Source organism: Salmo salar, chromosome 10 (assembly GCF_965601325.2).
Source record: "Salmo salar chromosome 10, fSalSal1, whole genome shotgun sequence".
NCBI classification, from domain to species: Eukaryota; Metazoa; Chordata; class Actinopteri; order Salmoniformes; family Salmonidae; genus Salmo; species Salmo salar.
In genome coordinates this window covers 125,547,407-125,619,495 of record NC_138300.1, presented here as the reverse complement: position 1 = coordinate 125,619,495, position 72,089 = coordinate 125,547,407, and the positions used below count along the sequence as shown (strand labels likewise).

Below are 72,089 nucleotides of genomic sequence, written 5' to 3'. Positions count from 1 at the left end.
TTCATCATGATTTTAATTAACGTAAGAACACTATACAAAACTGAACAGAAACACCACAGCTAAACAGTCCTGTTAGGAAATAATCTAACAGAAACTATTACCCACAAAACCCCAACGGAAAAACAGGCTCCTTATGTGTGACTCCCAATCAGCAACAACCAACAACAGATGTGCCTGATTGGAAGCCACACACGGCCAAAATCAATGAAACAAACCAACATAGAAAAATGAACATAGAACGCCCACCCAATGTAAACACCCTGGCCTAACCAAAATAAAGAACAAAAAAAAAAACCTCTCTATGGCCAGGGCGTTACACAGGGAGACCAAATACCGGTCTATACAATGACTCTGTTGATATAGCAGTTGCTGTCTGCTATGGTTTATAGATATCCATTCATACAAAACTTAACCTTTGTGAACTGTTCACAAGATTTGTGGTTCGTCAATGTACGTTGAAGGGGTGGATTCATGGGTATAAAAATCTCTTTGTATAGAGACCTTCCTGGTTCATTCGAGAGAGTGCATTTTTGAAGGTCAAAGTACTTTTGCAAAAGTATCTTATTAATTATTAAATATGTAGTTTAACTCAGACTGGTGTGTTTGTAACTCTCCTCATTTGGTAATGCAGAAATTAGCCACCACACTCTATATAGGGAATAGGGTGCCATTTGACCATAGCCCTGTAGGGCTCTATATAGGAAATAAGGTGCCATTTGACCATAGCCCTGTAGGACACTATATAGGGAATAGGGTGCCATTTGACCATAGCCCTGTAGGGCACTATATAGGGAATAGGGTGCCATTTGACCATAGCTCTGTAGGGCACTATATAGGAAATAAAGTGCCATTTGACCATAGCCCTGTAGGGCTCTATATAGGGAATAGGGTTCCATTTGACCATAGCACTGTAGGGCACTATATAGGGAATAGGGTGCCATTTGACCATAGCCCTGTAGGACACTATATAGGGAATAGGGTGCCATTTGACCATAGCCCTGTAGGGCACTATATATAGGGAATAGGGTTCCATTGGGGACTGAGATGGGGAGTGTTGTTTCAGATTTATCACCGCTGTTCTGCTGAATAGATTTATCTCCAACACATTTCATTCATCCTGTCATAGTTAGAATACATCTGACCAAGGAAAGAATTCATCCTGGAGTAAAAACATTAGCAGCCCTCAGTTAGCAGCCCTCAGTTAGCAGGCCTCATTTAGCAGCCCTCAATTAGCAGCTCTCAGTTAGCAGTCCTCAGTTAGCAGTCCTCAGTTAGCAGCCCTCAGTTAGCAGGCCTCATTTAGCAGCCCTCAATTAGCAGCTCTCAGTTAGCAGCCCTCAGTTAGCAGCCCTCAGTTAGCAGGTCTCAGTTAGCAGTCCTCAGTTAGCAGCTCTCAGTTAGCAGTCCTCAGTTAGCATCCCTAGCAGCCCTCAGTTAGCAGCCCTCAGTTAGCAGCCCTCAGTTAGCAGCCCTCAGTTAGCAGCCTTCAGTTAGCAGCCCTAGCAGCCCTCATATAACTACTGTCTATACACACCATCCTATATAACTACTGTCTATACACACCATCCTATATAACTACTGTCTATACACAGTACAGTGTGTTGTTCAGAGGTTGTGTGTGTGTGTTGTTTAGAGGTTGTGTGTGTGTTGTTCAGAGGTTGTGTGTGTGTTGTTCAGAGGTTGTGTGTATGTTGTTTAGAGGTTGTGTGTGTTGTTTAGAGGTTGTGTGTGTGTTGTTCAGAGGTTGTGCGTGTGTTGTTTAGAGGTTGTGTGTGTGTTGTTCAGAGGTTGTGTGTTGTTCAGAGGTTGTGCGTGTGTTGTTCAGAGGTTGTGCGTGTGTTGTTTAGAGGTTGTGTGTGTGTTGTTCAGAGGTTGTGTGTTGTTCAGAGGTTGTGTGTGTGTTGTTCAGAGGTTGTGTGTGTGTTGTTCAGAGGTTGTGAGTGTGTTGTTTTAAGGTTGTGTGTGTGTTGTTCTAAGGGTGTGTGTGTTGTTCTAAGGTTGTGTGTTACACTAAAGTGGTTCCCATCCTCCAGGAGTCCATGAAGATAGCCCTGCAGCACGGGGACAGACCTCTCCAGGCGCTGTGCTTACTGAACTTCGCTGATATCCACCGCTGCCGGAATGACGTAGATGTAAGTTACCAAATACTGTCCGTACTACACTGTTGCAGATAAATGGACGTAATCTGAAGAGCAAAACATTACTTCAATATAGTCTGGGCTTGATTAATATTATTTTCTCTCCTCAAACCCTGTTCTCTCCTCCCCCTCTTCTCTCATTTCCGGTCCTGTCCTGTCCTGTCCTCTCCTCTCATTTCCTGTCCTGTCCTCTCCTCTCCTCTCATTTCCTGTCCTGTCCTGTCCTCTCCTCTCATTTCCTGTCCTGTCCTCTCCTCTCCTCTCCTCTCATTTCCTGTCCTCTCCTCTCCTCTCATTTCCTGTCCTGTCCTATCCTCTCCTCTCATTTCCTGTCCTGTCCTGTCCTCTCCTCTCATTTCCTGTCCTGTCCTCTCCTCTCCTCTCCTTCCTCTTTTCTCTCCTCTCAACTCTTTGTCTCTTCTCTCCTCTCCCTCTTCTCCTGTTCTCTCTCTCTCTCTCTCTTCTCTTCTTTCCTCTCCCTCCTCTCCTCTCCTCTCCTCCAGAAAGCATTGCCTCGTTACGAGTCCTCCATGTGTATAATGACAGAGATCGGGAACCGTCTTGGGCAGACCCAGGTGTACCTGGGGGTAGGGAAGTGCTGGCTCCAGCAGAAAGAGCTAGATAAGGCTCTGGATGCTCTGCAGCGAGCGCAGGAGTTGTCAGAGGCTTTAGGAACCAAGGTACAGCGCACATAGTTCTGAATAAATACCATGAAAATATGCTGCCTTTTTACTGTAACAAAACATACTGTGCAATTTAAAACAATCATGCAACAGTCAGATGCACTGTCACACTTTAGCTTGGGCTAAATTCCAGTTCCTGTCCCATAGCTGTGCATTCTGAATGAGGGAATCGACTGCAGTATGTCAGCTATGTTCAGTCTGTGTGTTGATTATAACCCTATATACACCTCTCTCTCTCTCTCTCTCTCTCTCTCTGTTAGCTGTGTAGTCTAAAGGTGCACTGTCTCAGTGAGGGGATCTACCGCAGTAAGGAGAGTCAGGAGGAGCTGAGGGAGCAGGTTGTGAAGTTCCTGCAGTGTGTGGAGGAGCTGGAGCTGTACTGTGGAATGTGTGGCGAGTCCATAGGAGAGAAGAACCAACAGCTGCAGGCTCTGCCCTGCTCTCACATCTTCCACCTCCAGTAGGTGACCCATCTACATGTTATATAGTCTACATATTATTACTACATATGGCTCTGTCCTGCTCTCACATCTTCCACCTCCAGTAGGTGCTCTAACGATGACCCATCTACATGTTATATAGTCTACATATTATTACTACATATGGCTCTGCCCTGCTCTCACATCTTCCACCTCCAGTAGGTGACCCATCTACATGTTATATAGTCTACATATTATTACTACATATGGCTCTGTCCTGCTCTCACATCTTCCACCTCCAGTAGGTGACCCATCTACATGTTATATAGTCTACATATTATTACTACATATGGCTCTGTCCTGCTCTCACATCTTCCACCTCCAGTAGGTGACCCATCTACATGTTATATAGTCTACATATTATTACTACATATGGCTCTGTCCTGCTCTCACATCTTCCACCTCCAGTAGGTGCTCTAACGATGACCCATCTACATGTTATATAGTCTACATATTATTACTACATATGGCTCTGTCCTGCTCTCACATCTTCCACCTCCAGTAGGTGCTCTAACGATGACCCATCTACATGTTATATAGTCTACATATTATTACTACATATGGCTCTGTCCTGCTCTCACATCTTCCACCTCCAGTAGGTGACCCATCTACATGTTATATAGTCTACATATTATTACTACATATGGCTCTGCCCTGCTCTCACATCTTCCACCTCCAGTAGGTGACCCATCTACATGTTATATAGTCTACATATTATTACTACATATGGCTCTGTCCTGCTCTCACATCTTCCACCTCCAGTAGGTGACCCATCTACATGTTATATAGTCTACATATTATTACTACATATGGCTCTGTCCTGCTCTCACATCTTCCACCTCCAGTAGGTGCTCTAACGATGACCCATCTACATGTTATATAGTCTACATATTATTACTACATATGGCTCTGTCCTGCTCTCACATCTTCCACCTCCAGTAGGTGACCCATCTACATGTTATATAGTCTACATATTATTACTACATATGGCTCTGTCCTGCTCTCACATCTTCCACCTCCAGTAGGTGACCCATCTACATGTTATATAGTCTACATATTATTACTACATATGGCTCTGTCCTGCTCTCACATCTTCCACCTCCAGTAGGTGCTCTAACGATGACCCATCTACATGTTATATAGTCTACATATTATTACTACATATGGCTCTGCCCTGCTCTCACATCTTCCACCTCCAGTAGGTGCTCTAACGATGACCCATCTACATGTTATATAGTCTACATATTATTACTACATATGGCTCTGCCCTGCTCTCACATCTTCCACCTCCAGTAGGTGACCCATCTACATGTTATATAGTCTACATATTATTACTACATATGGCTCTGTCCTGCTCTCACATCTTCCACCTCCAGTAGGTGACCCATCTACATGTTATATAGTCTACATATTATTACTACATATGGCTCTGTCCTGCTCTCACATCTTCCACCTCCAGTAGGTGCTCTAACGATGACCCATCTACATGTTATATAGTCTACATATTATTACTACATATGGCTCTGTCCTGCTCTCACATCTTCCACCTCCAGTAGGTGCTCTAACGATGACCCATCTACATGTTATATAGTCTACATATTATTACTACATATGGCTCTGTCCTGCTCTCACATCTTCCACCTCCAGTAGGTGCTCTAACGATGACCCATCTACATGTTATATAGTCTACATATTATTACTACATATGGCTCTGTCCTGCTCTCACATCTTCCACCTCCAGTAGGTGCTCTAACGATGACCATTTACATGTTATATAGTCTACATATTATTACTACATATGGCTCTGTCCTGCTCTCACATCTTCCACCTCCAGTAGGGACTTTTGCCTTGATTAAAAACCTCTACGGGATCGGTGTCCCCCCTGCGGGACCGCTGAGCTAACGTGCGCTAATGCGATTAGCATGAGGTTGTAAGTAACAAGAACATTTCCCAGGACATAGACATATCTGATATTAGCAGAAAACTGAATTAAATTCTGGTTCATCTAACTGCACTGTCCATTTTACAGTAGCTATTACAGTGAAAGAGTATCATGCTATTGTTTGAGGAGAGTGCACAGTTATGAACTTGAAAATGTATTAATAAACCAATTATGCACATTTGGGCAGTCCTGATAGAACATTTTGCACAGAAATGCAATGGTTCATTGAATCAGTCTAAAACTTTGCACATAGACTACTTCCATCTAGTGGCCAAAATCTAAATGCCAGCTTTGCTGGAATAATACATTATGGCCTTTCTCTTGCATTTCAAAGATGATGGTACAAAAAAAAAGCATGTTTTTTTTCTTTGTATTATCTTTTACCAGATCTAATGTGTTATATTCTCCTACATTAATTTCACATTTTCACAAACTTCAAAGTGTTTCCTTTCAAATGGTATCAATAATATTCATATCCTTGCTTCAGGTCCTGAGCTACAGGCAGTTAGATTTGGGAAAGTAATTTTAGGTGAAAAATGTAAAAAAAGGGGCTTAACCTTAAGAGGTTTTAACATATTCTACATGTTTCATGTCCAGGGGTGGAAACAGGGGGAACTCTTAGGATTTGACATGGGGTCAGTTCCCAGTCTCGTCTTCTTCTATCCTCTCAGGTGTCTACAGAACAACGGATCCAAGGGCTGCCCCAAATGTCGTCGGTCCTCCATGAAGCCTGGGTTTGTGTGAGGTTACGAGGCACAGTGACTGGGACTTGAGGACACTATGTGATAACACTCTGTGAAGCCCCGACCTCAGTCACATAGGAGAGCCAGACTGCACTTCTGGATGGGCAGACTGCTGAACACACATCTGAATGTCCTAACTAAACACATATCTGAATGTCCTAACTAAACACATATCGGAATGTCCTAACTAAACACATATCTGAATGTCCTAACTAAACACATATCTGAATGTCCTAACTAAACACATACCTGAATGTCCTAACTAAACACATATCTGAATGTCCTAACTAAACACACATCTGAATGTCCTAACTAAACACATACCTGAATGTCCTAACTAAACACATATCTGAATGTACTAACTAAACTAAACACATATCTGAATGTCCTAACTAAACTAAACACATATCTGAATGTCCTAACTAAACACACATCTGAATGTCCTAACTAAGCACATATCTGAATGTCCTAACTAAACTAAACACATATCTGAATGTCCTAACTAAACTAAACACATATCTGAATGTCCTAACTAAACACATATCTGAATGTCCTAACTAAACACATATCTGAATGTCCTAACTAAACTAAACACATATCTGAATGTCCTAACTAATCTGAACACATATCTGAATGTCCTAACTAAACACATATCTGAATGTCCTAACTAAACACATATCTGAATGTCCTAACTAAACACATACCTGAATGTCCTAACTAAACTGAACACATACCTGAATGTCCTAACTAAACTGAACACAGACTCGGATACCGTTTGTTGACTGGCTGTTGTGTTCAGAGGATGTGCCACAGAATCAGAACCAGCCCATTACCTCGTCCCCGGGCTACTTGCTACCGAGCGAGAGCAGGCTGGTAGACAAGAGTAACAATCCCAGTGTGAGGACAGACAGGACTGTACTTCAAGACACACAGTCACAGTTCAAAAGGTCACCACTCCTCCGGTTTTCTACAGTGAACATGTCTCCTTAGCTGACAGAGATAAGGAGGATAAAGGGATAGATTTATTACACTGTTGTACATGATTTACTGTTTGTTTGTTTTTTGTCAGAGGGTGAGGAGGATGAAATCCAATATACTTCTTCGTTTTGAGGACGTCTGTTTTAGATAAATCTGATAGTTTAGCATAATGTTCACTTTACTTTGGTTAGGGTATGCTGGAAGATTCATTGCAAGAATGTAATTGGAAATTATGTTAAACATTATTGTTTGGGTAAAAAAGTGAAATCATTAGGATTTTGGCCACACGTTCTATTAATCACATTTAACAAAATTGTATTTTAAATATACCCATCGAAAGGCAAAGTGAGCTATACGTTTTCTATAGGTGATTACTGTAAAGTGGTTAATATGCCATATGTCACGAACATATTTCTGTACAACCTTTTTATCATCAGTTCTCGGTGAACATACTGCACATTGTCCAATAACAGTTGACAATACAACACTTTAACTGAATAATTAATAATCACAAAGATCAAATGGACGGTCAGGATATACTTGTGTTCATTTGACTTTAGCATTTGATAAAAAAAATATCAAAACTATAAACTAGTATTTGTCCTTAATGCAAGGGTATGCAGCTTTCCCTTGTTTTCAAAAAAAAAAACTTACAGTAAGTAGAATTTTCACTTAGTCTCCCATTAACATCAGTGCATGACTAGGTGAAAACTCAAGTGGAAGTTAGGATTTACCCCCAAGTGACTAAGGAGCAGTTCAACCCACATTGTGTTATTAATTATTAGGTGAATTCATTAATTATTACAACTCTGGATTTATAACATATTATTATTATTATTATTATTATTATTCCACCCATTCTAGGGCTTAAACAATTTAAGCTATAAACATGAAAACAACTGGTAAATGTGCAGACTGCCCTAGCTTAGATTGCTTGAGAACGTGTTTTTGACAGCATTTATACTTTTTGAATTATAATAATAGTTAGAATATTTAGCTCCCAATGCATTTCAATGAAAAAGAAAAAGACCGTAGACTTGGTAAAGACATCAAAACTTCTACACCCATCTCCTCTTTCACTGTTTAAGTACATCAACTCCAAACCAACTTAGTATGAAAACTCCTTTGACAAGCAATCCATCTATACTTCTGGAACTAAAGCCATTTCAAATGTGCATAGATTAACATGGGTTTGAATGAGAACCATAGGAATACAGAGGTAGCTGTTCAATCACCACCTTCCGTAGACACCTGAAACCCCACCTCTTTAAGGAATACCTGGGATAGGATAAAGTAATCCTTCTAACCCCCCCCTAAAAAAAGATATAGATGTACTATTGTAAAGTGGTTGTTCCACTGGATATCATAAGGTGAATGCACCAATTTGTAAGTCGCTCTGGATAAGAGCGTCTGCTAAATGACGTAAATGTAAAATGCTTCTTGGACAATTAAGCTACAAGACTAACTTTAAAACACTCAGGCTATCCTAACTTCACATTATTTAACATATAAAACACTCAGGCTATCCTAACTTCACATGATTTAACATATAAAACACTCAGGCTATCCTAACTTCACATGATTTAACATATAAAACACTCAGGCTATCCTAACTTCACATGATTTAAAATCTTTATCAAGTATAACTATATAAAATAGCACGCAACTACTGACCACAAGGTAGGGCCCAAAGAGCCTGTAACCCAATCACACAGCTACTGACCACCTTTACTGACCACAACTACCGACCACAACTACTGACCACACAACTACACAACTACTGACCACAACTACTGACCACAACTACACAACTACTGACCACAACTACTGACCACACACTACTGACCACAACTGACCACAACTACTGACCACAACTACTGACCACAACTACACAACTACTGATGACCACAACTACTGACCACAACTACACAACTACTGACCACAACTACACAACTACCGACCACACAACTACCGACCACACAACTACCGACCACACAACTACCGACCACAACTACCGACCACACAACTACCGACCACAACTACCGACCACACAACTACCGACCACACAACTACCGACCACACAACTACCGACCACAACTACTGACCACAACTACACAACTACTGACCACACAACTACACAACTACTGACCACAACTACTGACCACAACTACTGACCACAACTACACAACTACTGATGACCACAACTACTGACCACAACTACACAACTACTGACCACAACTACACAACTACCGACCACACAACTACCGACCACACAACTACCGACCACACAACTACCGACCACACAACTACCGACCACACAACTACCGACCACAACTACCGACCACACAACTACCGACCACACAACTACCGACCACAACTACCGACCACACAACTACCGACAACAACTACCGACCACACAACTACCGACCACACAACTACCGACCACACAACTACCGACCACACAACTACCGACCACAACTACCGACCACAGAACTACCGACCACAACTACCGACCACAACTACCGACCACAACTACCGACCACACAACTACCGACCACACAACTACCGACCACACAACTACTGACCACACAACTACCGACCACACAACTACCGACCACACAACTACCGACCACACAACTACCGACCACACAACTACCGACCACACAACTACCGACCACACAACTACTGACCACAACTACTGACCACACAACTACTGACCACACAACTACTGAACACACAACTACTGACCACACAACTACTGACCACACAACTACTGACCACAACTACTGACCACAACTACTGACCACAACTACTGACCACACAACTACTGACCACAACTACTGACCACACAACTACTGACCACACAACTACTGACCACAACTACTGACCACAACTACTGACCACAACCACACAACTACTGACCACAACTACTGACCACAACTACTGACCACAACCACACAACTACTGACCACACAACTACAGACCACAACTACTGACCACACAACTACAGACCACTACTAACTGATCTGGTCTGCACTATAAATTCTAATTACTTAAATGTTCTACATTTTCATATAATACCCACCAATGGTTCAAGATAGAGACACCAAACCCAATTTCAAATGTTCAGGCTACCCTATCATCCACCTACTACCCATCTACCTACTACCCATCTACCTACTACCCATCTACCCTATCATCTACCTACTACCCATCTACCTACTACCCATCTACCTACTACCCTATCGTCTACCTACTACCCTATCGTCTACCTACTACCCTATCGTCTACCTACTACCCATCTACCTACTACCCTATCATCTACCTACTACCCTATCATCTACCTACTACCCTATCATCTACCTACTACCCATCTACCTTCTACCCATCTACCTTCTACTTCTACCCATCTACCTTCTACCCATCTACCTTCTACCCATCTACCTACTACCCATCTACCTACTACCCATCTACCTACTACCCTATCAATCTTTTCATCTACCTACTTTTTCAACTATAACCAGTCACCACATTACTGATGTAGACACTACCACGACTATAACCAGTCACTACCACTACTATAACCAGTCACTACCACTACTATAACTATAACCAGTCACTACCACTACTATAACCAGTCACTACCATTACTATAACCAGTCACTACCACTACTATAACTATAACCAGTCACTACCACTACTATAACCAGTCACTACCACTACTATAACCAGTCACTACCACTACTATAACTATAACCAGTCACTACCACTACTATAACCAGTCACTACCACTACGATAACCAGTCACTACCACTACGATAACCAGTCACTACTATAACCAGTCACTACCACTACTATAACCAGTCACTACCACTCATAACCAGACACTACCACTACTATAACCAGTCACTACCACTGCTGTAACCAGCACTACCACTACTATAACCAGACACTACCACTACTATAACCAGTCACTACCACTACTATAACCAGACACTACCACTACTATAACCAGTCACTACCACTACTATAACCAGTCACTACCACTACTATAACCAGTCACTACCACTACTATAACCAGTCACTACCACTACTATAACCAGTCACTACCACTTCTATAACCAGTCACTACCACTACTATAACCAGACACTACCACTACTATAACCAGACACTACCACTACTATAACCAGTCACTACCATTACTATAACCAGTCACTACCACTACTATTACCAGACACTACCATTACTATAACCAGACACTACCACTACTATAACCAGTCACTACCACTACTATAACCAGTCACTACTATAACTATAACCAGTCACTACCACTACTATAACCAGACACTACCACTACTATAACCAGACACTACCACTACTATAACCAGTCACTACTATAACCAGACACTACCACTACTATAACCAGTCACTACTATAACCAGTCACTACCACTACTATAACCAGTCACTACCACTACTATAACCAGTCACTACCACTACTATAATCAGTCACTACCACCACTATAACCAGTCACTACCACTACTATAACCAGTCACTACCACTACTATAACCAGACACTACCACTACTATAACCAGTCACTACTATAACCAGTCACTACCACTACCACTACTATAACCAGTCACTACCACTACTATAACCAGACACTACCACTACTATAACCAGACACTACCACTACTATAACCAGTCACTACTATAACCAGTCACTACCACTACTATAACCAGTCACTACTATAACCAGTCACTACTATAACCAGTCACTACCACTACTATAACCAGTCACTACCACTACTATAACCAGACACTACCACTACTATAACCAGTCACTACCACTACTATAACCAGACACTACCACTACTATAACCAGTCACTACTATAACCAGTCACTACTATAACCAGTCACTACCACTACTATAACCAGTCACTACTATAACCAGTCACTACTATAACCAGTCACTACTATAACCAGACACTACCACTACTATAACCAGTCACTACTATAACCAGTCACTACTATAACCAGTCACTACTATAACCAGTCACTACCACAAGTTAAATCAAAACATACTTTAAAACAAGCACGCCACATTCTATTCAGGAAATGTACTTTTCTAGTTAAGTATCGATTACTTTTTCTATCCAGCATGTATTTCTGGAAAAACTAAAAGTAGATGCATCTTTTGAGTCTATAACACTACAACACTATTCAAAGCAAAAAACATTGTTGTGGGAATGAAGAAAAATTAGATCCTGTATTATTGGGAAAACGATGTCGTCTGACCAATCACTTGCATGTAGACTAATAATAAACTGTAAACATTTATTTAGTTGTTGTGTAAATAAGATTGTGTTACTGCTAATAATCCCCACTAGAACCAATGTGGATTGTTGTTGCATGTTTTCTTTGCCAAGTAGAACAAGTAATGAAACATTTTGTTAATATACAAATGTTAGTTTTTTTTTGATTATCGAAAGTCACACTTTATGTAAACACTATGGCTTTTCTATTTATTGATTTATAATATTCATATTTATATCATTGTTGATCACCATTTTTTCTTACAGATTTCCAATAATTTAAAGTAGATTGTATGAACATATACACCAACAATATTGTGGAGAGTTTTTTTTTCATATGATAATCAATCCTAACTTATTTGGAATGCATTGCAACTTTCTAGAATGAATTTTTTAACTTAATTCACTTTGTTTAATGTGTAAGAAATATATTTTACTGGAATGCATTGTAACTTTCTACAATGACTTGTTTTGCGTCGTAACTTTGTTAAATGTGTAAGAAATATATTTTACTGGAATGCATTGTAACTTTCTACAATGACTTGTTTTGCGTCGTAACTTTGTTAAATATGTAAGAAATATATTTTACTGGAATGCATTGTAACTTTCTACAATGAATTGTTTTACGTCGTAACTTTGTTAAATGTGTAAGAAATATATTTTCTGATGTAACATTTTGTAATTTTATATTTAATCCATTTCGATATAACGATACATCTGGTCAAAATGTTTTGATTATAAAATGGAATATGAACTATTCTTCAAATGTATTTACTGTTGTATTTTTAATAAACCACCACATTTACATATATAAATATTGTAGATGTTTGAAGAGAACTTTGATTATTTGACCTTTTATCTAGTTGGTGTTAAAGTTAAGACAGACAAAATAATGTATTATCTTTTCACACCTTCATGTAACATAATGTAGGCCTGTGTGATGTGTAACATAAGTATACCAAACAATAACAACACTAATGCTGATTTCATCCCACCCCACAGTTGTGTCAAGATGGCTGGATGTCCTTTGTTGTGGAGGACCATTCTTGATATACACAGGGAAACTGTTGAGTGTAAAAAACCCAGCAGCGGTGCAGTTGTTGACACACTCAATCCAGTGTGCCTGGCACCTACTAGAATAACCCGTTCAAAAGGCACTTAAACATTTTGACTTGTGTATTCACCCTCTGAATGACGCAGGGCTTAAAAATCCTTCTTTAACCCGTCTCCTCCCCTTCATCTACACTGATTGAAGTGGATTTAACATGTAACATCAATAAGGGGTCATACCGCATCTTCTGACAGTGACACAGTGCCCCCTGTGGACTGAAGCTGAACTTTACTACAACATTATATTTAACACGGTTTAAAATGAGCAATGTTGAGGTGGTAGAACTAACTAAATGAAACATGGTCATGTCTGTTATTTCCATATAGGATATGTAAGTATTTGTAAAAAAATAAAAAATAAAAACTGGCCATTATTAAATTTTAGAAATTATTTCATTGAGCTTTTATTTTTTCATTCACTCCGCTACTTACTTGTTCTATTGTTGCCCCGTTGTCGCGAGGTTAACCTGCAAGGAAGGATTTCACTGCACTGTGTACTCCACCTACATCAGGTGTATATGACTAAGAGACAAAACTCGAACTTAGAATGGAAGGGGGAAAGAGATGGTAAAATATGCTCAGCTTGGTGGTTTGCTTCTAGGTGAACACATCATTTGAAAAGACAAAAAGGTCCTTACAATGTAATGTAACCTTAAAAACCTCACGGTTAGCTGGTAGGACTGATGAAAATTACATGAATCGTACAGGTCTTATAACCTATTACATTCTACAGGAAAATGTTTGGCTCATGTCTCTTGACATAGCCTAAGGCCATGTAGCTTCTGTTCTCTCGTGTATGTGTGTTGCTCTGTTATGCAGACACTTGAGTTTTTATTTACATTTGAGTTGCCTTAGTCAGTTTTCTTATTAAACAAAAATACCTTATTTACATAAGTATTCAGACCTTTTGCTATTAGACTCGAAATTGAGCTCAGGTGCATCCTGTTTCCATTGATCATCCTTGAGATGTTTCTACAACTTGATTGGAGTCCACCTGTGGTAAATTCCATTGATTGGACATGATTTGAACAGGCACACACCTGTCTATAAAACCAAGCTGTGAGGTCGAAGGAATTGTCCGAGGAGCTCCGAGACAGGATTGTGTCGAGGCACAGATCTGGGGAAGGGTACCAAAACATTTCTGCAGCATTGAAGGTCCCCAAGAACACAGTGGCCTCCATCATTCTTCAATGGAAGAAGTTTGAAACCAGCAAGACTCTTACTAGAGCTAGTAAGAGCTGGCCGCCCGGTTAAACTGAGCAATTGGGGGAGAAAGGCTTTGGTCAGGGAGGTGACCAAGAACCCGATGGTCACTCTGACAGAGCTCCAGAGTTCCTCTGTGGAGATGGAAGAACCTTACAGAAGGACAACCATCTCCGCAGCACTCCACCAATCAGGCCTTTATGGTAGAGTGGCCAGACGGAAGCCACTCCTCAGTAAAAGGCACATGACAGCCCGCTTGGAGTTTGCCAAAAGGCACCTAAAGGACTCTCAGACCATGAGAAACAAGATTCTCTGGTCTGATGAAACCAAGACTGAACTCTTTGGCCTGAATGCCAAGTGTCACGTCTGGAGGAAACCTGGCACCATCCCTACGGTGAAGCATGGTGGTGGCAGCATCATGCTGTGGGGATGTTTTTCAGCAGCAGGGACTGGGAGACTTGTCATCAAGGGAAAGATGAACGGAGCAAAGTACAGAGAGATCCTTGATGAAAACCTGCTCCAGAGCGCTCAGGACCTCAGACTTCCAACAGGACAACAACCCTAAGCACACAGCCAAGACAACGCAGGAGTGGCTTCGGGACAAGTCTCTGAATGTCCTTGAGTGGCCCAGCCAGACCTCGGACTTGAACCCGATGGAACATCTCTGGAGAGACCTGAAAATAGCTGTGCAGCGACGCTCCCCATCCAACCTGACAGAGCTTGAGAGGATCTACAGAGAAGAATGAGATCCTGATTAATGGTCCCCAAATACAGGTGTGCCAAGCTTGTAGCATCATACCCAAGAAGTCTTGAGGCTGTAATCGCTGCCAAAGGTGCTTCAACCAAGTTACTGAGTAACGGGTCTAAATACTTATGTAAATGTAACATTTCAGTGTTTTATTTGTGATAAATTTGCAAAAAATTTCTAAAATCATGTTTTTGCTTTGTCATTATGGGGTATTTTGTGTAGATTAATGAGGGAAAAAAAACATTTAATATATTTTAGAATAAGGTAAAATGTGGTAAAAGTCAAGGCCTCTGAATACTTTCCGAATGCACTGTACATACAGTTGAAGTCAGAAGTTTACATCCACTTAGGTTGGAGTCATTAAAATTCATTTTTCAACCACTCCACAAATGTATTGTTAACAAACTATAGTTTTGGTAAGTCGGTTAGGACATCTACTTTGTGCATGACAGAAGTAATTTTTCCAACAATTGTTTACAGACAGATTATTTCACTTATAATTCACTGTATCACAATTCCAGTGGATCAGAAGTTTACATACACTAAGTTGACTGGTGCCTTTAAACAGCTTGGAAAATTCCAGAAAATTATGTCATGGCTTTAGAAGCTTCTGATAGGTTAATTGACATCAATTGAGTCAATTGGAGGTGTACCTGTGGATGTATTTCAAGGCCTACCTTCAAACTCAGTGCCTCTTTGCTTGACATCATGGGAAAATCTATAGAAAATCAGCCAAGACCTGTGGAGGTCTCTTGAATGTAGAAGTTCTATTTATTTCCCAAAATAAATGATCTTCGATGAGATGTTCAGGTCATCTCCATGGTAACAAGAGATTATTTCTGCTTTACATGACTTTAAAACTAGCATAAAACCCCTTAAGTATGCCCTTAACTAGGGGCTCTATGCAACGCCCTTTAACAATTACCTTAGGTAAGGGGAAATGATTCCTGAAGGGAAACACGTTAAGGTGTTTTATCCAAGCAGGCTCAGGCCCCAAGTGAAACTATGTTGCTGGCCTCTACTTTATTGTCCATTTTGAGAGATCACAAAATTATAACTTTTTCATTCAAGACAGGAGAGAAACTAGCTGATTCATAAGATAATAAAACATGTTTCTCTACTTTAATCTCAATTTGTTTCTATTACTTTCTAGAACATCAAGGTAACTTACAGAGTTGGTAGCTAGCTAGCCAGCTAGCTTTGTAGCCATGGATTGTGCTCCTTCCATTGTTTCACTAGGTAGCTATTGTTAGCTAGCTATACACCTAGCTAGCTGTTTGTTTTCCTTTTTGCAACCAGGGCAGAGGAAAACATTCACCTGCACAAATTCACCTTAAAATGTTTTTACTTTTTTTGTGCAACTGACTTAGTCAACCAGGACCCGGTTGCATAAAACATCAAGTTATTTTTCACCTCATTTTTCACCTCATCGTTAACTTACAGAGAATGGAAATGTATCTTGATACTCACAACCCTGATGGCCTGGAGGCAATGCAGCGTCCCTGAACCTATTATTTCTGGGCTAGTTGAGTGATGATGAACAACTAGATTTTGGGAATGTTACCATGTCTATTCTACTAGTATGTTGAGACCCCGACTGAATTCCTTTTTTTTTTTTTTTACAATTTGGAAATTGAGACTTTAGTTGAACCTGACAACCATAATGAAAATCAGAACCATTGATAAAAGGTCTAGAAAAATGTAATATTATTAAAGTAGCCTAGTGGTCAGTACCCAGAGAGTTGTCGGTACGAATCCCAGCTCAGATGGGGAAATCTAGTGCAGCGAGCCGGTAACTGGAGGGTTGCTGGCATCATCCTAGACACCGTCCCCTGCCGTTGTGCCGATGACAAAGGCACTAACCCCCTACAATTTTTCTTCAGGGACGCGGCACTGCAGATGACCCATTGCCTCCAGTCCTTCAGGGTGTGTCTTGGGGGATTGGGTTGCGAGCATAAAGACAATTCCATTCTCTAAGTTAATGGACAATAAAGTACTGGAAGTGATGTCCTGTATGTGTGTGTATATATATATATATATATATATATATATATATATATATAGACGTATTGAGTTATATACTATATTAAAACAAGATATTGACAGACCGGGTTGAAATAATTTAGCAGTAATCTGTTTAATAAGTATATCTATTCAGTCCACAAAGGGGGTCATCCTCAGACCTTACAGTCACTGACAAACTGGAATTAATAAGGTCAAAGGTCAATTGTTGTCACTCTCTTTGGGTTTGGTCTTCCGCTGCTTTTCCATGTCTTTGAGTTTGGAGTCCAGCTTCCTGTGTAGATAGGCCTTCTTGTTAGGATCTACAGACTTGTCCTTGTGTCCACTACCAGCATACAGAACCCCTTCTTTACTGATCCTCATCCTGGCATTGGCCTTGGCTAGGTCTCCACACCCATGGACCTGGAGGAGTTAAAACATAGTTACACAGTCACAGAGGAGTTCCAACACAGTCACAGAGGAGTTCCAACACAGTCACAGAGGAGTTCCAACAACACAGTCACAGAGGAGTTCCAACACAGTCACAGAGGAGTTCCAACAACACAGTCACAGAGGAGTTCCAACACAGTCACAGAGGAGTTCCAACAACACAGTCACAGAGGAGTTCCAACAACACAGTCACAGAGGAGTTCCAACACAGTCACAGAGGAGTTCCAACAACACAGTCACAGAGGAGTTCCAACAACACAGTCACAGAGGAGTTCCAACAACACAGTCACAGAGGAGTTCCAACAACACAGTCACAGAGGAGTTCCAACAACACAGTCACAGAGGAGTTCCAACAACACAGTCACAGAGGAGTTCCAACAACACAGTCACAGAGGAGTTCCAACAACACAGTCACAGAGGAGTTCCAACAACACAGTCACAGAGGAGTTCCAACAACACAGTCACAGAGGAGTTCCAACAACAGTCACAGAGGAGTTCCAACAACACAGTCACAGAGGAGTTCCAACAACACAGTCACAGAGGAGTTCCAACCACAGTCACAGAGGAGTTCCAACAACACAGTCACAGAGGAGTTCCAACAACACAGTCACAGAGGAGTTCCAACACAGTCACAGAGGAGTTCCAACAACACAGTCACAGAGGAGTTCCAACAACACAGTCACAGAGGAGTTCCAACACAGTCACAGAGGAGTTCCAACACAGTCACAGAGGAGTTCCAACACAGTCACAGAGGAGTTCCAACAACACAGTCACAGAGGAGTTCCAACAACACAGTCACAGAGGAGTTCCAACACAGTCACAACACAGTCACAACACAGTCACATAGTTCCAACACAGTCACAGAGAAGTTACATCACAGAAACATCAGAGAAAAACCTTTTAAAAATGTGAAACTAAATTAAATCAGTCTACCAAATACAAAATATACCTGAAAGTGACCACTGGTAGATAAAAGTTACAACAAATTAGGGACAATAATTAACAAATTATTAATTAATTATGTCAAACGGGAAAAAAAACTTGCAAATGCAGAATGAGTTTAGTGATGTCATTTAAAGGGTCAGTGCAGTCCAAAACGTGATTTTCCTGTGTTTTATAAACCGTAAATTCCGGACTATAAGCCGCAACTTTTTTCCCCAGGCTTTGAACTTCGCGGCTTAAACAATGACGCGGCTAATATATGGATTTTTCCCGCTTTCAAATTTGTGGGTCCTGACAGCGTGGAGCATTGTCAAAAAATCCACTATCATCAACGGGTTTGGGAAGGCTGGACTGCTGCGTGTTAAAGAGGGCTCAGCGGGGGATTTGCCTCCGGATGAAAGTGACGAGAGCGACAATGAAAACGATCCAATATCGGATGAAGTAATTCTGAGGCTATTCAACTCCGACACCGAAGGAAATGGTTTCAGTGTACAGGAGGAGGAAGATGGTGACCAATGACTTTCTTGGTAGGCTACTGTTTACTGCTCATTTTTTATTACAAGCCGTGTTTCGTTAAAGCCTGTGTAAAGTTAATTTGTTTCAATGTACCGGTTAGGCACCTGCGGCTTATAGACATGCGCGGCTTATTTATGTTCAAAATAAATAAACAATTAAATTCAGTGGGTGCGGCTTATATTCAGGTGCGCTTAATAGTCCGGAAATTACGGTAAATATATTTCCACGCTAGAAAGTTGGAATAATACTGTGAAAATTATGATAATGCACTTTTAGTTTAAGAGTTGTTTGAAAAGACTGCCTGAAATTTCAGTTTGATTGGCTGGGGTTTCTGGTGACATCACCAGGCGGTGTAAGTTAATAGAACAATAAAGGTTTTGCCCTCTTCTCTGCCAATAAGAGCTAGTTTTAGAGAGTCTGCTTTCTTCTCTGCCAATAAGAGCTAGTTTTAGAGAATCTGCCCTCTTCTCTGCCAATAAGAGCTAGTTTTAGAGAGTCTGCTTTCTTCTCTGCCAATAAGAGCTAGTTTTAGAGAGTCTGCTTTCTTCTCTGCCAATAAGAGCTAGTTTCAGAGAGTTTGCTTTCTTCTCTGCCAATAAGAGCTAGTTTTAGAGAGTTTGCTTTCTTCTCTGCCAATAAGAGCTAGTTTTCAGGTTACATATCCCTCCCAGTAGGCTCCTCTCTCAGCCCACTTCCAGACTGTCCTAGCCAAATTCCTGCTTGAAAATGTTTGCATTTTGCTAAGAAGACAGTGTCTTTTGGCCACTTTAATTAAAAAACAAATCACAGTAAGGTACTTCAATTGTTAACCAGAAATGATTTAATAAAAACGGCTACATTGGACTAACAAGAATATAGACATTTTGATTAACTCGAGTTAACGGATTAATAACTCTGACAGCTAAAAATGCAAATGTTTACTATACAGTGGAACATAATAGAGTGAGAGTAATGCAGTCAGAAAATGATCTAGAAACAATGTGAGGTCTTACCTCAGGTATGTGGTGACCGAGGCAGTATTGTCTGTTGCAGAACAGACAGAGTTGTCCCAGGTGAATTACTAAGGTTTTACACCTGACGAAACTACAGACGCGTTCTGCCTTCACCACAGCATCTATTAGGGTGTCAAAATCAACGTCAGCTGTCGCAGCCGCAGCGATCTCACAGGCACCCGCTTTGGTCTTTTTGGTCTTTCCTAGAGAAGAACAATTATACAGATACAGTACCAGACAAACGTTTGGACACACCTACTGATTCAAGGGTTTTTCTTTATTTTTTACTGTTTTCTACATTGTAGAATAATAGTGAAGACATCAACACTATGAAATAACACGTATGGAATCATGTAGTAACCAAAAAAAAAAGTTATTTTAAATTCTTCAAAGTAGCCACCCTTTGCCTTGACGACAGCTTTGCACACTCTTGGCATTCTCTCAACCAGCTTCACCTGGAATGTTTTTTCAACAGTCTTGTCCAAACAAGTGCCGAGCACTTGTTGGCTGCTTTTCCTTCACTCTGCGGTCCAAACTCATCTCAAACCATCTCAATTGGGTTGAGGTCAGGTGATTGTGGAGGCCAGGTCATCTGATGCAGCACTCCATCACTCTCCTCCTTGGTCAAATAGCCCTTACACAGCCTGGAGGTGTGTTAAGTCATAGTTCTGTTGAAAAACAAATGATAAGCTCAAACCAGATGGGATGGCGTATCGCTGCAGAATGCTGTGGTAGCCATGCTGGTTAAGTGTGCCTTGAATTCTAAATATATGACTGACCGTGTCACCAGCAAAGCACCATCACACCTCCTCCTCCATGCTTCACGGTGGAAACCACACATGCAGAGATCATCTGTTCACCTACTCTGCGTCTCAGAAAGACACGGCAGTTGGAACCAAAAATCTCAAATTTGGACTCATCAGACCAAAGGACAGATTTCCACCGGTCTAATGTCCATTGCTCGTGTTTCTTGGCCCAAGCAAGTCTCTTCTTCTTATTGGTGTCCTTTAGTAGTGGTTTCTTTGCAGCAATTCAACCATAAAGGCCTGATTCACTCAGTCTCCTCTGAACAGTTGATGTTGAGATGTGTCTGTTACTTGAACTCTCAGAAGCATTTATTTGGGCTGCAATTTCTGAGGCTGGTAACTCTAATGAACTTATCCTCTGCAGCAGAGGTAACTCTGGGTCTTTCATTCCTGTGGCGGTCCTCATGAGAGCCAGTTTCATCACAGAGCTTGATGGTTTTTGCGACTGCACTTGAAGAAACTTTCAAAGTTCATGATATTTTCCGGATTGACTGACCTTAATGTCTTAAAGTAATGATGGACTGTAGTTTCTCTTTGCTTATTTGAGCTGTTCTTGCCATAATATGGACTTGGTCTTTTACCAAATAGGGATATCTTCTGTATACCACCCCTACCTTGTCACAACAGAACTGATTGGCTCAAACGCATTCAGAAGGAAAGAAATTCCACAAATTGACTTTTAAAAAGGCACACCTGTTATTTGAAATGCATTCCAGGTGACTACCTCATAAAGCTGGTTGAGAGAATGCCAAGAGTGTGCAAAGCTGACGTCAAAGCAAAGGGTGGCTAATTTGAAGAATCTCAAATATATTTTGATTTGTTTAACACTTTTTTGGTTACTACATGATTCCATATGTGTTATTTCATAGTTTTGATGTCTTCATTATTATTCTACAATGTAGAAAATAGTAAAAATAAAGAAAAACCCTTGAATGAGTAGGTGTTTCCAAACTTTTGACTGGTACTATATATCCGAGGATCAAAAATAAAACAGGCAATTAGAGTGAGCCTTGTTGATCATAAAGGCATGAGGAATACGGTTTGATCAGAAACTTTTTTGGACTGCTAATTTGATCTTTTTTTGTTTTACACTAACCTTTTGCCTTGGCCTTCTTAGCAGTCTGAGTCTGTTCTGCTGTACGGACAGTATCTAGATGCTTCTCCTGCTTCCTCTTCTGCTCCCTCTTCTCCTGCTCCCGTTTCATTCGTTCCATATGTAAAGTCTTGAGATCTACAGGTGCTGCCGGTTGCTCTACAGGAGGCCCTGTAACACTGTCTTCCTCCAGGACGGCTGCTGGTTGCAGGGCTTGTTGCTCCTCTTCTTCCCCAGCCTCGTTAGGCCCTGTTGGGGGTCTGGAGACAGTGATGCATCGGTCCTTTCCTTCTCCCTGGCTCTCATGGTTCAGGCCCAGTTCCTCTGCAACCTGTTTGACAATTTTTAGTTTTTAGCTTTATTTATTTGCAACAAGAAAAACACAGGGTGCAGGTTTAGGAATAGAAACACAAAATGGGCTTATGAAAAGCTTCACCACAATTTGTACATTGATAATGTACAACTACAAAAAGTAATTTTCCTAAAGAAAAAACTGTGTGCTTGTTTGAGCTAAATGGTAGCGGTAGAAGTTAGTGTGCTCGCATCAGCAACTGAATAAAAACACAAAGTATGATGTACCTGGTGTACAAGGAGGCGGCCGTGGGAGTTGAGGGACGAGGGAAAGCGTAGCGCCGTCTGGTCTGGGTCCTGTAGGAACCACTCCACCTGGCCCTTGATCTCCAGGTATTTTATCTGGGTCAGTCTCTGTTCCTCTTCTGTCGGGGTGGAACGTCTGGCTTGGCTGTGTGTGCTGGGACCTGTCAAATCAACGGGAACATGTAAACTTTTGTTTAAATTTCAGTTGTGTGCATATTTCGGGATCACTACCACAGCAAGGGGTTATATTAAACCTGATCCTAGAATATAAAAAAAAAAAACTATTTCAACTGAGATTTCCATTGAACTTGATTTTTATTCTAGGACTAGGCTTAATCTGGTTCTGGAAAAATCAGCCTCGCCAAACCGTTAAATTTGTCATTATTACAGTATGCGAATAACGGCATACCTGAACCTGTCTGGTGCTCTACTCCCTGGGTCTTGTTCCCCCCAGAGGTCTTCTTGTGTCCTGGCTCCACCTTGCTCCCAGCCTGGCCTCTGTCCTTCTGCTTGTTGGAGATGGATGAAGAGCTGCTAGCGGTAGCTTTAGTGTTGTTAGACTTAATATCTCTGTGGTCTCTGGTGTAGTTCTGGGGCACAATGTCCTGTAGGTAGGGATGGATGATACTGTGCCTTTCAGTTTCGACGTATACCAATTTATTTCTCAGGCTAGTATTTCCCATATAGATAACAATATTTTTTAGGCTAATATTGCCTTTATCAATAGAGATATATTTTAGGCTAATATTGCCTTTATCAATAGAGATATATTTTAGGCTAATATTGCCTATATCAATAGAGATATATTTTAGGCTAATATTGCCTTTATCAATAGAGATATATTTTAGGCTAATATTGCCTTTATCAATAGAGATATATTTTAGGCTAATATTGCCTTTATCAATAGAGATATATTTTAGGCTAATATTGCCTATATCAATAGAGATATATTTTAGGCTAATATTGCCTTTATCAATAGAGATATATTTTAGGCTAATATTGCCTTTATCAATAGAGATATATTTTAGGCTAATATTGCCTATATCAATAGAGATATATTTTAGGCTAATATTGCCTTTATCAATAGAGATATATTTTAGGCTAATATTGCCTATATCAATAGAGATATATTTTAGGCTAATATTGCCTTTATCAATAGAGATATATTTTAGGCTAATATTGCCTATATCAATAGAGATATATTTTAGGCTAATATTGCCTATATCAATAGAGATATATTTTAGGCTAATATTGCCTTTATCAATAGAGATATATTTTAGGCTAATATTGCCTATATCAATAGAGATATATTTTAGGCTAATATTGCCTTTATCAATAGAGATATATTTTAGGCTAATATTGCCTTTATCAATAGAGATATATTTTAGGCTAATATTGCCTATATCAATAGCGATATTTTATAGTTTAATATCGTAACGTTATGACTATAACTACTGTTCCCTCCAGGAGGCAAACGAGGTACAACACACTATGGGGAGTTATGCCCGACGAGGCCAATGAAATCCGCGCCTCCTTAGAAGCCCTGCCTTCCACAGGTGATAAGTGTGAGGCTCAGATTCATTCCTTCCATTTCAAACCGCTCTTCACCCAGCTCAGGAATGGGCTTAAACAGGTGTTGTACCTCATTTCCCTCCTTCAGGGAACAATAGTTATAGTCATAACGTTAACTTCCCTTTCAGTCAGCCAATTTATGTACAACATACTATGGGGAAATATAATCCCGCCTGAAAAGGAACAATTCCTTTACCCTTGGCACCAGAGCTCAAAATTGCTTGCCACTTATATCCATACAGCCTTCTCATGGAGGGCCCCCTTGCAGACTGAACGGTAGCAATAACATTCAGAGGTAAACCTCTAGCCATCGGATTGGTCCTCTTAGGGGGCCAGGCCTATAAGAACCAAATCTCTGGTCTCGCTTGCCAAACCTGCCCGTGCGCCTGGGACAATAGAGGACCGTGCACATCAGGAGTTAACACGGGTCCCCCGCCCTAAAAGGTGAATGATCACTGTGAACCAAGGCTGCCTGGGCCAACAGGAAGCCACAGGAAATCAGTGGTAAGCCCTCCTGGTGCACCCTCTCCAATGTTAACAATCAGAACCTACTCTATATCTTAGTCTGTGTCGCTCTGACATGGCTCTTCCTTTTTTATGTATATATTATTAATTCCATTCCTTTACTTAGGTGTGTTTATTAGGTAGTTGTTGTGAAATTGTTATATTACTTGTTAGATATTACTGCATGGTCGGAACTAGAAGCACAAGCATTTCACTACAGTCACATTAACATCTGCTAACCATGTGTATGTGACCAATAAAATTTGATTTATTTGATTTGGAACCACTGGTGGAAACGCGTGAAGAAGGGGCCACTGCCTAAATACATTCAGGAGTAAAAATGTGCTAAACAAGTCTCATAATAAGTTGCATGGACTCACTCTGGGTGCAATAATAGTGTTTAACATGATTTCTGAATGACTACCTCATCTCTGTATCCAACAAATACAATTATCTGTTTGGTCCCTCAGTCCAGCAGTGAATTTTAAACACAGATTCATCCACAAAGACCAGGGAGGTTTTCCAACGCCTCACAGAGAAGGGCCCCTATTGGTGGAGGGGTACAACTTTTTTAAAAAGCAGACATTGAATATCTCTTTGAGCATGGTGAAGTTATTAATTACACTTTGGATGGTGTATCAATATACCCAGTCACTACAAAAAGGTACAGGTGTCCGTCCTAACTCAGTTGCCAGAGAGTGCACCCGAGAGCGATGAATAGAAAACTACTTCCAGATCATAATCTGGTATTAGCGGACAGACCAGGTACAGCATTAGCAGACAGATCAGGTACAGCATTAGCGGACAGACCAGGTACAGCATTAGCGGACAGACCAGGTACAGCATTAGCAGACAGACCAGGTACAGCATTAGCAGACAGACCAGGTACAGCATTAGCAGACAGAGCGGACAGACCAGGTACAGCATTAGCGGACAGACCAGGTACAGCATTAGCGGACAGACCAGGTACAGCATTAGCAGCGAGCGGACGACCAGGTACAGCAGCGGAGCCGGGCGCTTAGCGGACAGACCAGGTACAGCATTAGCGGACAGACCAGGTACAGCATTAGCGGACAGACCAGGTACAGCATTAGCAGACAGACCAGGTATAGCATTAGCAGACAGACCAGGTACAGCATTAGCAGACAGAGCGGACAGACCAGGTACAGCATTAGCGGACAGACCAGGTACAGCATTAGCGGACAGACCAGGTACAGCATTAGCGGACAGACCAGGTACAGCATTAGCAGAAAGACCAGGTACAGCATTAGCAGACAGACCAGGTACAGCATTAGCAGACAGACCAGGTACAGCATTAGCAGACAGAGCGGACAGACCAGGTACAGCATTAGCAGACAGACCAGGTACAGCATTAGCAGACAGACCAGGTACAGCATTAGCAGACAGACCAGGTACAGCATTAGCAGACAGACCAGGTACAGCATTAGCGGACAGACCAGGTACAGCATTAGCGGACAGACCAGGTACAGCATTAGCAGACAGACCAGGTACAGCATTAGCGGACAGACCAGGTACAGCATTAGCGGACAGACCAGGTACAGCATTAGCGGACAGACCAGGTACAGCATTAGCGGACAGACCAGGTACAGCATTAGCAGACAGACCAGGTACAGCATTAGCGGACAGACCAGGTACAGCATTAGCGGACAGACCAGGTACAGCATTAGCGGACAGACCAGGTACAGCATTAGCAGACAGACCAGGTATAGCATTAGCAGACAGACCAGGTACAGCATTAGCAGACAGAGCGGACAGACCAGGTACAGCATTAGCAGACAGACCAGGTACAGCATTAGCCTTCAGTAGCCCACAACACAAACATAACGTTTCTATGAAGAGCCTTGGATCTGACAGCAGATTATTAGAATGTTTTCACTTTGTCATCATGGGTGAGAAGAAAAAATATACATTTAATCCATTTGAATTCAGGCTGTAACACAACAACATGTGGAATAGGTCAAGGGGTATGAATACTTTATGAAGGAACTTTATTTGTGGCTAGTATTGCCGATATGGATTACAATATTTTTTTAGTCTAGTATTGGCAATATCGATAGCGAAACAAGAACGTTTAAATGGGGGGGGGGGGGGGGGAAATAAAATAAAACCCATTCCCTTGATAGACTGATTGATTGATACGTTATTGATCCCAAAAGGATATTAACCGACCTGCAGGTACTCAAAGGCGGTGCGAACGTCTCCGTGCTGGGTCATGTGATCGATGAGGGTCTTGAGGAAGCCGTGGGTCTGGACGGTCTGCGTGTCACACACCAGGGCCAGGTGACGTCTGGCTCGAGTCACCGCCACGTTGATCCTCCTGTCTTCAGCTAAGAACCCTATTTCACCTGAAGGAGAGATGGAACTTACAAGCTGACCAGACCGGACACGTCGCGTGAGCGAGCGTTGCAAAATAAATTTAGGAATCTATGTTATTCAATTATTGCACCCACACTGCTCGCGCGCGCGTCAACGAGCGTCTGCGTTGCCAAGGGATAAAATAGAAGTTCTATTTCTGATGCAGATCACGCTGCAAGTCCTGACTCTCCCATCTCCTCATTGGTTTATAGAAGCAGGTACCCACGTGCCATCTCCTCATTGGTTATACCCACGTGGGTGATTGAAAGACGAACTGTGTTGCCGGTCGTCGTGGTAATACTATGAAAGTGTAGATGCCGATCACCATATAAGTTCAAAGATGAAAAAGCCTGGAAGGAAGAGGGATGACTAGAAATGATTCGGTTGGCCGTTTTTATGTGTGGATTAATTGGCGGAGTCGAGGACCTTGTGCATTTCAGGTAAAATAACAACTCAATCTTTATATCCCAGGACAAATTAGCTAGCAACAGCAAGCTAGCTAAATAGGACAAATTAGCTAGCAAGTGCAAGCTAACTAGCTAAATTGCCATACATGTTTAATGCTTTTCGACCTGTCCCCAAATTAATATAATTGGGTCAGATTTTGTTTTGATATTTTAACCTGCGTGTCGTGATCCCGTTTGGTGGGACAAAATAAATGTATTCACGATGGCGCACGCGCCCAGCCGGTTTGGGTTCTGTGTTAGCACATTGGTAGAAATAGACGACACACACACACACACACACACACACACACACACACACACACACACACACACACACACACACACACACACACACGAGTTTACCTTTCCTGTTAGATCTGACCAAGGTCAGAACCACAGCCTCCTTCTCTCTGCCCTGAAAGCCGTCTACAGACTTGATCTCCAGATCAGGATGTCTCGCTGAGAGACGCTGACGCAGGAGATCCACCTAAACACAGACAACAACAACATAAACAGCCTCTGCCACATTCTGCCACAAACGTTTCTGAACAAGGCTTACAAGACACTGGGCTCTGCAAAACTCAACTGATCGCCACGCAGAAAGCAGCCCTGACTCACCTGCAGATTGTAAGGGGCAATGACAGCGATGTCTTTCGGTTTCACCCCAGCTTCAGTCAACGCTTTGATGTGTAGTTCCACAATGTCGACCTCACCTGTTTAATCAGAATACGAGTTCATCACAATTAGTTTATTAGATTTCAGCACCTCACACGGGTCCTAAGAAGACAAGATCCCCGACTGAGTTTCCTCTTAGTTTAGACTAGGGCATATTGTGTTGAGCTAGGGGACATTTTTGGTTTGGTAGTAGTAAAAAAAAAATAATTAAAACATGATCACAACATAAAATCAACATCCAACAGGAAATAGTACACCTTATCGTATCATTTAGAAAGCTGACCTTGGTTTCCTTTGGACTGTTCGTCTGTCACCTCCATCTCACTAAGTCCACAGCCTGCTGTGTCTATGAGGAGGAGAGGAGTGCTGGTCTCTTCAACACTGGCTACTCCTGGGAGATCTCTGTCCAGGGGAAAGACCCATGTTAGAACTGGGATCAATTCCATTTCAATTTAGGAAGTAAAGTGAAAAGTCAACTTCATTCAGTCAATCCAGGAATTAACTGAAAGTCCAAATCGGACTTCTCGTTTAATTACAGAATTCACAGATTTCAAATGGAGTTGAACCCAACCTTGATCCTAAACCCTCATTAAAAATGTCCACTAATTTGACGTGAGATAAAAATGGGCTGTGTTTACACAGGCAGTCCAATTCTGATCCTTTTGACTAATTATTGATCTTTTGACCAAATCAGACCAGATGCCAATACTTGTGCAAAAAGACCTGAATTGGGATGCCTGTGTAAACGTAGCCAAAAAAAAGGAGGCAGTTGTTACTTGAGCAGATGTTTCTCCACTGAGCTGTGTGCGGTGAGTTGGCCCTGGTACATCTGTTCTGAGGCCCAGGTCATGATGTTACTGTTCATACGGTACTGTACGGTCAGCATCCTGACTACGGAGTCTCCATACTTCTGGATCAATCTCTCCATCAAGCTGACAGACAGGCCTTTAGATGCAGCCCTGGATGAGAAAAAAAAAAAAAAAGTATTGATTGAAATCCAAGTATCCATTTTAAATATGGCAAAAAAGTAAAACAAGGACACAAGCAAGGAATGACACATGGATCCTGTTTATCAAACTATTTACATGGCAGGTCTGACTGGGGACAGTCAGAACCCATTACCATCACCTGCGGTGTCGCCCAAACAGGGCTTGAGAATACCCCCCCCCCCCCCCCAATCACCTTTCCAGAATCGTCCTGAAGTGCAATTTCAACCGTCCCAAACGGACCGTCCCAAACTGAAGACGGACCGTCCCAAACTGAAGACTGACCGTCCCAAACGGAAGACGGACCGTCCCAAACTGAAGACTGACCGTCCCAAACGGAAGACGGACCGTCCCAAACTGAAGACGAACCGTCCCAAACGGAAGATGGACCGTCCCAAACGGACCGCCCCAAACGAAAGACGGACCGTCCCAAACGGACCGTCCCAAACGAAAGACGGACCGTCCCAAACGGAAGACGAACCGTCCCAAGTGAAATGGTTTTATGGGTCTACTCTGTTATTCACAAGGATTTAATCCCTAATATCTGTACTACTCAGATAGTTGAGTCAACTCAGACAAATTCACATTCAAATATTGGTCTCTAAAAAGGCCAACATTGGAATAATATTAAAATCTATCATCTACTTTGCATAAAATGTACATACATAATTAGTTAAGTTTTATTAGTCGTGTGTACAGGAAACACTTGGTATAAACCATCCGACTAAATGCTTCCTGCAGGTTCCTTCTCCACAATGCAACATCAATAAGAAAATATAAGAACAAGAAATGGTATAGTAGAATAAACATTTTAGTATAATACAGGAATAACTTATAGTCCAATATTTACACGTGTTTTGGGGAAGGGAGGGATTGGAGGGCAAATGTTTAAATTGATCAGTATTTAGCAATCATAATAGGAGTCTGGTAGCAGGTGTGATGTGTGTGTAGCATGAATGTATGTGTGTATGTGGATGTGTGCATGTCTGTGAGGGTGTGTGTATGTCTGTGAGGGTGTGTATGTGTGTGCACTAAGGTGCAGAGAATCAGAGCAGAAGGTCATTCCAAGCGTTCAGCAGTCTGGTGGCTTGTAGATCGAAACAGTCTCTGAGCCTGTTGGTATCAGACCTCATGCTCTGATACAGTCTGATGGCTTGTAGATCGAAACAGTCTCTGAGCCGGTTGGCATGCTCTCGATGGTGCAGTGGTAATATTTGGAGGAGACCCGGGGCGGCATGCTGAACTTCTTCATCCGCCTTAGGAATTAGAGGCTCCCTCTTGACAAGAGTGGTGTTGTTGTTGGTCAATGTCAAGTCCTCGTTGATGTGGACAACCAGGAACAAAAAACTGCCGACTTTGTTTTGCTGCCATTATTCTACCTCTATTTCAACAAGGAACACACACTGAGACCCAAGGTGTCTTTTACAGCTGGGCCCTGCGTATACATGTTTACACATACAGTTTAGGTACAACGATTAAAAAAACTACACAAGACAAACAAAACGATCACAGATAACACAACAAAAAAAAATACAGCAACAGATTTAAATTTACACACAGGTTATTCTACTAACAGCACAAGAACTTGCATTACCCGAAACAGTTACAAGCAATACAAAAATAAAAATGCTCCAATAAATATTTAAAATGAGCAAGGGGGACAAGAGTCTGAAGTTTAAGTTTGGTCTGCAGGCTATTCCATAAGCAAGGAGCGGAACAGGAAAAGGCAGCCATACCCAACTCTGTGGAAATCGCATGGGACCACAAGTGTAATCCATGTTTGAGACCTGGTTTTAGGAATTCTAATTCTAATATGATGAGTGATGATAAATAAGAAGGTAGTTTATTCAGAAGTGCTTTATAGACAAACACGAGAGCGTGTTGTTCTCGTCTCACGGACAGCGAAGTCCAACCAACATGTTGATATAAAACACAGTGGTGAGTTCTGTAGCTAGCACCCGTAATAAACCTAAGTGCGCAATGATAAGTAGCATCCAGTCGATTTAAGCGTTGATGCCGTAGCATGTAAATAATATCCCCATAATCTATAACAGACATAAAAGTATCTTGCACAATTTGTCTTCTATTTGTAGAGGACAAACGTGTCCTGTTTCTATAGAGGAAGCCTAGCTTGATTTTTAGCCGTTTACAAAAGTTTGTCAATATGCAATTCAAATGTATCAGGCCTACAACCGTGGTGTCATCAGCAAACTTCATGATGGAGTTTGTGTCATGCAAACCAACACAGTCATGGGTGAACAGGGAGTACAGCAGAGGGCTGAGGACACATCCCTGGGGGGCCCCTGTGTTAAGAGTCAGTTTGTGGGTGAACAGGGAGTACAGCAGAGGGATGAGGACACATCCCTGGGGGGCAGCCCTGTGTTACGAGTCAGTGTGGTGGTGGTGTTGTTGCCAATCCTCACAGCCTGTGGTCTGCCCGTCAGGAAGTCCAGGATCCAGTTACAGAGGGTAGTGTCCAGACCCAGGGCTCTGAGCTTGGTGTTGAGCTTGGAGGGAACAATAGTGTTAAATGCTGAACTGTAGTCAATGAACAGCATTCCCACATAGGTGTTCCTCTTGTCCAGATGTGTTATGGCCGTGTGAATAGCAATGGAAATGGCATCTTCTGTGGATCTGTTGGAGCGGTAGGTAAACTGGAGTGAGTGCAGTGTGCCTGGCATGCTGGCCTTGACGTGGGCCATGACCAGCCTCTCCAAGCTCTTCATGGGGTGAGTGCAATAGCCTTGTTTTTCCATGGGCACTGGGATGACGGACTCCTTGAAGCAGGTGGGGACGACAGCCTGGGATGACGGTGGACTCCTTGAAGCAGGTGGGGACTACAGATTGGGACAAGGACAGGTTGAAGATGTCCGAGAAGATGTCCGTCAGCTGGTCAGCACACACTGAGGATACGGCCAGGTAGCCATCTGGGCTGGCGGCTTTGTAAGTATAGTCTTTTGAAGGTTTTCCTCACATCAGCTTTGGAGAGCGAAAGCACCTGGTCGTCCAGAGCAGCGAGAGGTCTTCCTAGATTACTTCTCATTTAATCTCTAAAAGTATTGCCATACAGAACTTTCTGCTGTCGCTTGCCTTTCTCTGCCATTTTTACAACTGTTAACAACGATGACGTAGTGGTGGATAGTTGACTCCAAAAATAATTGATTACTCGACATTTCTGAGAGTCAAGATTTGATTTCGCTAGGAATCGACCCCAAAGATTCTGTATTTCTGGAATGGTTCACGTACCTCAGATCTTTCATAGCGAGCTAGCTAGGGACGGAGAGAGCGAGGAGGGGCCAGTATAGGCAGTTCAGTCACCAGGCAGACCATGTCAGAACCGTGCACTAGGCCTATCTCAAATCAAACTTTATTTGTCAAATAGAACAAGTGTAGACTTTACAGTGAAATGCTTACTTACAAGCCTTTAACCAACTGTGCAGTTCAAGAAGCAGAAAATATTTGTGTCGTGTTTGGCCACGCAGTCGTCGGTGAACAGGGAATACTGGAGGGGACTAAGTATACACCCCTGAGGGGTCCCCTGTGTTAAGGATCATCGTGGCAGATCAAATCAAATCAAATGCATTTATATAGCCCTTCGTACATCAGCTGATATCTCAAAGTGCTGTACAGAAACCCAGCCTAAAACCCCAAACAGCAAGCAATGCAGGTGTAGAAGCACGGTGGCTAGGAAAAACTCCCTAGAAAGGCCAAAACCTAGGAAGAAACCTAGAGAGGAACCAGGCTATGAGGGGTGGCCAGTCCTCTTCTGGCTGTGCCGGGTGGAGATTATAACAGCACATGGCCTAGATGTTCAAATGTTCATAAATGACCAGCATTGTCAAATAATAATAATCATAGTAGTTGTCGAGGGTGCAACAAGTCAGTATGGCACTATGGTGTTGAACGCTGAGCTGTAGTCAATGAACAGCATTCTCACATAGGTGTTCCTTTTGTCTGGGTGAGAAAGGGCAGTGTGGAGTGTGATTGAGATTGCATCATCTGTGGATCTGTTGGGGTGGTATGCGAATTGGAGTGGGTCTAGGGTTTCTGGGATGATGGTGTTGATGTGAGCCATGACCAGCCTTTCAAAGCACTTCATGGCTACAGACGTGAGTGCTACGGGTCGGTAGTCATTTAGGCAGGTTACCTTCACTTCCTTGGGCACAGGGACTATGGTGGTCTGCTTGAAACATGTAGGTATTACAGACTCAGTCAGGGAGAGGTTGAAAATGTCAGTGAAGACATTTGATTGCTTGTCTGCGCATGCTTTGAGTACACGTCCTGGTAATCCGTCTGGCCCAGTGGCTTTGTGAATGTTGACCTGTTTAAAGGTTTTGTTCACATCGGCTACTGAGAGCGTTATCACACAGTCATCCAGAACAGCTGGTGCTCTCGTGCATGCTTCAGTGTTGCTTGCCTCGAAGCGAGCATAAAAAGGCATTTAGCTCGTCTGGTAGGCTCACGTCACTGGGTTTCCCTTTGTTGTCCGTAATAGTTTGCAAGCCCTGCCACGTTCGACATCGGCTCTGACGCTTGTAGTAGGATTCAATCTTAATCCTGTATTGACCCTTTGCTTGTTTGATGGTTCGTCTGAGGGCATAGTGGGATTTCTTATAAGCGTCCGGATTAGTCTCCCACTCCTTGAAAGCGGCAGCTGTAGCCTTTAGCTCGATACGGATGTTGCCTGAAATCCATGGCTTCCGGTTGGGATATGTACGTACAGTCACTGTGGGGACGATGTCGTCGATGCACTTATTGATGAAGCCGATGACTGAGGAGGTGTATTTCTCAATGCCATTGGATGAATCCCGGAACATATTCCAGTCTGTGCTACCAAAACAGTCCTGTAGCGTAGCATCAGCATCATCTGACCACTTCCGTATTGAGCGAGTCACTGGTACTTCCTGCTTTAGTTTTTGCTTGTAAACAGGAGGATACAATTATGGTCAGATTTGTCAAATGGAGGGCGAGGGAGAGCTTTGTATGCATTTCTGTGTGTGGAGTAAAAGGTGGTCTAGGATTTTTTTTTCTCTGGTTGCACATGTGACATGCTGGTAAAAATGTGGTAAAAGTGATGCATTAAAGTCCTCGTAGTGGCCTGCATTAAAGTCCTCGGCCACTACGAGCGCTGCTTCTGAGTGAGCATTTTCTTCTTTGCTTATGGCCTTATAGAGTTGGTTGAGTGCAGTCTTAGTGCCAGCATCGCTCTGTGGTGGTAAATAGATGCCTACGAATAATATAGATGAGAACTCTCTTGGTAGATAGTGTGGTCTACAGCTTATCATAAGGTACTCTACCTCAGGCGAACAATACCTCAAGACTTCTTTAATATTAGCTGTTATTGCCAAAGAGACACACACCCCCACCCCTCGTCTTACCAGAGGTAGCTTCTCTGTTCTTCCGGGGTATGGAAAATCCCGCTAGCTCTATATTGTCCGTATCTTAGTTCAGCCACGTCTCGGTGAAACATAAGATGTTACAGTTTTTAATGTCCCGTTGGATAATCTTAATAATATCAATTTTATTTTCCAATGATTGCACGTTAGCAAGAAGGATGGAAGGCAGTGGGAGTTTACTCGCTCGCCTCCGGATTCCCAGAAGGATCCCCGATCTGCGTCCCCTTTTCCGGCGTCTTTTCTTCACGCAAAAGGTGCGTATCTGGGCCTGTTCCAGTGAAAGCAGGATATCCTTCTCGTCGGACTCGTTAAAAGGAAAATGTTTCTTCCAGTCCGCAGTGAGTAATCGCTGTTCTGATGTCCAGAAGTTATTTTCGGTCATAAGAGGCGATAGCAGCAACATTAGGTACACAATAAGTAAAAAAAAATAAAAAATTGTTTAAAAAATATATGTTACACAAAAAAAATAACAAAATAGCACAATTGGTTTGGAGAATGTAAAACGTCAGCCATGTTCTTCAGCGCCATCTTGAAGTCTATCAGGATAGGCAGGTCAGCCACCAGACAGACAGAACCGTGCACTAGGCCTATCTATTGGCAATCAAAAAGCTGCATCTCACAATTTATTGGCTTGCAATGTCTCGCGGCTAGGATATTCTACACGCAACAGACGGAAGAGTGAACACACACTTGCAACATAATTGGCGTAATGAATAGGCCCTGAGGCAAGTCAGAGTTTATGAGAGAGGAGGGGGCAGGCAGAAAAAAAAACCCATTGTGATCGTGTTTTGGTAATCTGTCTTGTACGCCTCTCAAATTCACCAGTTCACCTCTTCCTCTCTGGTTTTATTTAATGTACACAACTTTCCCAAGACCTTTATAGCCATATAGTCTAATTAGGCTGTAACTTGGCTATATACACACACAGGATACCAGTACTGAGTCCATGTGCAGGGGTATGAGGTAATAACATGGCTATATACACAGGGTACCAGTACTGAGTCCATGTGCAGGGGTATGAGGTAATAACATGGCTATATACACAGGGTACCAGTACTGAGTCCATGTGCAGGGGTATGAGGTAATAACATGGTTATATACACAGGGTACCAGTACTGAGTCCATGTGCAGGGGTATGAGGTAATAACATGGCTATATACACAGGGTACCAGTACTGAGTCCATGTGCAGGGGTATGAGGTAATAACATGGTTATATACACAGGGTACCAGTACTGAGTCCATGTGCAGGGGTATGGGGTAATAACATGGCTATATACACAGGGTACCAGTACTGAGTCCATGTGCAGGGGTATGAGGTAATAACATGGCTATATACACAGGGTACCAGTACTGAGTCCATGTGCAGGGGTATGAGGTAATAACATGGCTATATACACAGGGTACCAGTACTGAGTCATATATAGGGGTATGAGGTAATAACATGGCTATATACACAGGGTACCAGTACTGAGTCCATGTGCAGGGGTACGAGGTAATAACATGGCTATATATACAGGGAGTACCAGTACTGAGTCCATGTGCAGGGGTATGAGGTAATAACATGGCTATATACACAGGGTACCAGTACTGAGTCCATGTGCAGGGGTATGAGGTAATAACATGGCTATATACACAGGGTACCAGTACTGAGTCCATGTGCAGGGGTACGAGGTAATTTACGTAAATATGTACATATTGGTAACGATAAAGTCACTAGGCAACAGGATAGATAAACAGTAACAGCAGCATATGTGATAATCCCCCCCCCAAAAAAGGGTCAATGCAGATAGTTAAATAGTTAGTCTGGGTAGCTATTGGTTAACCATTTATCAGTCTTATGGCTCGGTGGTAGAAGCTGTTCAGGGTTCTGTTGGTTCTAGACTTGGTGCATCGATTCCGCAGATTCTGTTGACATAGTCGAGGCACGGTTCGTTCACAAGAACGGAGAGAAGACCAGAGAAACGCAGACCTTCTGAGCGGAGCCAGTCAGCACTTTCAAACTATCTAACCATTAACGGAATTGTTTTAAACCTGGATGTTTTATGCCATTTTATGAGGCATGTCTTAACTTATTTCAAAGTAGCCTAGTCAAAATCCTGGTTTCAAAGTAGCCTAGCCAAAATCCTGGTTTCAAAGCAGCCTAGCCAAAATCCTGGTTTCAAAGCAGCCTAGCCAAAATCCTGGTTTCAAAGTAGCCTAGCCAAAATCCTGGTTTCAAAGTAGCCTAGCCAAAATCCTGGTTTCAAAGCAGCCTAGCCAAAATCCTGGTTTCAAAGCAGCCTAGCCAAAATCCTGGTTTCAAAGCAGCCTAGCCAAAATCCTGGTTTCAAAGCAGCCTAGCCAAAATCCTGGTTTCAAAGCAGCCTAGTCAGAATCCTGGTTTCAAAGCAGCCTAGTCAGAATCCTGGTTTCAAAGCAGCCTAGTCAAAATCCTGGTTTCAAAGTAGCCAAAATCCTGGTTTCAAAGTAGCCAAAATCCTGGTTTCAAAGTAGCCAAAATCCTGGTTTCAAAGCAGCCAAAATCCTGGTTTCAAAGCAGCCAAAATCCTGGTTTCAAAGTAGCCAAAATCCTGGTTTCAAAGCAGCCAAAATCCTGGTTTCAAAGTAGCCTAGCCAAAATCCTGGTTTCAAAGCAGCCTAGCCAAAATCCTGGTTTCAAAGCAGCCTGGCCAAAATCCTGGTTTCAAAGCAGCCTAGCCAAAATCCTGGTTTCAAAGCAGCCTAGCCAGAATCCTGGTTTCAAAGTAGCGAAAATCCTGGTTTCAAAGTAGCCTAGTCAAAATCCTGGTTTCAAAGTAGCCAAAATCCTGGTTTCAAAGTAGCCAAAATCCTGGTTTCAAAGTAGCCAAAATCCTGGTTTCAAAGCAGCCAAAATCCTGGTTTCAAAGCAGCCAAAATCCTGGTTTCAAAGCAGCCAAAATCCTGGTTTCAAAGCAGCCAAAATCCTGGTTTCAAAGCAGCCAAAATCCTGGTTTCAAAGCAGCCAAAATCCGACCATATAAATGCTGAGGGAATGACTGTATTAACATTGCCTTCCATTAAAAACAGTTTTTTTCTCTCATGTTCTATTGGTTTACAAAATCAACCTTCTTTCAATATCCAGCAGCCAAAGGCAACCCATGCTAGCTAGTCGTTGCATTTTCAAATATTTCCTCTTTATACATATATAACAAAGGTCATCTCTGTCTCATTAACCCGTTCTCATGTGAGGTACACTTTGAAAGTCTACCGCCGTGTGGTCATCGCTGAGCTTTAATGTGAAGCAATAATAGTTTATGAACACTTGAAGCTAAACATTCTGATCTGTTGCATCATCTTTGTTGCTTTCGGGACAAAAAGTTATTGTCCCTGAACCGTCCCAGAAGTCTGTCCGGAACCGTCCCAGGAGTCTGTCCGGAACCGTCCCAGGAGTCTGTCCGGAACCGTCCCAGGAGTCTGTCCGGAACCGTCCCAGGAGTCAGATCGGGAACCGTCCCAGGAGTCTGTCCGGAACCGTCCCAGGAGTCTGTCCGGAACCGTCCCAGGAGTCTGTCCGGAACCGTCCCAGGAGTCTGTCCGGAACCGTCCCAGGAGTCTGTCCGGAACCGTCCCAGGAGTCTGTCCGGAACCGTCCCAGGAGTCTGTCCGGAACCGTCCCAGGAGTCTGTCCGGAACCGTCCCAGGAGTCTGTCCGGAACCGTCCCAGGAGTCTGTCCGGAACCGTCCCAGGAGTCTGTCCGGAACCGTCCCAGAGTCTGTCCGGAACCGTCCCAGAAGTCTGTCCGGAACCGTCCCAGATGTATATTTATCATCCCGGGAAGATGGGACGCCTTTAAATTTTAAGCCCAGCCTTCACAAGGCTCCGTTTTACGCCCCATCTTATTCCTTATCTAACCCCCTTGGTCTCCAAATTCCACTGATTATACACAGAGCAACATATATATGCGTTTGTGGGACCAATAAGAAGAGCTGATATTTACGTGTGAGACTTGATGGTGGGTGGCAGCTGCTTGTAGTCTCCAGCCAGGATACACTTCCTGCCTCTGAGCAGAGCGATCCAGCAAGAGCTCTCCAGCGCCTGGGCACACTCATCGATCACCACCCAGTCAAAATGGTCCACGGGTAGGTTCTTCAGAGGGCCACCATCATTAGCACCTGGAGACAACACAGACAGGTAATATTACATTGTTCAATAGGACACCATCGAGTCAAAATGGAGACATAGGGTTGTGTTCGTTAGGCACCAAAGGGAAGAAAACAGACTGAAATAGGAAAGGGGCTACGAGGACTTGTTCAAATCAGAAAGACACATTTTCCTTCTTTTTTGTTGTTGTTGCAAAACATTTTTGAAACGTTTTATAGTGTGTGCCCCTAATGAACAACTGTTGATATCCACCATCACTCACCTGTGTTAGTAGCAAGAACAACATCAGCACGTTTGAGGACCTCAGCAATGGCTGTAGCTTCCCTGGTCCTCAGCTCTTTCCTCAGCTCTCCTACCTCCCTCTTCAGGTGGATCCGATCTCGTTTGTCATTCATCTTCTTCATCCCCATCTTCACCATACATTGAGAAAACACAACAATAGCAAAACCTAGAAGCCTTCCAATACATCATGAAAAATACACACAGAGAAAATGACCTGATTATCTAAGTCTAAAAGTATTGCGCAAATCCGAATGCGACGAGCTGGGAGCTGATCAATGATTTAACATGTAGAATTTCTGGACATTGATATACTGTAATACAGTACCAGTCAAATGTTTGGACACACCTACTGATTCAAGGGTTTTTCTTTATTTTTACTATTTTCTACATTGTAGAATAGTAGTGAAGACATCGAAGTTATTAAATAACACATATGGAATTATGTAGTAAACAAAAAAGTGTAAAACAAATATATTTTATATTTGAAGAATCTCAAATATAAAATATATTTTGATTTGTTTAACAGTTGTTTTTGGTTACTACGTGATTCCATATGTGTTATTTCATAGTTTTGATGTCTTCACTATTATTCTACAATGTAGAAAATAGTAAAAATAAAGAAAAACCCTTGAATGAGTAGGTGTGTCCAAACATTTGACTGGTACTGTATTACAGTAACTTCTGATACCAAAATATCTGTTATCATAATTTACCAGTCAAATAAATAGAGAACATTCTGGTATCTACTGGAAATTCATCATACTCACATAAAGATGTGATTTGTCATTGATACCATATTATCAATACTCACAAAAGCTTTGTCAATGTCTTTGCGTATGTCAGCGATGATGTTGGTGTTGTCACTGTGAGCGAGGACGGCGTCTAGCGAGTGTTTCTGAATGGACTCTAGCAGGCGGGCAGGGTGGCCCAGTCTCAGGACCTTAGCTTTGGCCTTAGCCAGGCGCTCTACCAGGTTATCCACCGCCACGTTAGAACCAGCACAGCACAGGACCTACGGGACAAACAGAGAAATAAAACAGAGAAAAACATTCAAATAAAATTACTGTAAAATGCTTACTTACAAGCCCTTAATTCTATTTCTTGAACTGCATTGTTGGTTAAGAAAATATTTAATAAAGTAAAAAATTAAAATTAACAACAAAATAAGAATAACGAGGGTATATATGTACAGGGGGTGCCGGTACCGAGTCAATGTGCGGGTTGGGTGACAAGTATTTAGGGCCTTCCTCTGATACCGCCTATTATACAGGTCCAGGATGGCAGGAAGCTTGGCCCCAGTGATGTACTGGGCCGTACGCACTACCCTCTACAGACTCGGTCAGGGAGAGATTGAAAATGTCAGTTAAGAAACTTGCCAGTTGGTCGGCGCATGCTCTGAGTACACGTCCTGGTAATCCGTCTGGCCCCGCGGCCTTGTGAATGTTGACCTGTTCAAAGGTCTTGATCACATCACCTACGTAGAGCGTGATCACACAGTCGTCCGGTACAGCTGGTGCTCTCATGCATACTTCAGTGTTGCTTGCTTTGAAGCGAGCATAAAAGACATTTAGCTCGTCTGGTAAACTCGCGTAAACTGGGCAGCTCGCGGCTGGGTTTCCCTTTGTAGTCTGTAATAGTTTGCAAGCCCTGCCACATCCGACGAGCGTCAGAGTCGGTGTAGTATGATCTTAGTCCTGTATTGACGCTTGGCCTGTTTGACGGTTCGTCTGAGGGGGATAGCGGGATTTCTTATAAGCGTCCGGATTAGTGTCCCAATCCTTGAAAGCGGCAGCTCTACCCTTTAGCTCAGTGTAGATCTTGCCTGTGATCCATGGCTTCTGGTTGGGGTATGTAGCTCGGTTACCAATAAGAGTCTAAATCTGGCCCAAGTGTGACTAACAAAACAATCAAGCCATTATTATGATTACAAAGGATTACCTAAACCATATTTAAAAGGGATAACTAAAACCAGATTTAAAGGGATAACTAAAACCATATTTAAAGGGATAACTAAAACCATATTTAAAAGGGATAACCTAAACCAGATTTAAAAGGGATAACCTAAACCAGATTTAAAGGGATAACCTAAACCATATTTAAAAGGGATAACCTAAACCAGATTTAAAAGGGATAACCTAAACCAGATTTAAAGGGATAACCTAAACCAGATTTAAAGGGATAACCTAAACCAGATTTAAAGGGATAACCTAAACCAGATTTAAAGGGATAACCTAAACCAGATTTAAAGGGATAACCTAAACCATATTTAAAGGGATAACTAAAACCAGATTTTAAAGGGATAACCTAAACCAGATTTAAAGGGATAACCTAAACCAGATTTAAAGCCAGATTCTGCAATTTATTGACTTGTGTGCCATAAAATTGTCAATGCTTGATAATTCTCTTGATAAGAACGGACACACCAATGTACTGTATGACATAATCTCTACCTTCTGTCCCTGTTTGACCGCTTGCAGGATGATTTCCACCACAGTGGTTGTCTTGCCGGTGCCTGGCGGTCCGTGTATTACAGCTACCTCTCTTTGAGACAGAGCAAACGACACCGCCTGTCTCTGAGACTCATCCAGACCAGTGTTCAGGAAAGACAGATCATCTGAACAAAGAAGAGAGAGAATTGTCAATCTTATATTTGCATCTGAGAGTTGTGAATATTTTTTTTCTGATGTCCAAAAATCACAAAAAGGCAATCATTTTCACATTCTTCTATTTCAGAGAGTATAATTCCAGATCTCGTGTGATACAGCAAGCTCATAACATATTCCTGAGAGGAAACCTTACTTGGTTGTGATATAGAGCCAGGTTCTGAATAGCCAAAGAGAACGCTGATCAAATCGGCAGCTGGTCCACTGCTGTACCCATTCAGAGTGTTCAAGGCCCTGTGGACAACAAGTAACGGAATAGGTTAGGATTAGAGTTAGGTTAGTGTTAAGGTCAGGAGGGTAACGGTTAAACTCAGGCATTGGTTTTCTTACGAACTTTTTCATGCGTTTGTATGTGACATCGTTAGCCAGCTTCATGAGGTTGTACAAAGCGTCCGTGTCCAGGTTGAGCCCGTCTGGCGAGTCCTCACAGGCCACGGTTACAGCCGACTGACTGATGCGGGTCACGACACCAGTACACAGCTGGGAGGACGGCTTACAGCCATCCAGGTCATACAGACCCACTATGTCTCCTGCGACCACAGACAAACCAATCAGAGAGTTAGTTTAGTCTATGTAAATAGCCTTTTCATAGACTTGTTTGTGCTTTTTTTGCCAACTCCAAATGGCCACAGGAGTTGGCAGGACATCAAATATATGGAACCAGGCTTGTCTTACATACAGTAGATAAATAAAGACGGCTAGACCATAAGCTATGATATTCAACGCTCTTACCGGGTCCAAAGTTGTTGCTAGGCAGCACAGAGACGCCCATGTGTTTTCTGGGTTCTAGAAGGAGGAGTGATCGTCCATAAAGGCCAGTCGACTGGCTTCCTATCTGCAGCTTCAGAAGACAAACGCCTTTACTCTGGAGATCTTTCAGAGAGATATTCTCCTGCCATAGCCTGGAGGTACACAACAAGAGGAAACATTCAGATTCGGGAACGCTTCAATGTCCTCAATGAGGCAATTCATTTAGCAACGAACGCAATACATTCTGACCAAAACATCTTTAAAAACAACAGAAAGGAAACATGGTTAGTTTTGCATGGTTCCGTTGGATGGGGTCTTCAATACAAAACGACACCGGTTATGGAAGGAGCCAGGGGCCACATTCTGGCTCCTGGGGGCCACATTCTGGCTCCTGGGGGGCCACATTCTGGCTCCTGGGGGGCCACATTCTGGCTCCTGGGGGGCCACATTCTGGCTCCTGGGGGGCCACATTCTGGCTCCTGGGGGGCCATATTCTGGCTCCTGGGGGTGGGGGCCATATTCTGGCTCCTGGGGGGCCACATTCTGGCTCCTGGGGGGCCACATTCTGGCTCCTGGGGGGCCACATTCTGGCTCCTGGGGGGCCACATTCTGGCTCCTGGGGGGCCACATTCTGGCTCCTGGGGGCCATATGTATGACGCATTGTGACCTAAAAGGCAAAACTCATGTTAACTCAACACTGAGACACTTGTATTGTACACTGGTTGTCGGACGTGAAGGATTTCCTTTAGACACCCGACAAGGGCCAAATCCCCGTCATACGCATGAAGAAAAGATGGAGACATCGGGGTCGTAGGTCGGGGTGACTTGTAAGAATTCGACTGCGAGTGGGTAACCCGCCTCTACCATCCGTTCTATTGGCCAACGTGCAATCACTGGAGAATAAACCGGATGAGCTCCGATCAACGGGACATTAACAACTGTACTATCTTATGTTTCACGAGTCGTGGCTGAACGACGACATGGATAACATGCAGCTGGCTGGGTTTACGCTGCATCGGCAAGAGAGAACATACAGCTGGCTTCGGTAAGACAAAGGGTGGCGGTCTGTGTGTATTTCTAAATAACAGCTGGTGCACGAAATCTAATACTAATGAAGTCTCAATACTCGCCTGAGGTAGAGTACCTTATGATAAGCTGTAGACCACACTCAATGTATAAGGCCATAAGCAAACAAGAACATTATCATTCAGAGGCGGCGCTCCTAGTGGCCGGGGACTTTAATGCAGGGAAACTTAAAATCTGTTTTACCTCATTTCTACCAGCATGTTACATGTGCAACCAGAGAAAAAAAAAGTAAAATAAAACTCTTGACCACCTTTACACACAGAGATGCGTACAAAGCTCTCCCTCCATTTGGCAAATCTGACCATAACTCTATCCTCCTGATTCCTGCTTACAAGCAAAAACTAAAGCAGGAAGTACCAGTGACTCGCTCAATACGGAAGTGGTCAGATGAAGCAGATGCTAAGCTACAGGACTGTTTTGCTAGCACAGACTGGAATATGTTCCAGGATTCATCCAATGGCATTGAGGAGTTCACCACCTCAGTCACTGGGTTTATCAATAAGTGCATCGACGACGTCGTCCCCACAGTGACTGTACGTACATATCCCAACCAGAAGCCATGGATTACAGGCAACATCCCCACTGAGCTAAAGGGTAGAGCTGCCGCTTTCAAGGAGCGGGACACTAAGAGGCTGACTACACCGCTCGCGTCACGTGCAAAATAAATGTAGAAACCTATATTATTCAATTATTGCACCCACACTGCTCGTGTGCGCCAACGAGTGTCTGCGTTGCCAAGGGATAAAATAGAAGTCATTCCTATTTCTGACGCAGATCACGCTGCAAGTCCTGCCTCTCCCATCTCCTCATTGGTTTATAGAAGCAGGTACCCACATGCCATCTCCTCATTGGTTATACCCAGGTGGGTGACTGAAAGACGAACGAGGTCGGTGGCGGTAATGCACCTAATTTATGAAAGTTGCCAATCACAATATAAAGTCCAGAGAAGAAAAAGCCTGGAAGGAGGAGAGATGACTACGATTCGGTTTACTGTTTTGTGTGTGGATTAGTTGGCAGAGTAGAGGACATTCTGCATTTCAGGTAAAATAACAACTCAATGTTTATATCCCAGGACAAATTAGCTAGCAACAGCAAGCTAGCTAAATAGGACAAATTAGCTAGCAACAGCAAGCTAACTAAATAGGACAAATTAGTTAGCAAGTGCAAGCTAGCTAGCTAAATTGCCATAAAGGTTTAATGCTTTTCAACATGTCCCCAAATTAATGTAATTGGTTCAAAGACTGTTTTGATATTTTAACCTGCGTGTCGTGATCGCGTTTGGTGTGGGGGGGACAAAATACATTTATGCACGATGGCGCACGCACCCAGCCGGTTTGGGTTCCGTGTAATCCGGACGCTTATAAGAAATCCCACTATGCCCTCTGAACCATCAAACAGGCAAAGCGTCAATACAGGACTAAGATTGAATCCTGCTACACCGGCTCTGACGCTCGTTGGATGTGGCAGGGCTTGCAAACTATTACGGACTACAAAGGGAAGCACAGCCATGAGCTGCCCAGTGACATTAGCCTACCAGACAAGCTAAATGACTTCTATGCTCGCTTCAAGGCAAGCAACACTGAGGCTTGCATGAGAGCACCAGCTGTTCCGGACGACTGTGTGATCACGCTCTCTGCAGCCGGTGTGAATAAGACCTTTAAACAGGGCAACATTCACAAGGCTGCAGGGCCAGACGGATTACCAGGATGTGTGCTTCGAGCATGCGCAGACCAACTGGTAAGTGTCTTCACTGACATTTTCAATCTGTCCCTGACCAAGTCTGTAATACCAACATGTTTCAAGCAGACCACCATAGTCCCTGTGCCCAACAACACCAAGGTAACCTGCCTAAATGACTACCGACCCGTAGCACTCACGTCTGTAGCCATGAAGTGCTTTGAAAGGCTGGTCATGGATCACACCAACACCATCATATTCCCAGAAACCCTAGACCCACTCCAATTTGCATTCCGCCCCAAAAGATCCACAGATAATGTAATCGCCATTGCACTCCACACTGCCCTTTCCCACCTGGACAAAGGGAACACCTACGCGATGAATGCTGTTCATTGACTACAGCTCAGCGTTCAACACCATAGTGCCCTCTAAGCTCATCACTAAGCTAAGGACCCTGGGACTAAACACCTCCCTCTGCAACTGGATCCTGGACTTCCTGATGGGCCGCCTCCAGGTGGTAACGGTAGGCAACAACATCTATCTGTCATGCTGATGCTCAACACGGGAGCCCCTAAGTGGTGCGTGCTCAGTCCCCTCCTGTATTCCCTGTTCACCCACGACAAGCACAACTCCAACACCATCATTAAGTTTGCTGACGACACAACAGTTGTAGGCCTGATCACCGACAATGATAAGAGCCTATAGGGAGGAGGTCAGAGACCTGGCCGTTGGTTCCAGGACAACAACCTCTCCCTCAACATGATCAAGACAAAGGAGATGATCGTGGACTACAGGAGAAGGAGGGCTGATCACGCCCCCATTCTCATCGACGGGTCTGTAGTGGAGCAGGTTGAGAGCTTCAAGTTCCTTGGTGTCCACATCACCAACGAACTGCCATGGTCCAAACACACCAAGACAGTCGTGAAGAGGGCACGACAACGCCTATAGACTGAAAAGATTTGGCATGGTTCCTCATATCCTCAAAAAGTTCTACAGCTGCACCATCGAGAGCATCCTGAATGGTTGCATCACCGCCTGGTATGGCAACTGCTCGGACTCTGCCTGCAAGGAACTACAGAGGGTAGTGTGTACGGCCCAGTACCGCACTGCAAGTGGTACCAGAGAGCCAAGTCTAGGACCAAAAGGCTTCTTAATAACTTCTACCCCCAATAACATATAACACTCCTGAACAGCTAACCAAATGGCTACCCGGACTATTTGCATTCAGCATTTCACTGTAAGGTTTACTACACCTGTTGTATTCAGCATTTCACTGTGAGGTCGTACTACACCTGTTGTATTCAGCATTTCTCTGTAAGGTCTACTACACCTGTTGTATTCAGCATTTCACTGTGAGGTCTACTACACCTGTTGTATTCAGCATTTCTCTGTAAGGTCTACTACACCTGTTGTATTCAGCATTTCACTGTGAGGTCTACTACACCTGTTGTATTCAGCATTTCACTGTAAGGTCCTACACCTGTTGTATTCAGCATTTCACTGTGAGGTCTACTACACCTGTTGTATTCAGCATTTCACTGTGAGGTCTACTACACCTGTTGTATTCAGCATTTTCACTGTGAGGTCTACTACACCTGTTGTATTCAGCACGTGACAAACATGATATGATTGTAGCATAATATAAGAGGTGAAATACATACTTTGTCTCCTCGATCTCTGCTTCTCTCTCCTCCTGAAGGAGCTCTAGGGTCTTGGACACAAAGCATTCCACCTCCATTTTCTCACTGAAATGACACAAGCACAAAATAAAAAGGGGTTGACTGATCTACTGAGAGCTGATTGGGTAAATAATGTCCTGCCAAACTGTAATTGGTAGGTAGCTAACGCTTACATTTAGATTCTATTTGAAGTTGTCGTACATTAGGAGCAGAAGGTTGCAACAAAACAAGCCATGCAATGAATGAACAGCTTGATTTACAACATTAAAACCCATTCAGTGTGTCTCCAACAGGCTCTCAGAGTGCTGGATAGACATCATCACTGTAACAACCTCACACAGTATGAGCTCCTGAGTTGGGAAATCTTGTATCCTTCCCCATTTCCATTCAGCCACAAGAGCATTGATGAGGTTGAGCACTGATGTTGGGCGATTAAGCCTGACTCGTAGTCGGCATTCCAATTCAGCCTAAAAATGTTCGATGGGGTTGAGGTCAGGGCTCTGTGCAAGCCAGTCAAGTTCTTCCACACCGATCTCGACAAACTATTTCTCTATGGACCTCTCTTTATGCACGGGGGCATTGTCATGCTGAAACATGAAAGTGCCTTCCTCAAACTGTTGCCACAAAGATAGAAACACAGACTCATCTAGAATGCCACTGTATGCTGTAGTAAGATTTCTCGTCACTGGAACTAAGGGGCCCGAACCAACAACAAAAAAACTGCCCAGGACCATTATAAACTTTACAGCTGGTACTATGCATTGGGGCAGGTAGCGTTCTCCTGACATCCGCCAAACCCAGATTCTTCCGTCATACTGCCAGATGGTGAAGCGCGATTCATCACTCCAGAGAACGCGTTTTCCACTGCTCCAGAGTCCAACGGCGGTGAGCTTTACACCACTCCAGCAGACGCTTGGCGCATGGTGATCTTAGGCTTGTGTGCTGCTGCTCGGCCATGGAAACCCATTTCATGAAGCTACAGACAAACAGTTATTGTGCTTAAGTTCCTTCCAAAGGCAGTTTGGAACTCGGTAGTGAGAGTTGTAACCAAGGACAGAAAATGCTTACGTGCTTCAGCACTCATGGTCCCGTTCTGTGAGCCCTACCACTTCACGGCTGAGCCGTTGTTGCTCCTAGACGTTTCCACTTCACAATAACAGCACTTACAGTTGACCGGGGAGCAGCTCTAGCAGGGCCAACATTTGTTTAACTGACTTGTTGACAAGCTGGCATCCTATGACGGTGCCACGTTTAAAGTCACTGAGCTCTTCAGTACGGGCCATTCCGCTGCCGATGTTTGTCTATTGAGATTGCATGGCTGTGTGCTCTACTTTATACACCTGTCAACAACGGGTGTGGCTGAAATAGCCAAATCCACTAATTTGAAGGGGTGTCCACATGCTTTTGTATATACAGTGCACCAACTATATAGTACCTTCACAAAAGAAATACATTAAGACATGGCTAAAGGACAATCACATAATTACTAGCTGTGTATTGACACTTTTCATGTCTGTAGCTTGTGAGGTGTGTAAAGACTTTTTGTTGATTTGATGTATTATTATGTTTTGCTCTGGGTTGTTATTGGAATTGTTTTTAATAACCAGCCAAGGGACTGCGGTTGAAAACTAGCAGGCATTTTTAGTGAAACGTTGATGAATTTTTACAAGGACAGTGAACGTTAAAAGAGCCAGCTAGCTAGGTAGGCTAACTATAGAGATATAGCTACTACTGGCATTTCATTTAAGAAAATAACACAAATAACGACAGATTAACAGTGTTAGGTAACTAGTGTAGGTAAACCCCCCCCCAAAAAAATTACCTGCTTGTTGAATCAGTTTGAGTTGAACAAATTCATTTTTTTCCTGTTCGGTGGATTAATGCGTAGTTTAGTAGTAAACATTTCTAAGTTATAGCGCCACCTGCTGAGCTGGAGTATGGGTTAGGTTGAACGTTTCTGAATCAATCTACTGACAGTTTATTTTATTTAGTACTTAAAAATATATATATTATTCTCTGTCCTTTGATTTTTCCTATAAATGTTTTATGCTGTAATATTTGCTTATTTCATTGTGCGAATTCCATGAGCAAAAGTTCTAAATACAAAACTCTTATTTTGAAAACCACATGGAGGACCAGGAAGTGTCTCTTATTCTTTTTTCTTTTTTTTTCTTCATCTGCCAGCTGTCAAACAGCTCGTACACACCATAGAGAAGGATAGAGAAAGCAATGTATGACCATATTAGAGACACATATTTCCCTCAGATTACACAGATCCAAAAAGAATTTGAAAACAAACCTGATTTTGATAAACTCCCATATCTACTGGGTGAAATACCACAGTGTGCCATCAAAGCAGGAAGATGTGTGACCTGTTGCCACAAGAAAAGGTCAACCAGTGAAGAACAAACATCATTGTAAATACAACCCATATTTATGTTTATTTATTTTCCCTTTTGTACATTAACCATTTGTACATTGTTACAACACTGTATACAGACATAATATGACATTTGTAATGTCTTTATTATGTTGAAACTTCTGTATGTGTAATGTTTACTGTTCATTTTAATTGTTTATTTCACTTTTGTTTATTATCTACCTCACTTGCTTTGGCAATGTTAACACATATTTCCCATGCCAACAAAGCCCCTTAATTGTAATTGAGAAAGCATCCCTATATCGTTTCTATAATGGCGTCTGCGCACAGGCGGCGCAATAAAGAACAATAGCAATGACGCTAACTCCGCCATGGTTCATTGGACAACGTCTACGGGAAAATGAATAGAGTTTTTGTAGGGGTTTTGGACAACTGCCAAAAATAAGGTCTTTGGTAAACACAGGCTGAGGAGATCTTAAACATTTTGGTCTATGAGATCATCTCCATCAGCTAATGTCCCTGTTTGTGAATATTGAAGCATTTATGTAATAAAAAAAAATTAAAAAAACACATAAAGCCTTCATAATTCATGAAGGTCATGTTAACTGACTGATATTATCTCATAGAACAACATTTAAAAGATTTTCTAAACCTGTGTTAATCTTGTTTTCTGTGTTTATCCCAAAACCCTATATTTCCCAAGTAATTTTCCCCATAGGAATGGCTGAACGAACCAGAGGTAACTCCTTATATGGGTTTTAGGACTACAAACTGGAGAGCTCTATTGAGGCAACCTCCATTTTGAATTAGTCTATTTTCTTCTTCTTGATTGGCTTATTCCTTCTGATGACCCTGTTGGACATGACTCCAACACGGTCACCAAGGAGGGTTCAGCCAATGAAGTTGGAAGTTCCACCCAGTTGACCACATTAAAATGGTGGAAGCCCTCAATGGCGCTGCCCTTACTAATACATGATAGTATAATACATGATAGAATATAGCCGTTTGGCTACTAGAGGCCTCTATCATTCTCTATGGTATACACAGCCACAGACCTGCGACTACAGGGGTAGAGTTGAGTGAGATTTCTAGTATATTCGTGATTTTTCACCGGTTATAATTCATATCAAAACGTTGAATTGGCTGTGGGCACCATGCATCATTGAGTGTTCAGCTGATTTGACAGCTATAACATCGTAATTCTAGCCAGACAGGAGCGGTTCTTTGCCGGAAGTCGCAAATGCTTCCGATACAGTTTCCTGTATTACACCAGCTAGAACTTGTAATTATCTGAGTGGTTAGCTAGAAATCAGTTTTTCACTTCGTGTTGGTGCAACCAACACAGTTTCCTGTAGCAGCAATTGGTCCCATTCCTGTCTCTGTGTTGCTTGACTCAGACGAGAGATGAGAGTAGAAACAACGTTAATCATTGTTTTACACACCACACTGGTTATCCTGTTGGTCAGCTATGTCAGTGCTACACTGTCCAGGACTGATGCCAAGAAGAAGGACTCCAAAACACAGGAGCCAGAGGTGAGGAAGAGGAGGATAGTGGTGATTTATGATGAGGATCAGTATTTTGCATCCTGGAACCAGTGTATGTAACGGGTTCAATGAACCATGCATATGGACGCTGGAGTTCAGTGTTCTCACTGGGGATCAGCCCATGAGTGTGGACTTTGTATTCCCCATCTACCCAGTTCTGATTTCAGTAAATTACCAGTATTGTAGAATGGACATAGACCACAATGAATGAATGATATATATTGTCAAGTGTTTATTGAGTTAGTTTCATCCCAGTTCCCACAGTTGCTGTATCTTCCTCATAGATCCACAATTCTGCCAACTAGACTACCAGGTTTGGGGTCAATTGTAATTGAATCCAGTCAATTCAGGAAGTGATTTGAAATTAAAATCCAAGAAACTGACCATCTTTAGAAATACATGCCCTTTTTTCAATTATTGAATTAGAATTTCAATTTACTTCCTGAATTGACAGCCTTCAAATCCAAATTGACCCCAACTTTGGAGACTACAGTTTGTTTGGTTTTACAACTACACATGCAAATAGTTTTATCTTGTGTTTCTTTATTATTATTATTATTATTATATCAGACGTCCCAGGCAGAGCGGTCGGTGCTGGAGCGAGGTCTGGTTGTTACTGACCCTCAGTGGAAGGACATCGTAAAAGAGGAGAGGAGATACTGCCAACAGACTATGACTAAACACAGGTTCCAAGGGCCTGTACTGGGCTACATAACTCCTGTAAGTGCAGTGCTTGATTTTCGGCTGGAGCTCACTGGAGCTGAGTTCCTTCACCTCTTATAAAAAAAATGATTATCTTATAAGTATTGCAGAGTTTCCTGTAACTAAATATAAACAGTACTGGCACCTATTTTAGTCTAAGTCAGGCGCTGTGTAAGTCTCTAAAAGCGGGTCGGTGTGTTGGTTTAGAGTCTGGTTAAACCAGACTGAACGTTGCAGTCACCTTTGAACAACAGTGACACGTTATCCTTTACAGAAAAACGTTGCCTATTTTTGCCTGCAGTTTAGCCTGGAATCCAGAACCTGATTCACTCATATTCCACTCCTTGTACTCCCATGTTTAGCATGGCAAGGAGTGGCATGATAACTCAATACAGACTGGTACCTATGTGTTTATCTGGTTGGTTCTGATCACCCTACTATTACTATTCAATGTCTGTGTATTTAATAGTGTAACTATCATTTTACTACTGTGTACGAGCTATATCTCATCAATAGGCTCCTTCAATACATTTTGAATCAATTCTTCATATAACCTCTCACTTTCTTCTGCTTTCTTTCTCTTTCCACCCTCCAGTGGAACTCGCATGGTTACGATGTTGCCAAGGTGTTTGGTTCCAAGCTGACCTCTGTGTCTCCGGTGTGGCTTCAGCTGAGACGGAGAGGACCAGAGAGCTTCCATATCACTGGTCTACACGATCACGACCCAGGTAATCTGTCATAGACTAACCAGATTAATGCCAGCCAGAGTTGTGATGCCTAAGAAATGTGTACTAAGGGCCTTGTCGGAGTTGTGATAGTCAGACGTGTGTGCTAAGGGACTATATGTGTCTTTCAAAGACTCTCCTTGTTTTCTAGGTTGGGTAAAAGCTGTGCGGAAGGCAAACAAAAAAATCAAAATGCGTAAGTGTGTTAAACTCAGCTTCCGTTTTTAAATAAAAAATATATTTCCAGATGACCTCACTATGGTATCATTCAGTCACATTCAGTTCCAATGATCGGAGTCTCTCCCACCCCCGGATCGGTCGGAGTCTCCCACCCCCGGATCGGTCGGAGTCTCTCCCACTCCTGGATCGGTCGGAGTCTCCCGCCCTCCGGATCGGTCGGAGTCTCCCCCCCTCCGGATCGGTCGGAGTCTCCCCCCCTCCGGATCGGTCGGAGTCTCCCCCCCTCCGGATCGGTCGGAGTCTCCCCCCCTCCGGATCGGTCGGAGTCTCCCCCCCTCCGGATCGGTCGGAGTCTCCCCCCCTCCGGATCGGTCGGAGTCTCCCCCCCTCCGGATCGGTCGGAGTCTCCCCCCCTCCGGATCGGTCGGAGTCTCCCCCCCTCCGGATCGGTCGGAGTCTCCCCCCCTCCGGATCGGTCGGAGTCTCCCCCCCTCCGGATCGGTCGGAGTCTCCCCCCCTCCGGATCGGTCGGAGTCTCCCCCCCTCCGGATCGGTCGGAGTCTCCCCCCCTCCGGATCGGTCGGAGTCTCCCCCCCTCCGGATCGGTCGGAGTCTCTCCCCCTCCGGATCGGTCGGAGTCTCTCCCCCTCCGGATCGGTCGGAGTCTCTCCCCCTCCGGATCGGTCGGAGTCTCTCGCCCTCCGGATCGGTCGGAGTCTCCTGGTCTCTTGTCCTAAAAAGGGCCCCTGTGCTTGGTAGTCATGTCACATGCCTGGATTTGAACCTTTTTATTTAAATATTTTTCATCAAAGTGCCCCGTTTTGTTTTTATATCAGACGTTCCAGCACCATCCTCAGACAAATGCTTTCATTTTTAGTGTAATTCTAATTTCTGGATAAGGCTTAAAATACAGGATAGAATCTTTCTCTGTCACATGATAACCAAACACATCATCTGATGCTTCTCTTCTCACTCAGTTCCTCGCCTGTTGTTTGACGGCTGGTCGTACCAGGACTATACGAGTGTCCTGGGCAGTGAGGATGAGATCGAAGAGCTGGGGACTGAGATGGTAGACGTAGCTAAGGTAAGGAGGGGCATTTATACTTTCAGACATTAGAAACAGCTCAAACCCTGGTCTCTGGGGTAATAGACCATGGGACCTGCACATAAGGAGTTGAATTCACAATATAATACCAATGCATTATAGTACATTTATATCACATATCAGTTGGTAAGTGAGACTGAAAACAATTTATCAACTGACAAAAAAAGTTGAATGTTATGTTTTTTTACGGTAAATATTCTCATATATAGTAAATGTTTGTTACAGATGTTGACTTCCACTGTTTATATCATAGGAGTGTATACTGAATGACTGAACATGTCAAATGTAAAACGCCTCAATTGTGTTCTTCCTTTGCAGACAGAAGGCTTTGATGGCTATACGCTGGAGCTGTGGAGTCAGCTGGGAGGGAACCAGAGAGTGTGAGTAACACAGCACCTCACGACACCGTGACCTGTCGTAGTCACGGTAACGACCCCTCTGAAGAGTTACCTTGGTTTGTAATTGGCTGTAAAACACTATTCCATTCAGGGAGCTGGTCCACATGATTACCCACATCTGTGAGGCTCTTAAGGTAAAGAAGCTGGACTGTGTACTGGTCATTCCACCAGCCGTCACACCAAGGTAGGTGATACAGATGTAATAGAAATATCACAACATGATTGATTTTACTATTTTATCAGATCCTTAAAACGCATAAAAGCCTGTTTTGAATTTGAGAATATTTTAGAGACCAGGGCTGTGTAATTTTAATCAAATTTTCTGCAATTCTACAGATGTCTCTATGGCACAAATTTAAAGCACATTGTCTGCTTTTCTGTCTTGACTAAAGCTGTGTTCTTTTTGCTCAAACATAATACAATCAATACTGTTACATTCATTGTTTTAGTCATTTTCAATTCTCCTGTCTAGCTTTTATTTGGGTAATTGTTAGTTCTCAAAGATTAGATATATATTTTTTAATCTCTGGGTCTGTTAAGGTAAAAAAGGAGAGCAGTCGTTGAGGAAGTCAATGTAAAAGCACTATGTTGCAGCAGGGAGCATAGAAACCTGGAACAGGCCTAGAGAAGGACTTTAGAACCACTACCAGGAACAGTGTCACTAAATCCTGTAGGAACTCTAAACAAGGCCTAGTGACCCTGGCTATTGGCACCATACAGACAATATCAGCTCTAGAATCACACCAGTGAGAGGGGCTTGTAGGAAGCCAGCTGCTCCAGAATCACACCAGTGAGAGGGGCTTGTAGGAAGACAATATCAGCTGCTCCAGAATCACACCAGTGAGAGGGGCTTGTAGGAAGACAATATCAGCTGCTCCAGAATCACACCAGTGAGAGGGGCTTGTAGGAAGCCAGCTGCTCCAGAATCACACCAGTGAGAGGGGCTTGTAGGAAGACAATATCAGCTGCTCCAGAATCACACCAGTGAGAGGGGCTTGTAGGAAGCCAGCTGCTCCAGAATCACACCAGTGAGAGGGGCTTGTAGGAAGACAATATCAGCTGCTCCAGAATCACACCAGTGAGAGGGGCTTGTAGGAAGCCAGCTGCTCCAGAATCACACCAGTGAGGGGGGCTTGTAGGAAGACATTATCAGCTCCAGAATCACACCAGTGAGAGGGGCTTGTAGGAAGACATTATCAGCTCCAGAATCACACCAGTGAGAGGGGCTTGTAGGAAGACATTATCAGCTCCAGAATCACACCAGTGAGAGGGGCTTGTAGGAAGACATTATCAGCTCCAGAATCACACCAGTGAGAGGGGCTTGTAGGAAGACATTATCAGCTCCAGAATCACACCAGTGAGAGGGGCTTGTAGGAAGACGATATCAGCTCCAGAATCACACCAGTGAGAGGGGCTTGTAGGAAGACATTATCAGCTCCAGAATCACACCAGTGAGAGGGGCTTGTAGGAAGACATTATCAGCTCCAGAATCACACCAGTGAGAGGGGCTTGTAGGAAGACATTATCAGCTCCAGAATCACACCAGTGAGAGGGGCTTGTAGGAAGACATTATCAGCTCCAGAATCACACCAGTGAGGGGGGCTTGTAGGAAGCCAGCTGCTCCAGAATCACACCAGTGAGAGGGGCTTGTAGGAAGCCAGCTGCTCCAGAATCACACCAGTGAGAGGGGCTTGTAGGAAGCCAGCTGCTCCAGAATCACACCAGTGAGAGGGGCTTGTAGGAAGACAACATTTGATACTGGCAGTTTAACAGATCATTAACAGGTGTGAGTTTTAATTCATCTTACATTCCCCATGATCTTTCTTACTTTATATCTGGGAGCAGGTAGCTATAACATGTATTTTCTCCTTGTTTAATCCTTGTGATCAGTTCAGGACAGCCAGGGATGTTTGGGAGGGAGCAGTTTGAGCAGTTAGCTCCTGTAGTGGACGGATTCAGTCTAATGACCTACGACTTCTCCTCTGGACGGTAAGATTTCCCTTCTCACTGAAACAATCATATCCTTTAATAAAAAAATTAATTATATTGGTAAAATGACCATCGCTGAACATTTTGACAGATGTTATAGGCCATGTCTGTGTTCTTAGTATATCAATAAGGCAGGTTTCTCTCCTCCCTCCTAGAGCGGGCCCCAGTTCCCCTCTACCCTGGCTGAGAGAATGTGTTCTAGAGTTGTCCCCAAACAACCAATGGAGACATAAGATACTGCTGGGACTCAACCTGTATGGACTGGACTTCTCCACCTACGGAGCTGAGCCACTGCTGGGGGGCAGGTAGAATACTCCTAATAATACTAGTAGTAATCTATACAGGAGATTCTCTGTCACTTCCAGGTCCCCTTCAACACTCTCTTCTTTGTTTGCTGTAAAGGTTCATAGAGCTGTTGAAGGAGCTGAAGCCTAGACTACTATGGGATGAACAAGCTGAGGAGCACTACTTCAGCTACAAGAGGTACAGTTAGTCTCCCAGATTATGGTATTAGAGGTACAGTTAGTCTACCAGATTATGGTATTAGAGGTACAGTTAGTCTACCAGATTATGGTATTAGGGGTACAGTTAGTCTACCAGATTATGGTATTAGGGGTACAGTTAGTCTCCCAGATTATGGTATTAGAGGTACAGTTAGTCTACCAGATTATGGTATTAGGGGTACAGTTAGTCTACCAGATTATGGTATTAGGGGGGCAGTTAGTCTACCAGATTATGGTATTAGGGGTACAGTTAGTCTACCAGATTATGGTATTAGGGGGGCAGTTAGTCTCCTAGATTATGGTATTAGGGGTACAGTTAGTCTACCAGATTATGGTATTAGGAATATAGTTAGTCTACCAGATTATGGTATTAGGGGTACAGTTAGTCTCCCAGATTATGGTATTAGAGGTACAGTTAGTCTCCCAGATTATGGTAGAGGGACAGTTAGTCTACCAGATTATGGTAGAGGGACAGTTAGTCTACCAGATTATGGTAGAGGGACAGTTAGTCTACCAGATTATGGTATTAGAGGGACAGTTAGTCTACCAGATTATGGTATTAGAGGTACAGTTAGTCTACCAGATTATGGTATTAGAGGTACAGTTAGTCTACCAGATTATGGTAGAGGGACAGTTAGTCTACCAGATTATGGTAGAGGGACAGTTAGTCTACCAGATTATGGTAGAGGGACAGTTAGTCTACCAGATTATGGTAGAGGGACAGTTAGTCTACCAGATTATGGTATTAGAGGGACAGTTAGTCTACCAGATTATGGTATTAGAGGTACAGTTAGTCTACCAGATTATGGTAGAGGGACAGTTAGTCTACCAGATTATGGTAGAGGGACAGTTAGTCTCCCAGATTATGGTATTAGGGGGACAGTTAGTCTACCAGATTATGGTATTAGGGGGGCAGTTAGTCTACCAGATTATGGTATTAGAGGTACAGTTAGTCTACCAGATTATGGTATTAGGGGGACAGTTAGTCTACCAGATTATGGTATTAGGGGTATAGTTAGTCTACCAGATTATGGTATTAGGGGTACAGTTAGTCTACCAGATTATGGTATTAGGGGGGCAGTTAGTCTCCCAGATTATGGTATTAGGGGTACAGTTAGTCTACCAGATTATGGTATTAGGGGGACAGTTAGTCTACCAGATTATGGTATTAGAGGTACAGTTAGTCTACCAGATTATGGTATTAGGGGTACAGTTAGTCTCCCAGATTATGGTATTAGGGGTACAGTTAGTCTACCAGATTATGGTATTAGGGGGACAGTTAGTCTACCAGATTATGGTATTAGAGGTACAGATAGTCTCCCAGATTATGGTATTAGGGGGACAGTTAGTCTACCAGATTATGGTATTAGGGGTACAGTTAGTCTACCAGATTATGGTATTAGGGGGACAGTTAGTCTACCAGATTATGGTAGAGGGGCAGTTAGTCTCCCAGATTATGGTATTAGGGGGACAGTCTACCAGATTATGGTATTAGGGGTACAGTTAGTCTACCAGATTATGGTATTAGAGGTACAGTTAGTCTACCAGATTATGGTATTATGGGTACAGTTAGTCTACCAGATTATGGTATTAGGGGTACAGTTAGTCTACCAGATTATGGTAGAGGGACAGTTAGTCTACCAGATTATGGTATTAGAGGTGCAGTTAGTCTACCAGATTATGGTATTAGGGGTACAGTTAGTCTACCAGATTATGGTAGAGGGACAGTTAGTCTACCAGATTATGGTATTAGAGGTGCAGTTAGTCTACCAGATTATGGTAGAGGGGCAGTTAGTCTCCCAGATTATGGTATTAGGGGGACAGTCTACCAGATTATGGTATTAGGGGTACAGTTAGTCTACCAGATTATGGTATTAGAGGTACAGTTAGTCTACCAGATTATGGTATTATGGGTACAGTTAGTCTACCAGATTATGGTATTAGGGGTACAGTTAGTCTACCAGATTATGGTAGAGGGACAGTTAGTCTACCAGATTATGGTATTAGAGGTGCAGTTAGTCTACCAGATTATGGTATTAGGGGTATAGTTCGTCTACCAGATTATGGTATTAGGGGTACAGTTAGTCTACCAGATTATGGTATTAGGGGTACAGTTAGTCTACCAGATTATGGTATTAGGGGGGCAGTTAGTCTCCCAGATTAGGGTATTAGGGGTACAGTTAGTCTCCCAGATTATGGTATTAGGGGGGCAGTTAGTCTACCAGATTATGGTATTAGGGGTACAGTTAGTCTACCAGATTATGGTATTAGGGGTACAGTTAGTCTACCAGATTAGGGTATTCTTTAACTTCATATTATGTCAATTAAAAGAACGATCATTCGTAGATTATGTGAAATGCATTTTCCTTTCAGCACTCCTTTATTTACTGTCTTTGTGAAGAAATGGGGCTCGTCTTGTCTGATATTTTGCCAGTATCATCACACCACAATAACTCACTTGATTTGTGTTCCACATTCTAGGAGCAATGGAGTCAAGCATGTGGTCTATTACCCAACACTGAAGGTATGACCTTTTGACCTCCCTTTGATGTACAGAATACATCAGACACAGCGCATTCAGAAGGTATTCAGACACCTTCACTTTCTCCACTTTTTGTGTTACAGCCTTATTCTAAAATGGATTAAATTGTTCCCCCCCCCTCAATCTACACACAATATCCCATAATGACAAAGCAAAAACAGGTTTTTATACATTTTTTTCAAATTTATTTATATAACTGAAACATCAAATTTACATAAGTATTCAGACCGTTTACTCAGTACTTGGCACACCTGTATTTGGGGAGTTTCTCCCATTCCTCTCCACAGATCCTCTCAAGCTCTGTCAGGTGGGGGGAGCGTCGCTGCACAGCTATTTTCAGGTCTCTCCAGAGATGTTCCATCGGGTTCAAGTCCGAGGTCTGGCTGGGCCACTCAATGACATTCAGAGACTTGTCCCAAAGCCACTCCTGCGTTGTATTGGCTGTGTGCTTAGGGTTGTTGTCCTGTTGGAAGGTGAACCTTCACCCCAGTCTGAGGTCCTAAGACCTCTGGAGCATGTTTTCATCAAGGATCTCTCTGTACTTCAATCCTGACTAGTCTCTCAGTCCCTGCTGCTGAAAAACATCCCCACAGCATGATGCTGCCACCACCATGCTTCACCGTAGGGATGGTATTGGCTGGGTGATGAGCAGTGCCAGGTTTCCTCCAGACGTGACACTTGGCATTTAGGCCAAAGAGTTCAATATTGGTTTCATCAGACCAGAACATCTTGTTTCTCATGGTCAGAGTCCTTTTGGTGCCTTTTGGCAAACTCCAAGCGGGCTGTCATGTGCCTTTTACTGAGGAGTGGCTTCAGTCTGGCCACTCTACCATAAAGGCCTGATTGGTGGAGTGCTACAGAGATGGTTGTCCTTCTGGAAGGTTCTCCCATCTCCACAGAGGAACTCTAGAGCTCTCAGAGTGACCATTGGGTTCTTGGTCACCTCCCTGACCAAGGCCCTTCTCCCCCGATTGCTCAGTTTGTCCGGGCGGCCAGCTCTAGTAAGAGTCTTGCTGGTTCCAAACTTCTTCCATTGAAGAATGATGGAGGCCACTGTGTTCTTGGGGACCTTCAATGCTGCATAACTTTTTTGGAACCCTTCCCCAGATCTGTGCCTCGACACAATCCTGTCTCAGAGCTCTACGGACAATTCCTTCAACCTCATCGCTTGGTTTTATAGACAGGTGTGTGCCTTTCCAAATCATGTCCAATCAATTGAATTTACCACAGGTGGACTCCAATCAAGTTGTAGAAACATCTCAAGGATGATCAATGGAAACAGGATGCACCTGAGCTCAATTTCGAGTCTCATAGCAAAGGGTCTGAATACTTATGTAAATAGGGTATTTCTGTTTTTTATTTTCAATACATTTGCAAACATTTCTAAAAACCTGTTTTTGCTTTGTCGTCGTGGGCTATTGTGATGTCGTCGTGGGGTATTGTGATGTCGTCGTGGAGTATTGTGATGTCGTCGTGGGGTATTGTGATGTCGTCGTGGGGTATTGTGATGTCGTCGTGGGGTATTGTGATGTCGTCGTGGAGTATTGTGATGTCGTCGTGGAGTATTGTGATGTCGTCGTGGGGTATTGTGATGTCGTCGTGGGGTATTGTGATGTCGTCGTGGAGTATTGTGATGTCGTCGTGGGGTATTGTGATGTCGTCGTGGGGTATTGTGATGTCGTCGTGGGGTATTGTGATGTCGTCGTGGAGTATTGTGATGTCGTCGTGGAGTATTGTGATGTCGTCGTGGGGTATTGTGATGTCGTCGTGGGGTATTGTGATGTCGTCGTGGAGTATTGTGATGTCGTCGTGGGGTATTGTGATGTCGTCGTGGGGTATTGTGATGTCGTCGTGGAGTATTGTGATGTCGTCGTGGGGTATTGTGATGTCGTCGTGGGGTATTGTGATGTCGTCGTGGGGTATTGTGATGTCGTCGTGGAGTATTGTGTGTAGATTGAGGGGAGAGAAAGCATCCATTTTAGAATGAGGCTGTAACGTAACAAACTGTGGAAAAGGTCAAGGGATCTGAATACTTTCCCACTGGAGACGATTATCTAAATAACCAGATACACTGAAAACAAGAGTCATGGCACACCAGGTTTAAGTTAACTTGATTCATGATCAAACAACATTTTCCAGAAACACAGATCCTTATAATGTACTGCCGTGTCTTCTTCTCTGCCTCTCTCTCCTCTAGTCTCTCCACCAGCGCATCTCGCTAGCCACTGAGTTAGGTACAGGAATCTCCATGTGGGAACTGGGCCAGGGGCTGGACTATTTCTATGACCTGTTATGAGCCAATCGGAGTAAGAGACTCGAGCTCCTTTCTTTTGTCGATAAAGCGGTACGATATGTGCAAATGGTATAGTTCATGGTAATATGTTGCTGGAGCGGCCACTGAGCACCAACCAAGCATGAGGATTCTACCATTAAAAAAAGGACGTCTCTTATCTCAGGAAGAGTTATCATTGGAGACGGAGGCCAAGTTGTTTGTGGAGTAAAACTCAAACTGAACTAAGGAACTTGACGCTGCCAACATGGCAAGAGCAGAGTAAAACCATCCATCAAAGCAGTTCTTCTACTGGGGGGTTGGTAACAGGGTTATTATGGGGTGTCTCACACACACACAGGTGTTCATGTTTTGAAATATATTGATATGAAATATTCTTCCATTTTAAGGACTGGTTTCCCGGACATAGATTAAGCCTACTGTAGTTATAAATCTGATTGAGACATAATGTTTGTCAGGTCTAAATCAGACATCAGTCTGCTGCCCACTGCAGGAATGTTTCTTTGACATGAAATAAAAGAGGTACATTGTTTGTTTTTAATAGGAACAAAATGTAATCGACAATAGAAATGTACATACATACAGTGATACTTTTCCTAATACCTCACCCGGTGGCTGCTGAACTAGGCTTGACGTGTGTGTTAAACTAGTAGTACTACAAACCTCTGCTGTAGTAGACTGCAGGGTTGACCTCAATTCCATCTAAAATCCAGTCGATTCAGGAAGAGCACTGAAATTCCAATTCTCTTCAAGGTAAAGTTGGAATCTAATTGTAATTTGGTTTACTTTGTGAAATGGAATTGTACCAACCCTGGTGTATAGTACATAAGACAAGAGTTGTACACCATGTCCTCATATCTTACTAAATGCTTTTGTACCCAGAACCATTATATTTGTCCTTGATAGCACTAAATGTAGAGGAGCTCTACTTTGAGATTTTGCCTGTGACACCTGTATTTGAAAGGTTCCGTTTCGTTACTGTATGTATACTCTGATGAACCCTGTCTGCTAAATCATATCCTGTTCATGTCAAAATAAGGCCGGGATTAAATCCGATCGCGCTTTGCGCGCTACGCACCTTTTAAAAAGAGCCACGGTTTTTTCTGTCGCTTATTAGAAAAACAGGTTTCAGTTTTGTTTTGTGTGTTTCCTGATTGATTCTGAGGTTTGATTAAATCTGTTTGTTCCCCATGAAGCCTATTTCACTTCCTGGAAAAAAAACACCCCCAGAATGAATCGAAGATAATAAATCTGTAATAAAATGTAGATGTTTTAGTTGTGTAATTTTACATCTAAAAAAAGGTGTTTGGTGCAGTTTTTCTCAAGTAAAAAAAAAAGAAATGTGCGATTTGTTGTCTTATGTAAAAGTCGTAGCTGCTGGGCAGGTCTGTCTCACTGTTTATTCTATTGGATAGAGAACAATCTCGGTTCACCCCGTGTTAGTGGGTAAATGGACATCGTCAAATCAAAACCCAACCTTCATTTATCCGTTGTGACACACAGATGTTCCAAACTCCATTTTAGACAAGACTGACTTTCTGACCAAAATTAACCCGATTTACACTTTGCAGTCAATTTTGACAGTAGAACATCTGTTTCTATCTCATATCGATGCCAAATTGGCCATTTTCAAATGGATTTGTTGCTTTTCAAAGGCAGTAGCTCCTTTAAAGGCAATATTCCCAACGCATTCATGATAAACGCTGCATGTGTCGATTCGATGGCAGATTACCTTTTTAAAATGGCGCATAGCCGTCAAAGCACGATCGGATTGAATCCCGGCCCAAGGCTTTTTAGCTTGGTCCCCTACGTAGCAGAACAGAAGACATGTTACTTTCCATTACAGAGCATGATGAGGTTATTGACAGCGACTGATGTAGACTGGACGTTCTGTCCGGTCACCAGGTGTCTGTCGATCACTACATGCATGGCATCCTCCTGACTAGCTGGAAAAACAACAGTGATAGAAATACGTCAGGTTACATTTTTTTTTTTGTTGTTGCTTGAGACACAAAACTAACATCCAAGTCAGTCATATTGATTGGGTTCTTGGCTTCCTGCCGTGTTAAAGATTACTTCCTCGCGTAGAGACATGAGCCCAAATCAGATCTCTGCACATTCTGAAGTAGTGTCCAACACGGCAGGAAGCCAATCAATATGATCTACTGATAGGGTGGCAAAATTCCACTCACTTCCCCAAAAAACAGGTTTCCCAGAAATTCTGGGTTGTAGAATTCTGGATGTATTGCTTACTCCTTCCTGATTCTAGGACTATTCCAACTGGGATTTTGGGGGAAAGTTACCAGAATTTTACTATCCTACTTATTGATCATTTGCCCAAATCCTCTGCAATGTAGACCTCCTGGAACAACAATAGCAGTTATCTCCCACACTCACCGGTGTACGATCCTCCGCTGTCCTTGACAAAGTCCTCCACGATCAGAGGCAGGTTGGCAAAATCTGGCCTCCTCACCAACTCAAACACAGACGGCTGGGAAATAACACAACCGGGAGAATGGAAGTTGTAACCATATATTTTCATGTAAATCAGGTATATTATTGGCTTTCATGAATTTGGAAGGTGGTGTTATTTCACCCTTAGAGACTAACCCCAGTGAGACTGTAGCCAGTGAAGATCCACTTCTGTCCCTCTACTATGGCGCAGCACAGACCAGACACCCCTTGTCCTATAGCGCACACGGCCTCTGGTAGGTACAGACATGGTCGTGTCGTGTAAAACAACATCTCACAAACCGTGCAACAATGTTTCACAATATTACTTTCTTAAACCTTTTGAGTCCAAAGATTTAGCTGAGGCCTCTGTTGAATCTGGATCGCTGTGTGCGGTAGAAATTTAAAAAGGTCATTTCTGATTGAGCCGACATACACGTAGTGTTTACCATGAATGCAGTCTCCACCCAATACAGGAGCATTGCCTTTAAATTAATATTGTGCTTTAGCGGATTGAATAGAGACCTAATCTGTGTTAGGGGATCGTTCCTGTAGAGATCTACACTAGAGACTAGGGGACAGAGCGCAGGGTACTGACTCTGCTGTGAGGTGAAGTGTGCGAGGATACGAGCCAGAGAGCCACTGTGTGCCAGGTCAGTGAGCGCCCCAGGACAGTCTGGAATCAGCAGAGCTTGGTACCGAGCACCTGGAATATAGGGGACAGTCACGACATCGTCACGTGACCTTCAGCCAATTATTTCCATTTATCTTAACAGTCAAATAACTGGCCTCTCAATTACTGTGTAACAATTGACATATTTTGGATATGAATACGGCAAAGAAATATAGAAAGGTTACATACTCGTGTGTGTAATCTTACCGTCTATGGACTCCAACTTGGCTGGGGTTGCAAAAGACTTTTGGCTGAAGTCTTGGACCCATCTGGCTGTGGTTTCATCCACCCCGACAAAATCTATGGGCTTCCCCTGGAAACGACAAGACAACAACATCGTGTGTGTGTGTGTGTGTTTTTATCTCTGTGTGTGTATCTCCGTGTGTGTTTCTTACCCCTGGTGTAGCCGTCTGCAGGTTGAACACTGAACTGCAGAGACAGAAGGCTTGATGGAACGATCGAGCTGACACTCCTATAATGAGAGGAGGGAGAGGATAGAGAGGATAGAGAGAGAGGGAGGGGATAGAGAGAGAGAGAGGGATAGAGAGAGAGAAAGAGAGAGAGGGGGGATAGAGAGAGAGAGGATAGAGAGAGAGAGGGGGGGGAGAGAGAGAGAGGATAGAGAGAGAGGGGATAGAGAGAGAGAGAGGATAGACAGAGAGAGGATAGACAGAGAGAGGATAGAGAGAGAGAGAGGGGGGGGGAGAGAGAGAGGGGGGGGGAGAGAGAGAGAGGGGGGGAGAGAGAGAGAGGGGGGGATAGAGAGAGAGGGGGGGGGATAGAGAGAGAGAGGGGGATAGAGAGAGAGAGGGCGAGAGAGAGAGAAAGAGAGAGAGGGGGGGAGAGAGAGGGGGGGATAGAGAGAGAGAGGGGGATAGAGAGAGAGGGGGGGATAGAGAGAGAGAGGGGGATAGAGAGAGAGAGAGAGAGAGAGAGAGGGGGGATAGAGAGAGAGAGGGGGGATAGAGAGAGAGGGAGAGAGAGAATTTAAAACAGCAGGCTAGCCACTAAAACAGCAGTATGAGCCATTCATGGTGATGATTGTACAATATGATTGTGTTAAACAAACAAACAATCCGGGATAAGATAACAGTACAGCTACAAATTAGTAATATTTCCCTTTTTTTTTGCCACAGAAAAGATACCGTCAAACATGACTAATATGGACGCAATAGCTATGTCGTTCATTGAAAATATGAAGCCTCATTGTGTCCGTCACATGACATAAGGTTACATTCAGCAGCGCTACCTTGAGGTGCTCATAGCGACAGAAGAGAATCAAATGAAATGTTCATAACGTGTTAACGCCCTACCTTGTGCAGCTGCACTGGCCACAATTAGACAAGTGGGTTTAGAAGACATTTCAGTGGTTTACCAAGATCAAATCCGTTGGCTGATACTTCAGAACATTGTTTAAAAAATAAAAAAACAGGATGTCATCACAGTTCAACTTCCTCTAGCCAATGACAGTTCAACATCCGGTTTCACTCTGAACCAATTTCAAAATAAAAGTCTAACGGACAGCAAGTGAAGTTTTAAATTTTTTATTTTTTTATTTCACCTTTATTTAACCAGGTATATATATATATATATATATTTAACCAGAACGAGTTCTCATTTACAATTGCGACCTGGCCAAGATAAAGCAAAGCAATTCGACACATACAACAACTGAGTTACACATGGAATAAAACAAACATACAGTCAATAATACAGTAGAAAAATAAGTCTATATACAATGTGAGCAAATCATGTGAGATAAGGGAGGTAAAGGCAAAAAGGCCATGGTGGCGAAGTAAAATATAGCAATTAAAACACTGGAATAGTAGATTGTGAGCATAAAACGATGTGAATATCCTTTACAAAACCTTTGTATGTTTATACAGCACCAGTCAAAAGTTTGGACACATCGACTCATTCGAGGGTTTTAATTGTATTTGTATTATTTTTAACATTGTAAAATAATAGTGAAGACATCAAAACTATTAAATAACATATATGGAATCATGTAGTAACCAAAAAAGTGTTAAACAAATCAAAATATATTTTATATTTGAGATTCTTTAAAGTAGCTACCCTTTGCCTTGATGACATCTTTGCACACTTTCTCGACAAACCAAGTTCACGTGTAAAATTCAGTTAAACTAAGTTAATAGTGTTATTAAGTTAGCCCAAGTCTACATTCATGTACGGTGAGTCCCAGACACAACTTTACCCAGATAAAGGCAATGATCTACAGACGGCTCAGAATGAACTCTTCAGACTGATCCACCCTCCCTGAGGGGGGAGGAGAGAGGGAGACAAACTGATGCACCCTCCCTGAGGGGGGAGGGGGGGAGACAAACTGATCCACCCTCCCTGAGGGGGGAGGGGGGGAGACAGGGGAGACAAACTGATCCACCCTCCCTGAGGGGGGGAGACAGGGGAGACAAACTGATCCACCCTCCCTGAGGGGGGAGGAGAGAGGGAGACAAACTGATGCACCCTCCCTGAGGGGGGAGGAGAGAGGGAGACAAACTGATGCACCCTCCCTGAGGGGGGAGGAGAGAGGGAGACAAACTGATGCACCCTCCCTGAGGGGGGAGGGGGGGAGACAGGGGAGACGTTCATGTTACTTTGACCATTGGCTGCTGATCTGTAGAGGGGGTAGAGAAGGGGTCATAGCAGAGGGGGTAGAGAAGGGTCATAGTAGAGGGGGTAGAGAAGGGGGTCGTAGTAGAGGGGGTTGAGAAGGGGTCGTAGTAGAGGGAGTAGAGAAGGGGTCGTGGTAGAGGGGATAGAGAAGGGGTCGTAGCAGAGGGGGTAGAGAAGGGGTCGTGGTAGAGAAGGGGTCATGGTAGAGGGGGTAGAGAAGGGGTTGTAGAAGAGGGGGTAGAGAAGGGGGTCAGGGTAGAGGGGGTAGAGAAGGGGTCGTAGCAGAGGGGGTAGAGAAGGGGTCATAGTAGAGGGGGTAGAGAAGGGGTCGTAGCAGAGGGGGTAGAGAAGGGGGTCGTAGTAGAGGGGGTAGAGAAGGGGTCGTAGTAGAGGGGGTAGAGAAGGGGTCGTAGCAGATGGGGTAGAGAGGGGGTCGTAGTAGAGGGGGTAGAGAAGGGGTCGTGGTAGAGGGGGTAGAGAAGGGGGTCGTAGCAGAGAGGGTAGATAAGGGTCGTGGTAGAGGGGGTAGAGAAGGGGGTCGTAGTAGAGGGGATAGAGAAGGGTCGTAGCCAGAATTTTCTAAGCCTACCCTTAGACTTGGAGGTGACGTAGTGTCCCCAGGAGCGATGCTCGTATGTTCTGCTGGCTTGCCCCCCCACCACCACAGAAAGCACTGAGCTAGGCTGAAACACCTGCATTCTGGAGCTGCCTTACTCAAGAAAGCAAAAAAGACCATGTTTGTATGCAGCTTTATTAACTAAATGATATATATTTTTTACATTGTTTGCAAACTTTATTAACTTAATGAAGTACGTATATTTTACATTGTTTGCAAACTGACATGTGACACGTATTAACGCAAAAATAACATGCAAAACAGCCAAGTCCCCCCCCCCCAAAAAAGAAATGTGGGTCTCAAAACAGGAATGGCGGGTCGCCGCTCCGCTAGAATCAGTTACACATTTGGGTTCACAATCTGCTTTGGCAAAATAATGTTCATCATGCGGTTAGACAAATCACGTCACCCAACCAGAATTCATTCTGAACGCTGCCTTATCGTTGTTACAGCCTAATGAACTTAGTGATAACGAAGCCTATGGATCTGGACTCATACAAGTGTATCACTACTTGTAGACTATATTATCTCCAGATGTCATAAGGAAGCATTCTGCGACAGGGACATGAGTGACAGCGCAAAATATAACATTCATTTGTTGACAATGATGTGGTCAAAACAGTGCTGCATGTTGCCATGCGGAACACAGAACGATAATTACGATAATACGATTTAATACGACGTTTAATACATTTTACAGTAGTTCTTTCTGTACATCATAGTTATTCTCATATATTTCGTGTGTTGCAGTTAATTTCGTCTTTGACTTAATAAGTAAAATATATTTTGAGTAGTAAACAGGGAAACGACGAGACAGTTCGCAATAGAAGCGTCATTGCATTTTGTTACACCAGAATTACATTAATTTCCAACTAAACACTTCGTTTGCCTTGCAGTAACACATGAGCTAGCTAGCTACAGTAGTCAGTTTATTTTGTTAGGTGAAACACTTTTCACGCAACTTCGAGACCGAAGTGACTTTTTAGTAGCAGGTTTGGAGAATTTTACGCAGCAGGTTATGACGCGTCGTTAACACCTACAGTGGATTTTGTTGTTGAGCGAAATGGTTCACAGCGTCATCTGGATATATGTGCAACAAACCTTCTGCTACCAATTCTGTCAAGCCCCTCTATACATATTGTCAGCTTCCGAGTGGTGCAGCGGTCTAAGGCACTGCATCTCAGTGCTTAGAGGTGTCACTACAGACCCTGGTTCGATCCCGGGCTGTACCACAACCGGCCGTGATAGGAAGTCCCATAGTGCGGCGCACAATTGGCCCAGCGTCGTCCGGGTTATGCGAGGGTTTGGGCCCGGGATAGGCCGTCATTATAACATAAGAATATCTTCTTAACTGACTTGCCTAGTTAAAGGTAAAACATGTATTTATTATATAAAATATTGGAAATTAATGTACTTCTGGTGTACCAGAACACAATTACGCTGTCTGTGTGATCGAGGCGTAAGACTGAGGTTAAGGTTAGAGAAAATGCCCTCATAACCTGCTACGAAAATCACTTTGTATCGAAGTGGCGTTAAAAGTGTGTCCCGTTTGTGAGTAAGAACTTGTTGGCTACCTAGCTAGCCAGCTAAGTGTTTGTTTGGATCCCAAGTGACTCTCGCTTGGCTTGATTCGATTTCCTAGATGATGTAAATGTAACAGTGTAGGTTCCGTCCCTCTCTTCGCCCCAACCTGGGCTCGAACCAGGGACCCTCTGCACACAACAACTGACACCCACGAAGCATCGTTACCCATCATGCCACAAAAGCCGCGGCCCTTGCAACGCAAGGGGAAACCCTACTTCAAGTCTCAGAGCGAGTGACGTCCCTGATTGAAACGCTATTAGCGCGCACCACCGCTAACTAACTAGCCATTTCACATCGGTTACACCACCGCTAACTAACTAGCCATTTCACATCGGTTACACCACCGCTAACTAACTAGCCATTTCACATCGGTTACACCACCGCTAACTAACTAGCCATTTCACATCGGTTACACCACCGCTAACTAACTAGCCATTTCACATCGGTTACACCACCGCTAACTAACTAGCCATTTCACATCGGTTACACCACCGCTAGCTAACTAGCCATTTCACATCGGTTACACCACCGCTAACTAACTAGCCATTTCACATCGGTTACACCACCGCTAACTAACTAGCCATTTCACATCGGTTACACCACCGCTAGCTAACTAGCCATTTCACATCGGTTACACCACCGCTAACTAACTAGCCATTTCACATCGGTTACACCACCGCTAACTAACTAGCCATTTCACATCGGTTACACCACCGCTAACTAACTAGCCATTTCACATCGGTTACACCACCGCTAACTAACTAGCCATTTCACATCGGTTACACCACCGCTAACTAACTAGCCATTTCACATCGGTTACACCACCGCTAACTAACTAGCCATTTCACATCGGTTACACCACCGCTAACTAACTAGCCATTTCACATCGGTTACATAAAGAACAGGACTTGTTGCTAACCAGCTAAAATCAGCTTGGCGTAACCAAGGAACTACTACAACAACAATAACAACAACAGACGGTGTTGACTACTACAGCCGATCGGGGACAAAAAGGATTCGTCCCAAATGTCTCCCTATATAGGTCACTACTTTTGGAGCCCTGTGGGACCGTGGTCAAAAGTAGTGCCCTACATATAGGCAATAGGGTGGCATTTGGGACCTGTAATCCCTAACGTTACCCTGACCTCTCCATGTCTGCCTGTCTGCGTAATAGATTTAGCTAGCTGACTACTCACAAAGTTACACACTGCTTTGGCTCTTGACCAGATGCAATGGGAGGACAGCGGGGATCATGGTACTTTTATATATATTTAGCTCTGAAATACTACTGTAACACTATCCTCTTCATCTACACAAAAGGCAGGTTCATTTTCCAGAAGATAATGAAGTTGACAGCGACTGGGGGGGCTGAAGCATCTTGATGTTGTACTACTGCTATTTAACTAGTACTCTGTACTTCTGTTTCAGGAAGGACCAGCAAGAGGAGAAGACTAAAGAAATCATCCTGAGAGAAACTCAACGTGACCGTTAACAGAAGTCCATTTATGTAGCAGAGAACCTTGTTTCTCGCCTCCAAAATGACGATCCGTTTCAATCTGTTCAGTACGCCTACCAGCAGGACTGACACGCTGAGGAATAACACAGCCCATGTTCCTGAACACTGATACTAGGAGTTGGATTAAATGTTTTAATCTGAAATGAAGGTTCGCATCTAAAAACTCACAGGTTTGGATGGAACCAAAGTGAAGAAGGTGACCAAGTTCAAGGTGGAGAGGTAGGTGGCCATCAAAGCAGAGGGTCGTGGAGGTTAAAGCCATCAAAGCGGAGGGTCGTGGAGTTGTTGACACTACAGTGGCTGTGTCACTACAGGTCAAATACCTGTGGCTGGCAAGGGAGCGAAGACGGGAGAGGAACCAAAGAGTAAAAGCAAGAGGTGCCTTTTGAAGTTCATCCCAGTCGAGGGCCAGAGAAGTAGGTGCCAGCCGAGGGCCAGAGAAGTAGGTGCCAGCCGAGGGCCAGAGAAGTAGGTGCCAGCCGAGGGCCAGAGAAGTAGGTGCCAGCCGAGGGCCAGAGAAGTAGGTGCCAGTCGAGGGCCAGAGAAGTAGGTGCCAGCCGAGGGCCAGAGAAGTAGGTGCCAGTCGAGGGCCAGAGAAGTCGGTGCCAGTCAAGGGCCAGAGAAGTCGGTGCCAGTCGAGGGCCAGAGAAGTCGGTGCCAGTCGAGGGCCAGAGAAGTAGGTGCCAGCCGAGGGCCAGAGAAGTAGGTGCCAGTCGAGGGCCAGAGAAGTAGGTGCCAGCCGAGGCCTGGTCCTGCTGGTCCAGCTGGGTCTGCTGACCTATGACCTGTGTGTCAACTCCTTCAGTGAGCTGCTCAGGGCAGGGCCCGTCATCCAGCTGGTGCTGTTCATGTACGTACACGATTGGTTATGTAGCCTGTTAATGATTCAAATGTTTATTTGACTTTAATAGCTAGTTATTTTGTTGTTGTTGTTGAAAATGTTCCAAAATCTTTCCCAATAACAATCAGGTCTTACTTTATAATTAGTGTAATGTTGTTTAGGCGTAACTCTGATGTAACCTGTGTGTTCCAGCATCCAGGATGTAGGTTCAGCATCCAGGATGTAGGTTCAGTAGGTTCAGCATCCATGATGTAGGTTCAGCATCCAGGACGTAGGTTCAGCATCCAGGACGTAGGTTCAGCATCCAGGATGTAGGTTCAGCATCCAGGACGTAAGTTCAGCATCCAGGACGTAGGTTCAGCATCCAGGATGTAGGTTCAGCATCCAGGATGTAGGTTCGGCATCCAGGACGTAGGTTCAGCATCCAGGATGTAGGTCCAGCATCCAGGACGTAGGTTC

At 43.4% G+C, this 72,089-nt stretch overlaps 5 protein-coding genes across 6 annotated transcripts in view; 3 read left to right on the top strand and 2 right to left on the bottom strand.

The window, feature by feature from the left end:
• rapsn (receptor-associated protein of the synapse, 43kD) overlaps positions 1-7,554 on the top strand; it is a 22,646-nt gene extending 15,092 nt beyond the window's left edge. Inside the window, exons 5-8 of one of the 2 annotated variants that reach the window (XM_045688586.2) lie at positions 2,034-2,132; positions 2,642-2,818; positions 3,082-3,281; positions 5,914-7,554. In XM_045688586.2, the coding sequence (XP_045544542.1) occupies positions 2,034-2,132; positions 2,642-2,818; positions 3,082-3,281; positions 5,914-5,986 (549 nt within the window). In that variant the 3' untranslated portion in view covers positions 5,987-7,554. The remainder of the gene's footprint in view (positions 1-2,033; positions 2,133-2,641; positions 2,819-3,081; positions 3,282-5,913) is intronic. The other variant, XM_082957480.1, reaches the window with a different exon arrangement.
• Positions 7,555-17,454: 9,900 nt separating this feature from the next.
• On the bottom strand, positions 17,455-48,883 carry ighmbp2 (immunoglobulin mu DNA binding protein 2). Its single transcript, XM_014126092.3, has 19 exons — positions 48,779-48,883; positions 46,939-47,022; positions 42,496-42,665; positions 42,098-42,293; positions 41,900-41,997; positions 41,551-41,714; positions 39,912-40,112; positions 39,081-39,228; positions 38,655-38,829; positions 29,089-29,271; positions 28,596-28,714; positions 28,256-28,350; positions 28,001-28,124; positions 27,006-27,181; positions 23,149-23,344; positions 22,722-22,900; positions 22,146-22,473; positions 20,244-20,446; positions 17,455-17,766 (listed from the first exon to the last, which is right to left on the bottom strand). The coding sequence occupies exons 2-19, from the start codon at positions 47,013-47,015 to the stop codon at positions 17,566-17,568; spliced, it is 3,033 nt and encodes a 1,010-aa protein (XP_013981567.2). The 5' UTR covers positions 47,016-47,022; positions 48,779-48,883; the 3' UTR covers positions 17,455-17,565.
• Positions 48,884-50,718: 1,835 nt separating this feature from the next.
• Positions 50,719-62,506, top strand: chid1 (chitinase domain containing 1). The gene is given in 12 exon segments (NM_001139805.1): positions 50,719-50,869; positions 51,452-51,601; positions 52,179-52,311; positions 52,460-52,504; positions 53,466-53,572; positions 53,912-53,973; positions 54,083-54,175; positions 55,882-55,980; positions 56,136-56,285; positions 56,383-56,463; positions 58,965-59,007; positions 61,223-62,506. Coding segments are annotated over 12 exon segments (1,191 nt in total). The 5' UTR covers positions 50,719-50,740; the 3' UTR covers positions 61,322-62,506.
• A 184-nt stretch (positions 62,507-62,690) lies between these two features.
• gatd1 (glutamine amidotransferase class 1 domain containing 1) lies at positions 62,691-65,914 on the bottom strand. The gene is made up of 7 exons (XM_014126096.3): positions 65,753-65,914; positions 64,835-64,911; positions 64,647-64,752; positions 64,365-64,472; positions 63,926-64,020; positions 63,713-63,806; positions 62,691-63,261 (listed from the first exon to the last, which is right to left on the bottom strand). The coding sequence occupies exons 1-7, from the start codon at positions 65,799-65,801 to the stop codon at positions 63,146-63,148; spliced, it is 645 nt and encodes a 214-aa protein (XP_013981571.1). The 5' UTR covers positions 65,802-65,914; the 3' UTR covers positions 62,691-63,145.
• A 4,586-nt stretch (positions 65,915-70,500) lies between these two features.
• Positions 70,501-72,089, top strand: part of tmem138 (transmembrane protein 138) — a 3,205-nt gene continuing 1,616 nt past the window's right edge. Inside the window, 3 exon segments of the mRNA XM_082956651.1 lie at positions 70,501-70,528; positions 70,960-71,008; positions 71,496-71,639. Coding sequence (XP_082812777.1) covers positions 70,501-70,528; positions 70,960-71,008; positions 71,496-71,639 — 221 coding nt within the window.

Coding starts and splice junctions, on each gene's coding strand:
- ighmbp2 (XM_014126092.3), bottom strand. CDS start 47,015: ATGGAGGTGGAATGCTTTGTGTCCAAGACCCTAGAGCTCCTTCAGGAG. Junction 28,351..28,595: donor ACAGTCCAAAGGAAACCAAG/GTCAGCTTTCTA, acceptor CTGATTAAACAG/GTGAGGTCGACATTGTGGAA. Junction 22,474..22,721: donor GCCGCCTCCTTGTACACCAG/GTACATCATACT, acceptor ATTGTCAAACAG/GTTGCAGAGGAACTGGGCCT.
- gatd1 (XM_014126096.3), bottom strand. CDS start 65,801: ATGTCTTCTAAACCCACTTGTCTAATTGTGGCCAGTGCAGCTGCACAA. Junction 64,912..65,752: donor GGCCAGTGCAGCTGCACAAG/GTAGGGCGTTAA, acceptor CTCTCATTATAG/GAGTGTCAGCTCGATCGTTC. Junction 63,807..63,925: donor CTGGCTACAGTCTCACTGGG/GTTAGTCTCTAA, acceptor GTTATTTCCCAG/CCGTCTGTGTTTGAGTTGGT.